The sequence below is a fragment of the Schistocerca americana genome, chromosome 4 (assembly GCF_021461395.2).
Source record: "Schistocerca americana isolate TAMUIC-IGC-003095 chromosome 4, iqSchAmer2.1, whole genome shotgun sequence".
NCBI classification, from domain to species: Eukaryota; Metazoa; Arthropoda; class Insecta; order Orthoptera; family Acrididae; genus Schistocerca; species Schistocerca americana.
This window is the reverse complement of record NC_060122.1, coordinates 155,068,040-155,140,128: the sequence shown is the minus strand read 5'-3', so window position 1 is coordinate 155,140,128 and position 72,089 is coordinate 155,068,040. Positions and strand designations below refer to the sequence as shown.

General features: G+C 39.4%; 1 protein-coding gene across 1 annotated transcript; it reads right to left on the bottom strand.

Moving 5' to 3' along the window:
• Window positions 1–14,578: 14,578 nt before the first annotated feature.
• LOC124612879 (esterase OVCA2) lies at window positions 14,579–62,075 on the bottom strand. The gene is made up of 6 exons (XM_047141325.1): window positions 61,810–62,075; window positions 47,241–47,412; window positions 37,286–37,483; window positions 22,874–23,014; window positions 14,994–15,249; window positions 14,579–14,783 (listed from the first exon to the last, which is right to left on the bottom strand). Exons 1-5 carry the CDS (start codon window positions 61,885–61,887, stop codon window positions 15,047–15,049), a joined length of 792 nt encoding a protein of 263 aa, XP_046997281.1. The 5' UTR covers window positions 61,888–62,075; the 3' UTR covers window positions 14,579–14,783; window positions 14,994–15,046.
• Window positions 62,076–72,089: the final 10,014 nt, after the last annotated feature.

The window sequence follows — 72,089 nt, the reverse complement described above, 5'->3', positions numbered from 1 at the left end:
CAAGGAAACTCTCAGATGAGGTTAATGAGAGAAATACTAGAGAAATGAGAGTGATAAGGTATTGTAACATATACCCGTGTCTGACCACATAAAATTCATCTTCTGCATTTGTGAAAAACTTCCACATTTGTACTTTCATTATGAATAATTTAACACTTTCCTGACAGTACTACATGACTCAGGTGATGCATACTTAACCTATGTTACACTGATGTGACAGAGTACCAAATTTCATTTTATTTCCATTTACAGATTGTGGAAGTAAAATAAAAAAAAATACAAAAAATTCTTAGAGAATGGGCTGTTAACAATTTTAGTTTTACATTCTTACATGTTATACACAAGATAAAACTTGTTTATTAACATACAGTATGATTTAAAACACTCATTAGAATTTACTGCTTTCACTGCTATGTATATAACGTACACTTGCTGAAATTCTATCATAGTAATAACTTCATATTATTCTAGTTATGCACCAAATGAAATGAAATGAAATGAAACTGAAAGTGACACTGAGTATGATCTGAGGGTTGTTGGGAGGGGGGCAGGTGGTAAGGGGTAGGTAGTGAAATGGAGACAGGAGGATGTATTTATGATCAGGACAGGGATAATAAAATTGTATTCATTTATTCTTTTCATGCTGTTGTTTCAAGAGACAGTAATCTGTTGTATTCACTATCTGTCTGTCCATTGAGCATGCCAGTGGGTTGGAACATCTTTTGTCTGTTTCTAGTGCCTCTAGTATATTGATGTCACATTGGGTCAGACCTTTATAGATGTCTGGAAGGCTGTGTTTGCTGTCAAAGGTGAGTTGCCATTGCAGATTTATGTTGCACATTTAAATGTAGAGCTGACAAGTTCATTACAGTATATGGCAAATGATGAGCCTGCTCCACATGTGTAAAAACTGAGCCAGTCTCAACATGTTATCCTGAAATACCTAGTTGCTTATGTTTATGGCGATCGTTGAAACCGTGAGGAAAGACAAGCTTTATTTTATTATTTCTGTAATAGCTCATTTAGTGTCATACCTTTTGAACTGAGTGACAATTTTATCAGAAGCTCTTCCAATGAATGGACAGTTTCCTATAGATTTACACATGCCATTGTGTTAAAGAGGATATAATTATTTATAAATGAGTTTGTTTTCTATTGTGATCTGTTATGTGGTGTTATGATGTGAAAATGTTATGTAAATATTTTTCAAAAAAAAATAAAAAAAATTGAGTTGAGCCATGCACACATTACAAAAGGTTTCTGCCCCTCAGTAAACTTATCTGCTCAGTGAATCCTAGCAATATGTTGGTCAGCATCTTGTCACAGGAAGCGTAGTTGCAAACTGAGTTGATCTAACCACATGCATACATCCTCCTGGCCCCACAGTTTGCCTGCCATTCTGTACAGTAACCAGTGTCGCTCACTGAGGAGAGAAGTTTGGTTTGTCATATTATGGATGGCAGTGGAAAATGTATGACTACCATATCTGAAAGAAAATTCCCTCTGTCTTCTTGCTTGTGGGCTTGCATCTTCAGAGTTGATGCAGTTCTCATTTCTGCTGCCTTAGTTGTGGGTTTGCATCTTCGGAGTTGGCACAGTTCTCATTTCTGCTGCCTTAGTTATGGATGCTGTGCCTGCCAGTATTTACTTTCGGCCAGAGAAAGACATAGCAAGAAAACAGTGAGCATATCAACAGATGTATTCATTTTCAGCCTGTTTAATTCTGATTTACGTCTGTACAAGGGTAAAACTTGTCGATTCAGTTTAAGGGCTTGTTTTACTCTCTATGGGATTTAAAACTTCAAAACACATGACACACACACACACACACACACACACACACACACACACACACAAACACACTTGCAAACACAACTCACACACACATGACCACAGTCTCTGGCAGCTGGAGAGAGACTGTAGTTGTGTGCAAGAGTTGTGTGTGTGTGTGTGTGTGTGTGTGTGTGTGTGTCGTCTATTTTTGACAAAGGCCTTGTTGGCTGAAAGTTTATTTTGTGACAGCCTTATTATTGCACCTACCTACAACTCAGCATCTCTACTATATGGTGAGTTGCAGCTCTCCTTTCACAATATTGTTACATTCCATCCTGGATTTTCCATTGTTGGATTTAAAACTTAGATATGCAAAGCAAAATAATAATCATAATGATAACAATAATTTTTGAAATCAATAATTTGAAGTGTATCTCTTGTTAAATAGTTCTCTGTTTATTCAAATGCTAAGGCATATAAATGTGTAAAACATCTTTCAACCACTCAGCACCTTACCACCACCAGCTCCATGGTCCCTGCCATTTCAGGAATACTGAAATATTTAATGGTTTTAGTGTTGTTTCATTTCTATTTTGTTGCTCTTTCATGTTTTTAAGGAGGTGATCAACTGTGGATGGTGTATACCCATGGAGTTTTAATCACCAAATTCATGCTATGCTATTGGATGTTCACTGTCCTATTATATAATGAAATTAGAATTATATTTTAATACCTTCAGCTGCTACCGGGTGTTGATATATATCAACGGGGGCAGGTGAAAATGTGTGCCCGACGAGGACTCGAATCCGGGATCTCCTGCTTATGTGGCAGATGCTCTATCCATCTGAGCGACCGAGGGCACAGAGGATAGCGCAACTGCAGGGACTCTCTCGCGCACACCTCCCACGAGACCCACATTCTCACCTTGTAGGTCTGCACACTACATTCATAGTGTCCCACCCCAGCACACTCATTATTCGTGGAAGACATTTTTACCAAGTCCCGTAAGAATTCGGGGAATATGTGTGCATCTGCACAGAGGAAGGTCATGATCGGTGTTACCAGAACCATATACTTACATAGATATGGTGTCTGTTCTTTCGGACATCTCTGAAAGAACAGACACCATACCCGTATAAGTACATATTATGCAATGGGTCATACTTTGTAAATCATCTTTTTACTTTTATTCTTTTGACTACAGAACCAATGGTAGTTTTATATTTCTGTGTGCAGTAGCCACCAGAAAGATCGTGGGAGGCGTACATCGGCACGGCGCGTCACGGACAGTAGTTGGCACAAGTAAAGTCCCATCCACCAGAAGGCATGCGAGAATTCGCGTGACCTCTGCCAGCAGAACAACAACAACTCAGGCAGCATGGGCCGTGCCCGGTCAGTTCACATCGGGCATGCCTATCAGACAGTTCCCGGTGTACACTATGTCAAGTGGGACAGAAATGTGAATTGTGTTACTACAATATGCTACACTGGTATATATTTGAGACCCACATAAAAGTAACTGCACAGTCCAAACCGTATGATGGTGTATGGCAGATTGTTATCATTCAGAAAACAACACCGCATTGCCAGCACGATGTTATTAAATACTGTCATGGAACAGTGTGTGTTTCTGAAGCAATACATTTGCAGCATAACACTGTATGGCAATGAAATGTGGACTGTGTAAGCACCATAGCATGTGATGCTTAAGAAAGTGTTAAAGAATAGGTGGACGGATATAATGTCATAATTCTGTTCGGTTAATGCGGTACTATCGTTAGAATTCAGCACCATTTCCAGATTACTCAGAAACTAAGGGTTTTCCAGCGTAAGTTCCTCTTTTGTCTGTGTGCTCTTAGGGGCAGCTTAGCAGTTTGTGTCAAAAACAAATCAGTGTAAAGATGGCAGTAATATGAAGTTAGAGCCATTCTATACATACTAGGTGTGTGTTTATCTACAGTACATTTATTAACAGTGATATGTGTGTGTATTGTATGAAAAACTCACTCATTCAACCATTGATGAACTTTATTGAATATGGTCACAGGAGAAACAGAGAAGAAATATAACTCTCCTGAGACTACAATTCGTAAGGTAATCTGCCAGGAACAGAACATTCAAGCAATCCTGTAACTAGAACTAAAAGCTAGGCACAGAAGATACAAAAACATTAAAAATGTGTAAATCAGAGATTGAACAAAACCAAAACACACAAACACTGAAGAGCCAAAGAAACTGGTACAACTGCCTAATCTAGTGTAGGGCCACTGTTAGCACACAGAAGTGCCGCAACACGATGTGGCATGGACTTGACTAATGTGTGAAGTAGTGCTGGAGGGAACTGACACCATGAATCCTGCATTGCTGTCCATAAATCCATAGGAGTACGAGGGGGAGTGGGGGGTTGTCTCTTCTGAACAGCATATTGCAAGGAATCCCAGATATGCTCAATAATGTGCATGTCTGGGGAGCTTGGTGGCCAATGTAAGTGTGTAAACTCACAGGGGTGTTTCTGGAGTCACTCTGTAGCAATTCTAGACATGTGGGGTGTCGCATTGTCCTGCTAGAATTGCCAAATTCCATCAGAATGCACACTGGACATGAATGGATGCAGGTGATCAGACAGGATGCTAACATCTGTGTCACCTGTCAGAATCGTATCTAGACATATCAGGGGTCCCATATAACTTCAAATGAGCATGGCCCACATAATTACAGAGCCCTCGCCACCTTGAACAGTCCTCTGATGACATGCCGGGTCCATGGGTTCATGAGGTTGTCTCCATATCTGTACATGTCCATGCACTCAATATATAATTTGAAATGGCAACATGTTTCCAGTCACCATGTTGACAGGTCCAGGCGAGGCGTAAAGCTTTGTGTCTTGCAGTCATCAAGGGTACGCGAGTGGGCCTTCGGCTCCGAAAGCCCATATTGATGAAGTTTTGTTGAACGTTTCAGTGCTGACACTTGCTGATGGCCCAGAACTGAAATCTGTGACAATTTGTGGAAGAGTTGCAATTCTGTCACGCTGAATGATTCTCTTTGGTCGTTGTTGGTCCCATTCTTGGAGGATCTTTTTCCGGCCACAGCGATGTCAGAGATCTAATTTTTTACCGGGTTCCTGATATTCCCAGTACACTCATGAAATGGTCATACAGGAAAAGCACCTCTTCATCGCTGCCTCGGAGATGCTTGTGTACTAACTATAACTCCATGTTCAAACTCATTTGCATCTCAATAACCTGTCATTGTAGCAGCAGTAACAATTGTGCCACACATTTGTTGTCTTATATAGGTGTTGCCGACCGCATCGCCATATTCTGCCTGTTTACAAAATGGTTCAAATGGCTCTGAGCACTATGGGACTTAACATCTATGGTCATCTGTCCCCTAGAACTTAGAACTACTTAAACCTAACTAACCTAAGGACATCACACAACACCCAGTCATCACGAGGCAGAGAAAATCCCTAACCCCGCCGGGAATCGAACCCGGGTAGCCTGTTTACATACCTCTGTATTATACACATGCCTATACCAGTTTTCTTCGGCATTCAGTGTAATACAGCTACCTATCCTTATCCACATCTCAATATGAGTCACGCACTTTAAAATTACGACAGGTTATGGCCACAGTGCTTTAACATTATGAGTGTGAGAGTTCAACGGTACACTAAGTGTCAGAAATACCTTATGTTCCACAACAGTCAATGAAGGAGAAAACAATTCTGAATGATGGAACCATCTATGAAAATTGATTGCCTGCATAGCAATAACTATTTTGCATGGTTGATCCATATTCATTCACTGATACAACATTGAGAGGCAAGAGATATCTTAGAACAAAGGTTTGGAACATGTTATGATGAACTGGATGCAGAAAAAAGGAACAAAAATGAGAGAGCCTTGTTCATCATTTTCATGCTGGTCGAAGGCAGCTATCTAGAGACAACTGGTACTCTTAAACTAGCAAAGAAAGCGTGAGAGAAGCTCAAGAAGATACACTGCTACAATGGCATACTCCACACTATATACAAGAAGAGAGACTTGGTAAATTTGAAGATGGAAGAAGATGCAACTATGGATGACTATGTGATGAAGATGTTGGCTGCCAACAGGTTAGTATAGTGAGGAAGCTTCACATTTGATGATGAAACATGCTTCTTGGGCTGCATCTGAAGAAGAATGAAGGGCACATTGCAAGTTTAGAATGAGATGAAGATGGATTGACCACTGACATTATCAACAACAGGTTACAAGAGAAATATCTCTCTCTCTCTCTCTCTCTCTCTCTCTCTCTCTCTCTCTCTCTCTCTCTCTCTCTCTCTCTCTCTCTCTCTGTGTGTGTGTGTGTGTGTGTGTGTGTGTGTGTGTGTGTGTTGTCAGATATATCCAACAAAACGGGTACCACACATATATATCGTAATATCTATGAGCATAGATGGCTCTTGACCTGTCAGCTATATATGATAGAATGGACACCACACATATATCTACGAGCATGCGCACTACACCCAAACTCCTATGGAACTCACAAAAAAGATGTGAGCAAAGGGTTAATGGACAGTGGACGCTACAAGAGTGTGACAAGTTGAGAATTTGGGTAAGATGGAAAGCCATATCTGGATGGCCGAGGTAGCTAAGGTGACGCTAGCGTAAAGCAGGAAATCCGAATTCAAGTCCCAATCCAGCACAAATTTTCACTTGCCACCACTGAATTTACGTCAGCACCCAAATGCGCATTATGTATTCATTTCTCTTAAAAACTCATATAAGAGAAGTGCCTGAAACTAGAGTCCAAACCCACCAAAAGTCATGAAGAAGCCAAAGCATATGCATCACAACGTAGAAGTCAGAAACAACGTAAGTTTGTGAGGAGCCATAACAAACATCACAAACAAAACCAAGAAGACGAAAATAACACATTCAGCAGAACCAGACGCTCTTCTTCCTACGGTGAAGTGGACCACATCGCCAGAGAGTGCCCACAGTTCTGTGTAAAAGAAGCTAAGGCTGTGCTGACCAAGCAGAATTTTCCCGAAAACCCACACGAGTGCAAGCTCAATAGTGCTAAAAGTGATACATACATTGAAAACTGACCAAGTGCAAGTGCGATGGACAATGATGGAAATAGTGGCTATGACAATGTCCAAACGTGGAGGAGATGCTAATGGAAAGGTGTTGGTTCTGGATTCAGGAGCATCTCAAGAGATACTACAGGACTTAGGGATGGGTAACTTTAGAGAAGTAAAATTGGCCCATGGGGAAGTTACTATAGCGACTGGTAAGATGGTTCAAATGGCTCTGAGCACTATGGGACTCAACTGCTAAGGTCATTAGTCCCCTAGAACTTAGAACTAGTTAAACCTAACTAACCTAAGGACATCACACACATCCATGCCCGAGGCAGGATTCGAACCTGCGACCGTAGCGGTCTCGCGGTTCCAGACTGCAGCGCCAGAACCGCGCGGCCACTTCGGCCGGCGACTGGTAAGAGAAGAGTTATCAAGAAAGCAGTAAAATCATGTCATTGTAAGTCAATCCAATTAACATGTGCTTCTGGTGAAAGAACTTGATGGGAATTTGTCTGTTAAACAGATGGGCAAGAAAGGAACGTGTATTAGATTCAAAAACAGTGACATTAGTGTGCCTATTGGTCACACGGAAGTACTGAAATGGTGATGATAAAGCAGTGACGTCTCTTTAGTGCACTGTAAATATTACAAAGTGAATAACAGTACAGTGGTGCCCCAGAGCCACAAAAACCATGAACAAGTGGAAAATGAAGCCACAGCCAGATAGGCACAAGTTTTTTGGCACCACAGACTTGGACACAGAGAACCTTTACCCAAATCCTGTGGACAACTAGGTATGAAGAAAAATGTGTAGTGTGTGTGCAAGGAAAAGCCCAGAGACAGCTTTTCAAACCAAGCCACGCTACAAATAAACATGTTCTAGAACTGGTAAATAAGATATAGGTTATATTACACAGACTTCCTTGGTTGGAGCACATTATTATCCTACTTACCTGGATAACTCAAGATATCATGAGTGAAAGTGTTAAAGCAGAAAACTGATGTGTCCGAGTCTTTACAGGAGATTCAGGTACATGCAAAGTTTCCAACAGGAGAATGAGACCAAAGACATTAACAGCAAATTTGAAGAGTTGTTCAAGGAAGAGGGCATATTACATCAGAAAAGCACAGTTTACTCCAGCGTGAGGTATCTACATCTGAAATAGACGCCCAACAAGATTACTTGCTGTAAAAATCCCGTATGAAGTCTGGAAGCAGAAAGAACGTGTTAAAGAAGATTTGAAAACACTCAGAGTGTTTGGCTACACAGCCTGGACAAGTGTATCGAAATCTGATAGACTCGGGGACTGAGCATAAGAATGTGTGTATCTTTTCGAGTGGAAGCAGGATCAAAATAATGGCATCTGTAGAGCCTTAGACAGAAAAAAATCCTTTTGAGAAGATATGTCATTTTTGACAATAGAGTATCCCCTCTGAAGGCTACGGTAAGCAAAGAACTGTGTCTTCCTGGGGAAGTAAACATGAAGCAGAGTACAATAGCTGAGCCACAAAGCAATGACGTGAAACAACACAGCATGTATGCAGTGCAGTTCAGCTTTTCAGTTCTATCAAAAGATGGTGACAACACACTTCCAAGGAACACAGAACCAGTAGCAGATGATGCAGCTGAGTCAACAACTGTTCAAGGAGACCCAATCTGAGATGTTGGGTACTCTGTCTCATGACTGTTACTATGATTTCCACTTCCATTTCGTGCTGGGCACTCCATAATCGGTCGGCGCTGTGTCGTGTGTTCCGTCTGCGGACCGCGCCCGCCAGACGCGGCTACATTGGCCCTCTCTGGTCGCTGGTGTTCCGACTGCCGTCAGTGCCCAGCCTGGCTGTCTTCTGAAGTCTAGTTCATGATCTGGGGTGTGTCAGATCTGGTCTCTAATGTCCGACACATCTGAATTCGTTCAACTGCTCCTCCAGGTAAATGCTGACAAACACAGGTGCCACTAAGATAACTGAGAAAAAAGGTGTGTCAGAAAGTACCCAACAGTTCTGGGTCAGTCAGACTGTCAGGCAGATTGTCTTAGATGGCTTTCTTAAGTGTGTGTCAACTGATGACAATGTAGCAGACATTTTAACTAAAGATCTCAGCAGTATTAAAACCGAGAGATTCAGAGACTTGTGAGGACTGAAGTAAGTGTTACTTCCCGTTGGACTACCTGCCACTTTAGTTTTGCATGATTTGTGTTCTTAGTTTTAGTACTGGAATTTAGCAGAGTAAAACTATTAAGTTATTCTCTTCAGATGTCCACCGAGGAGAAGTGTGGCAATTCCATTTGATTAATGCAGTGACCATCATTTGAATTCAGCACTGTTTCTAGAGCACTCAGAAACCATGGGATTTCCAGCTGATATATCACTTTCTGCGTGTGTTCATTGGGATAGCTTAGTAGTTGTTCTCAAAAATACACTCCTGGAAATTGAAATAAGAACACCGTGAATATATTGTCCCAGGAAGGGGAAACTTTATTGACACATTCCTGGGGTCAGATACACCACATGATCACACTGACAGAGCCACAGGCACATAGACACAGGCAACAGAGCATGCACAATGTCGGCACTAGTACAGTGTATATCCACCTTTCGCAGCAATGCAGGCTGCTATGCTCCCATGGAGACGATCGTAGATATGCTGGATGTAGTCCTGTGGAACGGCTTGCCATGCCATTTCCACCTGGCGCCTCAGTTGGACCAGCGTTCGTGCTGGACGTGCAGACCGCGTGAGACGACGCTTCATCCAGTCCCAAACATGCTCAATGGGGGACAGATCCGGAGATCTTGCTGGCCAGGGTAGTTGACTTACACCTTCTAGAGCACGTTGGGTGGCACGGGATACATGCGGACGTGCATTGTCCTGTTGGAACAGAAAGTTCCCTTGCCGGTCTAGGAATGGTAGAACGATGGGCTCGATGACGGTTTGGATGTACCGTGCACTATTCAGTGTCCCCTCGACGATCACCAGTGGTGTACGGCCAGTGTAGGAGATCGCTCCCCACACCATGATGCCGGGTGTTGGCCCTGTGTGCCTCGGTCGTATGCAGTCCTGATTGTGGCGCTCACCTGCACGGCGCCAAACACGCATACGACCATCATTGGCACCAAGGCAGAAGCGACTCTCATCGCTGAAGACGACACGTCTCCATTCGTCCCTCCATTCACGCCTGTCGCGACACCACTGGAGGCGGGCTGCACGATGTTGGGGCGTGAGCGGAAGACGGCCTAACGGTGTGCGGGACCGTAGCCCAGCTTCATGGAGACGGTTGCGAATGGTCCTCGCCGATACCCCAGGAGCAACAGTGTCCCTAATTTGCTGGGAAGTGGCGGTGCGGTCCCCTACGGCACTGCGTAGGATCCTACGGTCTTGGCGTGCATCCGTGTGTCGCTGCGGTCCGGTCCCAGGTCGACGGGCACGTGCACCTTCCGCCGACCACTGGCGACAACATCGATGTACTGTGGAGACCTCACGCCCCACGTGTTGAGCAATTCGGCGGTACGTCCACCCGGCCTCCCGCATGCCCACTATATGCCCTCGCTCAAAGTCCGTCAACTGCACATACGGTTCACGTCAACGCTGTCGCGGCATGCTACCAGTGTTAAAGACTGCGATGGAGCTCCGTATGCCACGGCAAACTGGCTGACACTGACGGCGGCGGTGCACAAATGCTGCGCAGCTAGCGCCATTCGACGTCCAACACCGCGGTTCCTGGTGTGTCCGCTGTGCCGTGCGTGTGATCATTGCTTGTACAGCCCTCTCGCAGTGTCCGGAGCAAGTATGGTGGGTCTGACACACCGGTGTCAATGTGTTCTTTTTTCCATTTCCAGGAGTGTATCTCAATGTAAAGACGATAATATGACATTAGGGCCTTTCTATAAACTGTAAGTGTGGGTTTATCTGCAATACATTTATTAACAGTGGTGATACGAGTATTACAAACAAACCACCTATCATCATTCATGTCTTAATACACATTGGGCACTTTCATATTACAACATAAATATGAAATTAAGAGAAACTAGAAGTTAAAATATGGAAACAAATTTACAGGAGTCTTGCTGTAAGAAAAGACAAGTTAATGCGACATGTTAAGCATAAGTTAACTGACGTGAGCAATAGAGAGGAAAAATTGTAGAACAGACATAGACAATACATTGACCAGAGTAAATACATGATGGGTATAAAATGTATTTGGAGATGAAACTCTAGCATACTTCAAAAATTGTATAAAACCAATCAAAACACAAATTACATGTGAAAGCTGAGAGAGCTTTTAATAAATTGTTGGCTTCAGACCATGTGTTATGTAGAGAGAGATGATGATATTTCATATCTGCAGCTGTTTTTCTCAGTTAAAGGAGTTACCATCAACATTTTCTTTTCTAATCTTAGGTAAATTTAAAAAGAAGTATACACAAAACAGCAAAACCCAACATTATTCGTTTCAGTTCCAACTGTTATAAAAACTTCCCGACATGATGTGCCCTTCTTGAGAGTTTCTGAAATATTCAGTTTCCATGGGAAAATTTCCACTCACATCAGCAATAAATTTATCAGTTTTGATGTATACAGCCTACTAAAAGTTAAATCCACCAATTTAGTACTTTTCATTAACACAAGGACGTGCATTTCATTTCATAAAAATGTTTTACCAAAATACTTTCTCACACAATTACAGTGCCTTAGAGTCTCTCAGAGACAGTGGTTTGTGTGTGTGTGTGTGTGTGTGTGTGTGTGTGTGTGTGTGAGCATGTCCTCCAAATGGTGAGTGGCCATCTTTCCTTTTCATAACAATGTTATCAAAAATGTTCCAACAGTGACATGATACATTGCTCCTGAAATTTTGATGCTGCTCCCAGATTCTATCCTCATTACATAGCTTTTGATAAACATGCAGCCATAGGTTTAAAAGCAACACACAAATAGTTCGGGAGGTCCACTAAAGACGAAGTGATATGAGCACAAAGATCTGTTAACGTAAGTACAGTAAAATCAACAACATTGTACATCAAATTTAATGTCCCCCCTCCCCCCCCCCCCCCCCCCCCCCATCTATAATTTTCCTTTAAAATATATAACAATATAATAGCCTGTCAAAATTGTCATCAAATTCCGCCATCTCCTATAACCAAAATTAGCTTTTGTTGTGGCGTAATGTTTGTAAATGAATGTCCGTAGAAGTCACACTAAATGAATTTCAATTCCAGAGATAAGGAGCTCAAAGACACATCATTTTTCATGTAGAACTCTATGGTTCATGTTGATAACAGATGTGCAGTTACTATTTATCACTGCAGTTAATCTACCATTGTCCACCACAGATGTAAATTACTAAGCACTAAACAAAACTCTTCACATTGCAATATAATAACATCAGTAAACACCTGTGTAGCCTACAGTATCCTGTTCTTGGATCTAATATATATATATTTTTTTCTTCTCCTCAATAAACCACACATAGATACTCAGTAAAATATGAATGATAATTTATTCTGTCAGTACATTGCTTTCTTGACCATCCAGTGAATAATGCTTGCAAAGATATTGCATAAATTTTGTGAAATGTTCTCACAGAGGAATGTATTTACTTGTTTTGAGCAAAGCAAACTTACTGATCACATTACTATCATCAAGTTAAGCACCTGTGAAAATAATTTAATTACCTGACATAATTATTTCCAATGAAATTACCAGTTTCAGCCAGCATCAGCAATACTCAGATCAAAAAATACAGGATGGAAGATGTCAGCTGAAACTAGCAATTTCACTGCAAATAAATGCGATTGTGCCAGATAATTAAATCATATTCAAAACAATCACCTTGGTCTCCAACTTGACAGCAACACTGTTATTTCTTTTAAGTAGGTGCATCATATTCTATCAACAAGATAGCTACAATTGACAGAGCGCTTTCATCAGAGTACAACTGTCTATAGGGTTATTACTAATCAGCCATGGGAGTATTATTCTTGAATTCTTTTTTATTTACATAGCAGATCATACCACATAAAATTTGGAAGCAGCAAAAACACTGGCTGCAGGGGTAAGTATATTACATTCCCCGTTCAAATGTTTGTGCTTTCTTAATCCATCATTGCATCTCACTTCAATGTAGTCAGCACAAATCAACAGAATATTTGCTACAGCATCTCCTCACCGATTCATGAAATCCCACAATCCTGGGATCTAAATAGCAGCAACAACTCCACTGTCAAACAATCAAACTGTTTATGTGGCAGCTGTATGAATCAAGTACGCCATTCCCACAAAAACCAAGTTAGTAATAGATGTCTGCTTGAGAGCAGTCATTTTCTTAAGATGCTATGTGGATAATATGACACTGCTGAAATGACATGGACAATAGCAGATTTTTACAGGCACGGTATGAGGGAATGGCTGCTTATTGTAGTCAGATGATAGGAACACAAGGGTTACGAGAACTCCCGTACCTCTCCCAATTCATTCTTAACCTGTCTCTTCCTCTTTTCCCAGTCAGTTTTTGCACCCCCTCTTGCCTGCACTCTTGGAGAAGGCCTACCTTGCTGCCCTCTTGGTATGACTCTGCTCCCTTTTTAAATTGCTTTACATTCAAAATCTGCTACAAGTTAAATCCTCATAATTCTCCATTCCACTACACCTAAACTAAACAGTTGCCACCAATTCTATGGGAGGCTCTCCCTTACAGCCTCGCCACCTGTGGATGCTGCAGGTGCAGTGGAAAGCAGGAATTGCCAAAATATGCCAATAACCTTACCCGATCCTTTACTGACAGACAATATCCTGTCCTGCTCATCCTTAAACAGATCTCCAATGCCATCTCTTCCAATGATGCCAGTAAAACTGTTAACCAGCCACTGACCAGCTCTCCTCTAATCACCCAGTATAACCCTGGCCTTGAAAAACTGAACAACAACCTTCAGCAACGCTTCCAATACATCTCCCTATGCCCTAAGATGAGAAACATTCTTCCCAAAATTCTACCTGTATCACCCAAAGCAGTGTTTTGCTGCACACCCAATCTACGGAATATTCTTGTTCATCCCCATTCCAATCCTGCTCCCAGTCCTGCACCACATGGGTCATTCCCTTGAGGATGACCCAGGTGCAAAACCTGTCCCACACACACATCAAACATCTCTTACCACAGTCCAGCCACAGGCATTTCCTACCCATTAAAAGACAGAGATGAAAGCAGCCATATTATGCATCAGCTAAGCTGTAATTACTGCACAGCATTCTATGTGGCCATAACAGGTACCCAACTGTTTACTCGCATGAATGTCCAGAACCAAACCATGGAAAACTGCAAACTTGACCATCCAGTTGCCAAACATGTTGCACACGACCAAAGTCTGTCAACCTGGCACATGGGTACATTTTGCGTAATGTGTAACTTATTGCCAAATATGTGCTCACTTTCTGACACTGCAAAAATGGGTCATTCCATGGCAGACATGTTTTTTTTTCCAACAACAAAAAAATAGTTTACCCTGCTTACATTATGTAGCTCAAGTGTCTCTTCAGGGAGACAGCCACAATCAATGAGAAAGTACTCATAGCAATGAATAATTACACAAAGCAAACATACTAATAGCCATAAAATTAACCATAGCCTCTGTAGATTTCACACTTGTCACTAATCTGCAAGTTGCTTAGCTTACACTCCCTCCATTACTTACTTTAAGCACAAATTTATTTATGAGTCAAAATAAAAACCATTTAAGAAGTCTTCTTTGTATTTAAAAGTGAAACAGTGTATTTAAAAACAGAATATTACTAAGTACTATTACAGAGCCAGATACACTGTTTAATTTACATTCCAAATCAGCTCATGGAAAGGCGACAATTTTACTGTTCCAGACAGCCAGTTTTGCACCCGATATGCGACCTGCACACATCAGTTTTTACTGTGATTGAAAGACTCTGAAACAAACCAGAAGAAGGGGTAAATGGTGTAACAATGATTATCTGTCATAACTGTGGAAGAATTAGTTTAAGTTTTCTACAAATAATTAGATTCCAGCAGGATGACTATGTTATAAATATTTCAACACAACACTTTGTTGAACACCCCCAAGTTTCTACTTCAGATATGATTAACTTTATCACATTTTCAACCAAAAGAATAATTACCTGCAATAGTTTCACTTAATAGAACAATGCAGCATTTCCTCAGAATGCAGCAGCTATGTTTCACTGTCCTCTGATTCATCATTACATCCACTCACTGACTCATTTTCTTCACATTCCTCTTCTTCCATGACTTCCCAGATGCCTTCTTCAAGGAACTTAATGTACACATCTTTTCCAGATGCTGGTACATAATGACCACCAGAATGCACCATTTTTATCGGATTTAAGTAGTAAGATGTCAGTTCCTCACTCATTTCTTGTAAAACAGAGGAAAGTTTAACATTACTTATTCGATAAAAGTGAAATTAAGTAATAATTGAACACAATAAAACAATTTTAACAGAGAAAAATTTTAATACAACCTTGTTGCAAGGAAAAAAAAAACAATAAGAGTGATGAAAGAGCATAGAAAACTGAAAAATAGTTGAGACTTTCAAATTAACCAAGCCATGGCAGTGAATTTCATTTTTAGCTCGCAGGTCAGAGACCTGTTTAATAGGACAAACATCTAACTTTAAAAAAAGGAAAAATGAAATGCAAAGATTTCTAAAATTTTAGACAGGTAACATTACTTTGGCCCAGCTGTAAATAGTCAGTTTGTTGTAGTGCAATAAGTCATATTGTCTTTAAATAATTTGCTCACACGTGCATTTCTGAAGAAATTTTTGTATGTAAGGCATAAAATGTCTAAAAGAAGGAAACCGTTTCTGTTGCCAGACACCCCATAATGGTCACATCAATGAGCAAGAATGCTGTGACCTTATACCAAGAGTAGATGTATATCACCCTCAAGCAAAGGCAGCTCGTATGTGGTAACTGTGCACATGTTGCTTGCCTCACAATCAAGACAAGTTATTTTAACTTATGACACAAAGTCGTACAGGAAACCTATGGCATTTATGTAATATGGAACACATCATTACTGCTTTTTGGTCTTGAATAATAAAGTCCACTTCTCATAAAATTGTTGTAAACATGTAAATAAAGTTTTAACAAGAGAAATGTGATTATTAATTGCCAAAGACATATGTTCAGTATTTATGACGAGTTACACTTGGGACAGACTGAATGCTTGTATACATGATATCCCAGACATCAAGGGCAAAACTATACAACCAGGAGAGGATAATAAAATAAAATATTTTGGGATCAAGAACCAATGGTCATATACAGAAATTTCGTGCAGTATGGTGGGATTTTATGAGCAATAGTGTGAGGCATGTTGTTAAGAATTGTTTATATTTCATAGAAGACAAATAATTATCATATCAATGCTGGTGACAAAATAATTAAAATCAATACCTATTCATCTGTGATGTGTCCAATGTAGAATTTACCATTGTTTACTGCCCTTCACAGTTTGTAAAATATGGAACATTACTTGTAACAAGAACTTGCAGACACACAAGTAATGTGTGGGAGCAGAAAAATATAAAACCTGGAAAGCTGAATGAATGCGCAAAGAGAGGTTCACAAAGGGAGCACCCAGGTTGGAAGAAATTTATCATCCCAGATCAGGCATAGCCCATAGGTAAAGGCTCTGAGGCACAGCTGCCACAAAGATATATTAAATAACATATAATAAAGTAAAACAATGTATAACAGAATTTAAGTTATTTGGATGCATTTGGAATATTTGCCACATGAATTTAAATGACAGTCAACACTTTTCGGACTGTCGACAATGAGTGATGTTTTTCAAACATGTAGTAGCTAATATTCAGCTTGTACTTTGCAACGTCAGTTAGCTCTATGCAGCAGAGGAGTGGGGCATGGCTTCTGCAGTGTACAGTTCTATGAGCTTGTTAAAGGCTCTGTTCATTCAGCCTAAGAGACTTCTACCAATTGTCGCATGAATTTTCACATTCCACTGCTTACAACAAAAGGAACTCAACAAAGCAGCTGAACCTTTGCTTTCAAATTCCTGTCTCTGTATGTATTTATTACACTTTTAAGGGTCAGTAATCAACAATTTTAATATTTTTAGAGCATTTTAAAGACAGTATTTTGTTTCTGGCACTGGTAATTCTATCCATTGAAGAAAAGGCTTGCAAATTTTGTAAATTTTTCACTGGAATACAACTACATAAGTGGCACCACTTAGCAAGCATTTGAAGAATGATTAGAGGAAATAAACACATGAAACATGTCAATTACCTTTAACTGCTAAGTATTTCATTGCCGGACGATGGCTTTTGTGACATAATGTATGTTATTAGCAAAGTTTTTTTCTTTAGTGAATTGTGCTCAAGTTCCTGGGTGTTTTATTTCTTGTGAATAACTGTAGCATACCTGAGTCTGAAAACAGCACAATACGAATCCAGTGTGCAATTTGTTAAGAAAAACTCTGGAACATGAGCTTAGGGTGAAGTAGAGTAACCTGGTTTGCCCAGGTCTAACCTGAATATCAATCAAAAACAGAACTAGTGAGGATCCAAAATCAGAATAAACAGAGATACTTCAATCAGTAAAAATACAACTTCCACCTTTCTCTGTTAATGTTCCTTTACTATCAAACAGCAAAATAAAAAGAATTAAAAATAAATGTTTTACAATGTGGTTGTGCTGAACTTCAAGCACACATACTACCTGTTTTACATCATTGTACTTAAGTAACTGCAGATATTTAACCACTCATATGTAATATGTGTAATGGGACACCCAGGAACTTAAAATCAATGTGAGGATACAGTAGTCAGTAATAGATGGGCTCTGTAGATATATCATTCACTGTAAATCCCCCGATCTTGTTACTGGTGCTGTATACTTTGTTTCTAGAGAGACTGGACTCACTGAGCACCCGTAGACATGACTTCCTTCTAGGCTCACTCTGACAAAGGTCAGCCATCACAGAAATTTGGGATTCATAATGCAAAAAGCAGTGGGAAATGCCCTCTGCCTGACCAACTGAAGGAACAGAGAGAAAACTTAAAAATTCTGTCAAAGAAACCAAAAGTTCATTCATAATCCACACTTGCATATTCTTTCAAGAAACATTCTGTATGGTCAAGGACAGAGGTCAAGATAGTGTAAAACAAGGTATGGAGTTTATAAATGCCAGACAACAACTTCTTACTGAGGTGCCATTAGTGCCTCTCGCCACACATCATCAATCTGAGGTGTCACTTTATTTCCAACATTCATCCTGGGTAATGTACCTTGACTTACATGAGTACAAAGTTTGTTGTCTGTCAAACAGGTGACAGTGAAAGGTACTATGTACACAAGAGCACAAGCACTGAAGTCTATTTCTCTATTGGAATTAAACAATGGAAAATTGCTACTCATCATATAGCGGGGATGTTGAGTCGCAGACAGGCACAACAAAAAGACTGTAAAACAAAGCTTTCAGCCAAGCAGGCCTTCATCAGAATAGACAATATACACACAACACACTCACGCAAACATAATCAGAGTTTATGTCTTGCCTTGGCTGCCAGACTGTGGTTTTTTTTTTTTGTGTGTGTGTGTGTGTGTGTGTGTGTGTGTGTGTGAGAGAGAGAGAGAGAGAGAGAGAGAGAGAGAGAGAGAGAGAGTTGCATTTTTGTGGGAGCGTGTGTGCATATGTTGTCTATTCTGATGAAGGCCTGTTTGGCTGAAAGCTTTGTTTGACTGTCTGTGCCTATCTGCAACTCAGCATCTCCACTACATGGTGAGTGGCAACTATCCTTTTCATAGTATTGTCTCCATTGAAATTCCTACCCTGATAACAGACCTCAACCAGTCACAGTTTAACATGACAATTATGTATAGAGCTCTGTAACTGTTCACACATATTTTGTTGTTATTTATTAAATATTTTTTATTTTCTATTTTAATGTAACATCATGAAACACAATGCTGGATGACAAATAAAATAAATCTTTTATGGTCTTTCAAGACAAATAATCCAGTTTACATCATTTTCCAACCCTATAAATGATTTCCAGGCCATTTCAGTTAATTTTAAACGAATAAGCAGCGAATTTGCTTTAGCAGTTCCATATTAACTTTTTATAAAATAAAAGTCATTCAACCTTCATACAGAAAGTATGTGAAAGTAGTGCTTTCGGTCAGAAATTCAAATACAATTTGAATCCCATATAATGTGTTCCACATTGTGGACAGTGTTTTGTGTGTGTGAAACAGAGGTTCTTTATAGGAAAGAATGTAAAAGAGTTTGCAGGTACACAAGAGAACTGCAATGCAACGCAGAGAAAAACATGAATGGATATCATGTTGAAGACAATCTGGGCTTTATGCAAAACATGTAAATAATGGTATAATTTTGTACTTTTGAACTCTGTGAAGAAATCATCAAAAGGAAATGCATATTTTACTGAATAAAACTTCTCTTAAGCCATTGCGCTACAAAAGACTCTGTGAACATTATGAAGCAAATTTTGATACGGACAGCAGCACTGGACTTCAATCAGTGTCTCTTTGCCCATATCAAATGAATCTGTTTGTTTACGAAACTGAAAGAAAACTTTACAAACTGTTATGTTTTACAACCACTTCCCCGAGTGCTCAATTAACAACGAGTAGTCTCTAATCCATGTTTCTAGCTGTGAACTTAAGCATCACTATAATCTTCCAAGGGAGCAAGTAAAGTATAGAATAAACAATGTGGTGTATAGACTGACATGAAATTCCCAACTTGGCATTGATTGTACACTTTTAAAAGAGGAGAAGTCAAAGCCACTGATATGGTTTAAACATTTTCTGGCAATGCAAACATTTGCAACACTTAGCAATTATTCACCAAAAGAGACAATTTGCATTCAAATTGATGATGTAGACTTAGTACTGTGCTCATTAACCCCACCATGTAGCCGAGTGAGTACTGAAATATATCTGCAATACTTCCCCATTTTGTGCAACAGTCTACATTCCTTCATCCAACATTATTCCAATGTATTTAGTTGTGCTCTTAACGCTATATGACATAATTTTCACTATGAATACAATGTGAAAAATAATATACAAGTATATGAATAAAATGAAATAAGACAGCATTTCTTATGCCACCCTGGGAGTGTAATTGTCAACCTAAGACAGGTTCACAAACTATGCAAAGAAAAATTAAAAGTCAAACTGGCAATTTAATACACTTGATGATGGAATATCTGCAAAGGGCAGTCAAATTAAAATGAGACAAATTGAAAAAAAAAGTAATTAAGCCATTTATTATTTCAAAAGTGATCACTACAACTGTTAATACACTTATCCCACTGTAAGATAAGATGGTCAATGTCTTTTTGGATAAATATTTGAGGTTGCCTAAAGGGACTATGATCGTACATATGCCTGGCCACATGCCGCCAACAGACCACACTACAGAAGTTCTGCTGGGAAGCCCTTACACATCCTCTGTACCAGGGCCGGCCATGGTATGCGAAACTTCATGTGGGCCAAGTGTGCAGGCCACATGTGGGCCAAGGCTCTGTCTGTCTCTGCTTTGCTCGTTCCTTCCCAGAATTATTTGGTACAGTGTGACATTTCATTTGTATAGTGGTGTGGCATTTGTCAGCTAGCATCACTCAGTTCAGTTTGGCAGAATCATGGAGTCTGAACTGTTAACCCTTTGCTATTTGTTCATTGATTGAATGTTCACAGATCCAGTGGTTTTTTGCAAAAAAAGAAGCAGTCTAGCAATCTGTCATCAACAGCCTTTAAAAATGAATGGGAATGACAGAAGAGAAGGATGAGAATTCTCACTATATGTTATGCAATCGCATAAGCGATGAATATTGCAAATTTGCTATGAAATGGTATTACAAAATCACACATATAGAATTTAAAAAATTTAGTTGACAACGAAAGTGCAAAAAATTACAGTGATCGACAGACAGGATTCGTTGTTCTGTACATGAAGAAGAAGCACTTTGAGCTAAATTTGTAGGCACACAGAATGTGAAGGAATTGGTGGTAAGAACAACAAAATTTCTGAACTCGCACATTTTTTTTTCCTGTCAGTTGCAAATGTTTTCAATGGAACTGGATGAAGAGTATTACTGCAAAGTATGTTGGTTAAGTCAAGCAGCATGCTTGGAATTATGGTTTGATTTAAAATTCACTATTGTTGAATATATGAAGGAAATAGGAGAGAAGGAATTAAATGAAGTAAATCTGGAATGGATTGCAGACCTCACATTTCAAGTGGACTTGATTGCACATTTCCCATGGTAAGACACTGCTAAGTGAGGAACAATTAATTTCTGATTTCCAGAATGAGATTTTTCACTCTGCAGCAGAGTGTGTGCTTTTATGAAACTTCCTGGCAGATTAAAACTGTGTGCCGGACCGAGACTCGAACTCGGGACCTTTGCCTTTTGCAGGCAAGTGCTCTACCAACTGAACTACCCAAACCCGACTCACAACCCGTCCTCACAGCTTTAATTCCGCCAGTACCTCATCTCCTACCTTCAAAACTTCACAGAAGCTCTCCTGCATACCTTGCAAAACTAGCACTCCTGGAAGAAAGGATATTGTGGAGACACGGCTTAGCCACAGCCTGGGGGATGTTTCCAGAATGAGATTTTCACTCTCCACTGGAGTGTGCGCTGATATGAAACTTCCTGGCACATTAAAACTTTGAGCTGGGCCGAGACTTGAACTCAGGACCTCTGCCTTTTGCGGGCAAGTGCTCAACCAACTGAGCTACCCAAGCATGACTCACATGTGCAAAGGTCCCTAGTTCAAGTCTCTGTGCGGCAGACAGTTTCAATCAGCCAGGAAGTTTAATTTCTGATTTGTTGTAAATGAATTTAAAAAGAAATTTGCATTGTGCAAGGAGCAAATTCTGACAAAAAAACTACGTCCATTTCCCTAAGCTCACAGCCATTAAATAAAACACCTGGTTTGAAAAATTCATTGTTGCTTTCAAAGAATTGCGTGGATAATCTCGTAAATGTTTTGAGGATACTGCAATGTTACAACCATTTCTGAGTTGTTTTCGTGACTGTTTGCCATTTCAGTAGGAAGCGCCCCTGTGGAAGTGCAAACGTAACTGAATTACCTGCGAGGAAATTCCCGTTTCAATGACAAATCCTTTTCTGTTAAACTGTCCAGGACATCTACATTGCTTTCCTCAAGTACAGCTTCCACATCTCCGTACTGAGGTTGCAGAAGTGCCACAATATTTCAACTGATGTATTTCTGTGAAAGACCTTTTTTGAAAACTAAAGTCATAATTACTTGGCAACCTGAACATGAAAATCTATTAAACTGTTTGTGCCTGTCGTATGCTGACAGTTTGAACCTGATAAAAATTATATTATGTATTCAGTGCACCAAAAATTATTAAATAATACTGAAAATTTATTTATTTGTGATCTATGTTGTCGGGAAATGTAAATCATAAAACCAAGTTGTATGCAGTGCAACTGCACTACCATTTAAATGTGGCATGTTCACAGTTTTCCACTGACTTCCTCCTTGCACTCAGACAGTGTAGTGTGGCAGTGGGGGAAATGTGCAGCAAGGCTGAGCACTATGGCAATCGTGCCCAGGCAGGACTCATGAGCCAAATTTTTGGCCACCCTTGCTCTGTGCAGCCTCAATCTCTCTCCATGTGATTTTTCATATTTTTGGAGCCCTGAAGAAAAATTTTCGTAGCTGTCAATTTGTTTTGGATGAAGAGGTGCCTGGGTAAAACCGTGGTTCCATAGGCAACTGCAAACATTTTTCCGTGAAGGCACTGACCATCTTGTCTCACAGTGGAATAAGTGTATTAACAGTTGTGGCAATTACTTACAAAATAATAAACAGTTTACTTACCATTTTTTTACGTCTGTCTCATTTTCATTCAACCTCCCCTTATAAATTCAGAAGGAAATGCTAATAAAATGAAATACAGAAAAACAATAAATTAATCACACATTCAACAGCACAATTACCTTTTGGAATTATCTGATCCGTTTCACCATACACATGTAAAGTAGGAATCTTCACTGTCTTCAGGTAGTTCTTGTAGTGAGGAGAACACAATGATCTGAAGCCCGCTATCAAAATCGCAAATTTGAAAGAAAATGACAAACCTGTAAAGAAAATGAAAACAAAATGAGTTATATTAGTAACTAAAGATTCCATTTGTCTGCTTTGTTTAACTCAAAATTATTTTCTTACTAATACAACACAATCTTAGTAATTTACGATTTCTACAGCTACCACAAAAATAATAAATGGAGCAAAGCTGACCAACATGCATATAAATGTATATTGTTAAAAAGATTCTATAACTGAATCCCCAGCTTCTGGAATATTTAAAAATTCTGAAGGACAGAAATCGAATTGTCTTTTTGCTTTACTTCATGAATTGTCGGTCCAGGTCTGCTTATCCCTTCACTAGCAGCTGATAAAAAGATGTCCACAATGGTTTTAAAATTCATGTTTCCACTTTCATTTCTACTAGATGTAAACTTGTTAAGTCATATGAATAAACATAGTTTATAGTCACTGCATCCACTGAAATTGTGCCTCGAGAAAGCCACAGTCTGCACTGGAGCACATTAACACATATAAATACAAAAAAATGAGTTCATTCAAATGATGAGAACTTGACAGTTAAAACAAATACATTCTGAATTTGTATCATCTGCGAATTAAATTCATTCACATTTATGCACAGAAAGTAACTACTTAAAATGGGTAACACACAAGACTAGAATCCAAGTACCAGTCATTCACTGATGTAACTATGGCAGAGCAGACAGGGATATGAAAGTATTAGGAAACAGCTTATTCTACAATGAGAGAGATAGAAATACGGAAAGGAAAAAGGAAAAGTTTTAGAAAAAAGAAAAGGAAGCACACATAACAGTGGAGAAGAAGTCAGTCACATAAGTGACACAAAGAATAAAGTTACAAGCAAGCATGGAACATAATTTTTCTTTGTATTATCATTTCAGAAACAAAGTCGCATAAATAAGTTTCCAGGGAAAGGATATACTGCTACTCGCTTTGAAGATGACACACTGAGTTGCAGACAGGCCCAACGAAAAAACTGTTAAGCATGAAGCTTTCATCCAAAGCCTTCTTCAGAGAAAAAGGAAAGAAACACACACACACACACACACACACACACACACACACACACACTGTAATGACACATTCCTATGCAGAGACATACAATATCTTAAAAGCTGCGCCAAAGATAAATTGAGAGGCATGTATATTATAATCTTTGTAAAGTTCACATTGGATTCTCTTTTGTTTGATACTCCAAGGAGCTAAGGGACACTTTCGATTGTTGCCTTGTGGAGGATGGACGTGATTTTGGACTGTGCGGAAAGGCAGCCATGTGGTTGGTAATTATGGTTTGTGCGATGAGCACAGCAAGTCTTATTGTGTTGTGAATAAAAAATAGTGAAAAGTATCGAAGTGTTACGAAAATTATTTATAGCGACGTAGCATAGTATTCCTTGGTTTCCACCGTCTTCGTGAAGTGAACCGATGCCGACTTATGATGGTACACACGGTCAACAAAGAGAAGAACATCGATGGCGACTAATGAATTAATATTGTGGCAGAAGGACTAATTCTACGTCTAAGGTGAGAACTCTGATTAATCAACAATGACGTGGAATTTAAAATAAAAATGTTTTTTATTTATATCGCCACACTGGCGACCGCTGACAGGGACAGTGCTGGTGGAACAAAGAGTAAGTACTTCATTGTTGTGCTACAAATGTACTTGTACTAATTACTGTTTCTCTGTTACATGACGCACATGGAAAATGACGAATAAAGTGAAACAGTATTAACTGTATAAACGGATGGCACAATAACCAGAAGGAACAAGGACAAGGATTTACAAAACTAACGTAATCGTGAGTGACGCAGCTCAGTCGGAATTAAGGTAGGAAAGCGCAAACGCATGCAGTGGCTGCACCTTGGCTTAGCTCCACTTAAAGCAGAACCTTTTCCTGTCCATGTTAAAATCCTGGTAGTGTTTGTGGCAACACACAATTACACTTTGATAATTACTTTTTTATGTTCAACAATCGCAGAATTAGAAGACGTAGTGCGCCATCTTGTAAATTTCCGACGCGCAACAAATAACAATCGCGAGATATTTTTATTAATTCAACTGCGAGAGAATTTAAAGATTTAGATTAACAGTAAAGTACAGATAAAAATAATATCTTCACAATGGAATCGAAGAACTTTAATTTGACAAATGTTCATGGACACGTCACCGATTCTGACAATAGTGACGTAAATGATGACGCAATTAGTTTTTCAGCACAACATAATGTAGAAGTAAATACAATTCAATTGCACTCCACAGGGATTAACAATAACGAACCACTTGCAAATGAAACCTTGTGCACAGTCGATGAAGCATCGATTACCAGATCAGATGAAAATATTTCGCGTGAAATCAGTGAACCTAGCCCGGTTTCGATTAAATCAGACCGTGGCAGAGAAACAATGGCAACAAATAATGGCATAAATACAAACACACAAGCTTCGTCAGTTACGCTTGAGGCATTATATAGTCTGATGTCAAACGTGAGCGAGCAATTATCTGATTTAAAGATGAGTCACAACACAACGAACACAAAACTGGCGAATCTAGAAGTCAGACACAACACAACGAACACAAAACTGGCGAACATGCACAGACATTTCGATCAACGCTTAAATAAACTCACCAATGAAATCGATCAAAAGATCGAAGACAAAGTCATCAAAACCGTCAATAGTGTATACAATGTATTGGCAAATGATTTAGAAAAGAAATTGTCAGATCTTACAAACAAACAGGAACAGGAACTGTCAGAAATAGTAGAAACACACAATCAAACACAAACCGTACAAAAGGAAATACATGAAAACGTACAGGCTATTCAATTAAATTTAACAAGAGTACAGTCCGCATGTGAAGAAATACCTGACCAAGTTAATAAAGTTAACGAAGAAGTCGGTTTTCTGAAACAGGAGACTCGACGTATCAACGCGGACATTATCAAAATAAATGAAACTTTAGAAAACGGTAGTGTAAATGAATCAATAACTGACCGGGAAACAAAACTTTTTGAAAAATTAGGTAATGAAATCAAAGTAGCCGAGGACAGAATACGCAAGGAAATTGCTGGTAGACTGAATGTTTCAAATGACTTGCCTACGTCAAGCAACAGGCAGTGCGACACTTATTCGCCCGTGCCAGATTACGGTGTCAATAACGCAGAACATCACGCGCCCAGTCCGGCGTATGTGCACGCACCGGCACAGGCAAACAATGGCTATTCGCCAAACGCGGTGCTGCAACAGGCAGTAGGCGTGTCGCCTTGCATCTCGACGATTCTAGTCGATGAGAGCCTGTTGAAACATAGACAGTTTCCAGTTTTCTCCACAGAATCCAGAAAAACTCATCCAGTCGTATTTGTAAGAGCATTTAAAAATGTCTTACCAAGAAACTGGACTGAGGCACAGAAGATTAGATATGTAGTAGGCTTCACACAAGGCGACGCACTTTTGTGGGCCACAGACATGGCTGAACAGTGCGTCACCTACGAACAATTTGAACGGGCTTTCTTGGAGAAATATTGGTCTGCTGGGGTCCAAGAAAGACTGCGCCGTGAAGTATTCAACCCACAACCGTTCAACCTCAAAAACGGCGGGTTGAGAAAGTATTTCGAAAAGTAGTTGAATAAGACGCGCTATTGGAACAATCCAATACCGCACGTAGATGTTCTCAAAATTCTGAAAAACAAACTACCCGCGAACTTACGCGAAAAATTGGTAACCATACCGGAGAACGACCTTGAATACTTTCTTTCCGTGCTTGACTCAATTGATCTAATATACGAAGAAGAGCCGAGCACAAGTAATCGGAATGAATATTCCGGAACCAATCAAAACAACGGTAACGGATATCATTTTAATGGCAGTGGACAAAACCCACACAGTTGGCATCCGTATGCGACAAGGCCAAATAATGGAACCTGGAATTACGGAAATAGGAGGAATTCGGCGCCACAGAGACGTAAAGACCGAAGGTATAGTACAGATTACGGTCCACGCCGGTATGGAAATGATAGAAATCACGTGAATGATTGGTCAGGCCCGCGTGATGAAAGGCGGCACACAAATGAAAATTACAATAGTTACAGTAATAGGAATGATAGACCAAGGAGGAATAGCGACGGCCGGTCGCAAGAAAATGTTGCACGCAGCGGTCCGGAAACTAATTGGCGACAGAATAACCACTCAGTACACTTTGTAGAGGTAACGGACACTACTGAAGCAACGCCGTTGTCTCCCCCGGTAAACAACAATCGGTCGTAATGAGCCCCCACCGGCCGACCGATTTGACAACAGGGGGCACAAACAAGCACACATTACATCTTAGACAATTATTTTTAAGATATGATCAGGATGCGACCATAGAAGATGATCTATGTGAAGAAGAGATGAAAGCACCGGACAAGGTAAGTGACCTCGTGCAGGCTGTAATAACAGCAAAGATAGGAACTATAATTACCAACGTAATTTTAGATACAGGCGCATCTACGAATATTATTTCTAACAGTTTATTTAAAGAAGTTTCGAAAGCATTAAAAGTACCAGTGTTGCCAACGGAAAATTGTAAAATCTTGACAGCTGTAGGTAACAAGTCAAAAAGTATTAAGTGGCAGACGCAAATACCTGTTACCATTAGCGATGTCACGATAAACTGTACATTCTTGATCGTTGACAAGTTAATCGTCAATTGTATTTTAGGCATGGAAGTTTTCCGGCAGCATAAAGTAAACATCGACATAGGCAGTGGACTTTGCTATTTCCGAGTGGGCAGTCGTAGTGTGAAGGTCAATCTTGTAAAGTCAACAATAGATCGTAATGGCCAATCACAGAAACAAGCTGAAGTAAAATTAGTTTACCCACAAGTTTTATGGATAGATATTCCTTTCCCCAAACAATTAGACACGGAAATAATTAACGAACAGGCCGCCCACGAGAAGGTAGGAAAATCCACTTGTCTTTCAGAAACTCAACAAAATGAACTAGCAGATCTTATTTATGAATACCGAGACATTTTTAGAAAACAGCCGACAATAATCAAAAATTATGAATACAAAATGGAAGTCTACCCACATAAAACGTACTGCCATAAATCATATGCGATACCATGGGCAAAGAAGGAAGCGGTTCGCAAAGAAATAGATAGAATGGTTCTGTGGAAGGTGATAGAACCTTCACATTCACCGTACTGCAGTCCCATCCCAGCTGTTAGCAAACCTGACGGATCAGTCAGATTAGTACTTGATGCGCGGGAAATTAATAAGATTATCGTACCAATACGCACTAGGCCGGAGAATTTAGATGAGCAATTGCTTAAATTTCATGGAGTGAAATATTTAACATCCGTTGACATGAAGGCTTCGTATTGGCAAATAGCCCTACATAGTGATAGCAGAAAATATACTGCGTTCATTCATGCTGGCAGAAGCTATCAATTCCAAGTACTGCCATTTGGACTCAACGTGAGTGCTGGGGTGTTTATAGAGGCTTTAGACAGAGTATTGGGTCCAGAACTGATTAGCAAAGTGACGTTGTATGTAGACAATCTCTTGATAGCCATGGAGACCTGGCAAGAGCATGTAGAATTGGTACACAAAGTGTTCCAAAAGTTCCGAGAATATGACGTCACAGCAAATTTTAAGAAGTCCGAATTCGGAAGGGATCGAATAAAATTTTTAGGCCACATTATTTCACCAGGCGGAATTTTACCAGATCCAAAAAAGCTTGATGCCATAAAATATTTCCCCTCACCACAAACACGTAAACAATTGAAAGCTTTTCTGGGGCTCACGTCATTTTTTCGAAAATTCGTGCCCAAACAGTTACTGAATAGTGATTACCTACTCAACCTTTTAAGGAAAAACCACACATGGTTGTGGACAGAAAAATGTGAGGAAGATTTCGTAAAAATCAAACAGGCACTCATAACCGCACCCATTCTGAAGCATCCTAACATGAACTACAACTTTTGTTTGAGCACGGACGCCTCATGTCAGGGATTAGGCTCTTGTCTGTTCCAATTAGTAAATGACAATGGAAAACAGAAAGTAAACATAATTAGTTTTGCCAGTAGAACGTTAACGGAATGTGAAAGAGCCTATTCGGCAACTGAACTTGAAGCGTTAGCTGTAGTGTGTGCTTTCCGCAAGTTCCAGTACTATCTCTGGGGAAGGCATACACGAGTGTTTTGTGACTATCAAGCACTATCGTTTTTACTCACATGCAAATGGTTGCACAAACGGATTGCACGTTGGTGTTTATTCCTCCAGGAATTTGATTTCGAGATAGTTTATATCAAGGGTGAACAGAATGTAATTGCCGACGCATTATCGCGCTTGCCACAAGGTTTGAGCGAGTTCAATGAATTGATCGAACAGACTTCCGATTTTAGAGTTTTTCTGATGCATGATGGCACATTTCAACCATATTACAGAAAGATGTGTAAGGACATGAGCAAACTACAAAAGGAAGACAATAGATGGAGACAAGTTATGCAAAAACTGCAGGCAGATGACAATAGTACATTGAAACCATATTACACAATGTCAAACGATGTTCTTTTCTACAGGCGCAATCCACAATCCAACACCTGGCGTATCTGCATCCCGGAAGAATACATAGACAATTTGATAAGACACACACATAGAGTATGGGGACACTATGGGGTATCAAAATGTACAGCGAAAATATCAACGTATTGTTACTTCCCAAATCTCAGACGCAGGATTGAACAAATAATAAAAAAGTGTACAGTATGTCAGAAGGTTAAACATCTTAATAGATCTTGTTTGGACGTATTACACCCATTCATTCCAACTAGACCAAGAGAACTAGTTTCCGTGGACGCAGCAGGACCATATCCACGAGCTAGGGGAGGAGTTAGATATGTGATTGCATTTTATGATGTCTTCACAAAGTACTTAAAAATGTATGCTATAAAAGCAGTACTGTCGGGATCAATAATCAAACGCATGATACAAGACTACATACCACTAGTGGGAAAACCGAAAATTATATTAACTGATAATGCAACAAACTTCACTAGTAATAAATGGAAAACATTTCTCGGATCTCAAAACATAAAACATATATTGGTATCCAAATTTCACCCAGAATCGAGCCCGATTGAGAGAAATTTTAAAGAATTTAATCGCTTTATAAGAACTTATGTACCAAATAAACAGACAAAATGGGTAGAATACCTAGCTCCATTTCAGCATATTGTAAATAATTTAATTCATACTTCAACAGGCTTTACACCTACAGAGTTAATGTTTCAAGGCACAGAACTTGACGAATGGGCTAAACCTTTACCTAAATTAGCCACAAAGGAAATGACACTAGGCGAAAAGGTACGTCAAGCATTAATACAGATGGAAGAACAAGCAGAAATAAGGAGAAAGCAGTTCAATAAAAAGATAAGAAAGGTTACAGAATTTAACATTGGACAGGAAGTACTATTACGTACCCACCCAAAATCCTCTAAAATTAAGGCATTAAACAAAAAGTGGCAGTTGTTGTATGATGGACCTTTCATTATAATAGACAAACCTCACCCAGGATGTTATCTGTTAGGTAACACACGAACGGGCAAGGTGAAAGGGTTATACCCCCACAAGGACATCAAGGAATTTTTTCATTAAAGGTTATATGTTATTTTAGTAAAATTGAAATTGTACAACCTTGGATCACATAGTAAAATTGCTGTCATTAACCTAAGAAACTTGCGAACAACTGGGGGCATATGCCAGCTTAAAAGCGCATATTTAACCAAACCTAATGAAACATGTGTTACTGTGAGTCTTAACACTATAAAAATAAACCATACAGTACTTTTGTAGTCTAACTCAGTTATTTAAGAGAGGGGAACAAAGACAAATTAGCGCGACGGTCAGAGTTTGTTCGCTTGAGACGAGCAAGAAACCACGCGTCGAAGTTGCAAACCAATGCTCAGCTCATGAGCACGCGATAGCTGCATGTCAAGACGAGGTCATTGGCCGCGCTGTAGGCAGCGAGCCGGGAAGAAATCTTCCCCCCTTCCATGTCCGATCAGCTGAGCGTATACAAAGCGCGAAAGCGCATGCGCGGTCGAGTCCAGGTGTCACGTGACTATTACACGATGGTGGCTATCACGAATAATGTTCACCAACAATGCAGAGTTTTCCCCGCACCTACAGTCCAGTCGTGGTACGTAAGCGCGCATGCGCGGAAAGTTTAAAAGTTTTGAGACCACTCTTACTATGAGACACAGAGACGAAAGTCATTCAAAAACAAGAAAGGAAAGGGTACACAAGTCTTGTAAATAGTAACTTAGAAAATTTAATTATAAGCTGGTATTACGTAATAAAAGTGAACATACAAGTACATACTGGTCATGGACGGTATTGTAATATTATATTATACTGAGTAAAATCTTAGCTTGTACGGAAGGAGAAAGAAAATAGAAAAAATAAATAAATAAATAATGCAGATATATAACCGGAAGAAAGGCTATGTACACGAGGACAGCACACAATCACATATAGGGAAAAAGCAGCAAAGAGGAAATCAAAGAGATAACGCATACATTTACATTACACAGTAGATAGCGATTTTCAGAATGAACAACAAGGTAAACGCGGGAATTTTTGTGACTAAGGAAAAGAGTGACACAAGCTTTAAAATAGGAAAATAATAAACAGATCTATGCAGCGTGAGTAATGAACTGAATCGCTCTCAAAACAAATACCTAGAGTTTATAGAGAGAGAGACACACATTAACGTTAGGAAACACCTGAAGCACTCAGCAAACAACTTTGTAGAATATATAAGCTATACACGAGGGTACATGTACGAAAGCTAAAGTGTAAAGGAGGAAAATAGGGAATGTTGCGCATTAATGGACTGTAAGGCAGTTATGTATGTAAGAAGAAATATTTAGTTGTAAGTATTATTAGTATAAGGGACGATGCTCAGCACACCCTGAATTATTTTGGAATATTGAAGGAATGGTGCAGGGTACCGAGAAAGGGCCCCACCAGCAAAGTGTATATTATAGTGGTAGATATTTTTTGTGTATAAACGTATGTATGAATGTGTGAAAGGCGAAAGAAGCTCTGTACATGTACGGAACTTAAACAACGTAGAAGTGTATAAGGAAAATTAAACTGTAAGACAACCTCGTATAAACAGGTATACCTAACGTCAGGAAACAACTTAATTAAAACTGTAAGACTCTACGAGTGTACGAGAAAAGGTGAAAAACCTGACACAAAGTGCAATATTAGCGATGCTTCACTCATGTATGCAAAAGGAAGGTATGAATTACTTTACCCACTTGAAACATGAAAGGAAAAAATCATGTCAAAATTATATGTTTCACACATATTACAATTTACAGTCAACAAAGAATGAAAATGATCTCGCCACTATACGAGAAACAGGTAAGTAGTGTGATCGACGACCTGTAAGCAAAGGAATCGTCTATAAAATGAATTATGAACAAAAGCGTCGTAAAGAATTTCATGCTGCACTGAAGCTATGAAAGTCTGATTGTTCGTGTACATAGATTTTCATGACAACCGATGCATTAAAATGTCTGTATTTTTTCTCCCATGATAACACAAGACGCCTATAAGCGCACTTTAATTGAAGATGATACACGCAAACAAGGGCGTGCCGCTATTATGAAACTCTGTACATAGTAATAGTAGTTACACCCTGAACTTCAAAATTTTATGTTTATATGTCCATGTTAAGGTAGGAAGTTTTATTAGGGTTAATGATTTACAAGCACACCAGAATGTGCTTACGCCCAAAACACTGTACATATTAGGGTTATGCTGCATATAAATGATTATTTCGTGCATTTTCAGATTTTATACGCAAAAAACCGTAGCATACACGTAGTCGTTGCCACTACCCTAAGTAGAAGGTAGAAAATTCCCTTCCCAAGCTTCAGTGGAGCGGCTACAGGTGTATTCTCAGCATGCTGATGCATGTCGTTACGTATGAAGAATACGTAACGGAGGTAAACCTTAACTTATACTCGAGTTCAAGAAGAAAAACAAAGGACTTGTTCCTTCTAACAGATTAATGGAAAAAGGCGAGCGTGTGTGTCAGTAAAATCCAAGACGAAGAAGCCACTATGAGTGGTCAAAAATTTTTTCAATTTTAGTCGATAGTTTTTTCCTGTAGTTAATGTAAACAATGTATTGTATGTATTATATGTTATTCCATTGTATGTGATGTATTTTGTATTTCATGCCAAGTCCCGTGACTTACAAATTATGTGCATTGACCAGAAGTATTGAGGGGAATGAATCTCAGTACAATAGGTAAAAGGGGTTAATGCGAAGAAAAAAAAGTGTAGTGAAAAGGAAGTTTCGATCGCAATACTCGCGGTTAAAGTGGTGTGTGTGTAGAAATTAAAATTGTGCAAAGTAGTGCTACGTTGCAAATGTCAGCGACCCTAAACAAGTGACAGCGAAAATTGAAGCTTGTATCGTCAAACGACCCATGGCGTCACAGTAGGAAAGGACAATGCCAAACAAGTTTGACATGGTACGCTTCTTACCAGGAGCTGCATCGACGGGATCGTCCTCCGCCTCGCACATAGTGTGGTGTGTTGTTCGGGGCACATATTCCAATGTACCTCGTTGTATCCAGTCTAAGTACTGGAAGGAACTACAAAAAGCACACGCATACTGAGGTTCGGAAGTCTTGACGGTACCCGCACGTCGGTGTATATTCAGTGCACTGGCGCGCGCATTCAACCAACGTCGCCAGCTAACGGACGACCAAACAATCAGGCGCGCGTATCACCCGCCCATATTCAACACGGGCTAGCGAACAAAGCTCGTCGCCCCAGAATAAATACAGAAAGCAATACAAGGACTTAATTTTCACCTCGGATGAGGAAGGAAACATTTGTATGTAACGTTGTATTCAGTGTATATTTTATTGTACAAACTTTACTACATGATGTCATTTTCTCAGTATTAACCAGAACTTTGTATATTAGGATTAAGGTTTGTAAATATTAGCATAAGTATACCAAAAAACTGACACACACTCAGAAATACCAAAGAATTCACAGTGCCATGAAAATGAGACAATAAAAATGAAGTTTGTGAATAAAAGACCCCCAAACCTATCAATTGCAAGGTCGACTACTGTATCCTGTCAAGCAAATAAAATTTTCTAGTGACAGTATACAGTAGGGGGGCAGTTGTAATGACACATTCCTATGCAGAGACACACAATATCTTAAAAGCTGCGCCAAAGATAAATTGAGAGGCATGTATATTATAATCTTTGTAAAGTTCACATTGGATTCTCTTTTGTTTGATACTCCAAGGAGCTAAGGGACACTTTCGATTGTTGCCTTGTGGAGGATGGACGTGATTTTGGACTGTGCGGAAAGGCAGCCATGTGGTTGGTAATTATGGTTTGTGCGATGAGCACAGCAAGTCTTATTGTGTTGTGAATAAAAAATAGTGAAAAGTATCGAAGTGTTACGAAAATTATTTATAGCGACGTAGCATAGTATTCCTTGGTTTCCACCGTCTTCGTGAAGTGAACCGATGCCGACTTATGATGGTACACACAGTCAACAAAGAGAAGAACATCGATGGCGACTAATGAATTAATATTGTGGCAGAAGGACTAATTCTACGTCTAAGGTGAGAACTCTGATTAATCAACAATGACGTGGAATTTAAAATAAAAATGTTTTTTATTTATATCGCCACAACACACACACAAGTAAGCACACCTAACACACACGACTTCTAACACCAGCCACTATGGCCAGAAAACAATTGCGTCGCATTGAGCAGAAAAAGAATTACATGTGTGTTCATCTTTGAAGGGAAAGTACACAAACAGATCTGCGGCACAGCCATGAGCACCTGAATGACACGCCCCTATGCCAACCCATTTATGGACTATCTAGAGGAAACCCTCATAGCTTCCCAAATCCCTTAATCCTTAATCTAGTTCAGATTTCCTGTACTGTATCCCTACACATCCCCAATCCTCCCACCACTTCCAAGAAGTTGCAACAAAGGAGTGCCCCCTTTGTCACCCATTAATACCCCTGACTGGAATAGCTGACCCACATCCTTTGCAGGGCTTTGAGTATCTATCATTGTGCTGTTAAATGAGGGAAATTCTGTCCAAGATCCTTCCCACCACTCCTAAAGAGGTATTACATCGCCCACCCAGTCCCTACAACATCCCAGCCCACCCTATGCCACTCCCAATCCCAACCGCTAGTCACAGGTATCATGTCCCTGTGGAAGATCCATTTGCAAGACCTGCCAATCAACCCTCCCAGCACTTCCCATTCCTGTCCTGTCACAGGCTTATCCTACCCCATCAGTAGCCAGGCCAATTGTGAAAGCAACCAGGTCATATACCAGCCCTGCTGCAATGATTGCACAGCTTATGATACTGGTATGACTACCAACCAGCTGTCTGCCAGGATGAATAGCTATCGCCAAACTGTGGCCAAGAGCAAATTGCACCACCCTGTGGCACAACATGCAGCTGCACATAACGTGCCTGATTTCAATGGCTGCTTCACAACCCGGTCCATCAGAATCTGATGATGGTCATTATAGACCGAAACTGGTAATCTGTTAACAAAAAGTTTGTGACCATAGACGTAAAGTAAAGGAAACTTATTGCATATATGGGTCACTGTTTTATTCGCGATAATGTTGTAGCTTGTGAAATAAATGTATCATTTCATTCATACTGAAATGGTGGCTGACCACCTAGAGCTGAAGTATCAGTGGTCAGAAAAGTTGCATGTCTTCATAGCACTTCATGGAAAGGAAAAAAAGGAAACAATGTTCTGAAAAATTCTTTTAGGCCTGCACATTCAACTACACCCCATTAAGACACATACTTTGAATTAATTATAAATTCTAGTATCATGCTTGGAGGAATTACAGCTATCTGTTGTGCACTGATGAGAAGGGCAGGTTTCAGGACTAACGTGTAGATAAAAAACATCACAATCCTCTCAAGAATGATATTTTCTTTTCGGAAAACATGCACACTTCTTCTTTGGCATAGGAAGATATAGAGTAGAGAAAATGAAGTAAGGAAGTTTCTACTCACACCAAGATTGTCATAGAGAATGTTACTGAGTGGAGAATATAAACTCCTCTCATGCAATGCTGGCAACAAGAGAAATGTCTAGTGTATGGCACCTACAACTGTTAACACTGTCAAAAAGAACTAAGGACTAAAGAGACCAGATAATAATCCAGTAAATTAAAAAAGATAGGACAAGGGGCTCACTATTTAGTTTGGGAGGAATTGAGAAAACTTTCACACAAGAGCTGTAAATATTTATGTAGCAAAGATCATAAATGTGTACACAGTGATGGTGCAAAAACCGAATGGACATCTCAAGCTCGAGGATTTTCTTTCCATTTGCAAAGACTGGCAATACTTGCTTCAAAAAACAAGGCTGGTTTATTTATTTATTTATTTATTCACACACCATGTTCCACAATTCCCATCATGAAGGACAGTTGTAGGGATATAGAACCAATCAAGTTCACATTACACAGGCACAAGCAGCCACCACTTAGCTTAGTGCTAATCTACTAACGCTGCTAATCTTGGGAATTAATTCTACATTACTTTATATGTGCATATGTAAATGGAAAAAAATCTGAAGGTATGAACTTTACGCATAGTTTTTCACTAATGAGCAACATTCAATGCAAATTAATTGCTCCTTATATGCCAAAGCAATATAACTGAAAACTCAGCATTGTTGCTCCAGAAGGATGCACTTTCTTGAATGTTTCTTCTTATCCGTTGATGTCTAGTGTCGTGTATGATGTGGCGTACACTCTGTCCCTCTCATTTACTTTGGTTTCTGATGAAGAATGATAGGGAGTGGGCACCTTCACTGTTAACCATGGGCTGATATTACACAGATATCCATTTAAATGTTGGGTGGTTTTGTGTTTGAGTAATGAAATTTGATCTGGCCGCACAACCCCATTGTGTAACTGTAAGTCCTTCCAGTCCCAGAGACAGCTGATGCCTATTTATATTCAATGTATGAAAATTGGGGGTTTGAGAAAATTTAAGGGTCGTACAGAAATTAGTAATTATATTACACTATATATTATCAACAGACTTTATAAACATCTTGCATGAGCACACTAAATAAGCAAGAATCATTTCTCAAGCTAACTCAGGAAATTCTATTTGCTTAACATAAGCATTCATTAGAAATTTAATGCATAAGTTGTTGTTAGCACACGACTTACATCCCCTTTCTTGCATGCCACACAACACACTAACAAAAGATGCGCCTTGTGAAAATCCAAGTAATCCATCAAAAGGACCATTTTCCTTAAAAGCATTGGTTATCACCTCCAAGCTTTTAGTGAAACCAATGCAAACGTCTGAAGGTTTCTTTGAATTAAATCCACTGTTCTCATCTGAGAACCACCAGCCATACTGTTCTGCAATGAAAAATAGCAATTTGAAACTACCAAAAGAATCAACAAAGCAACAAAATACAGAAAAAATTATATGCTGTAGGCAAATCAGTTTAACATAACAAACTAAATAATTACATTACATAAACTTTATTCTGGTCCGAGATAAAATGGCTACACAGAGCAAATTACAGTATATTTTTCTTATTATTCTTCCATAGATAAAAACAGGAGACTCCATCCACAAGCAACTTAATTACACACACCTAATTATTAGCATGAAACACCACTTTTTGCCTGGGTTACTGCAGTAATATATCATAATGTGGATTCTACAAGACACTGAAAGAACTGAGGAGCTATCCTGATCAAAGATTTCTCAACATCCACCCACAACTCACAGAGATTGGTCAGGGTGCGCCAATGGCACACTTACCACTACATATGCAAACCACTGCCATGTACACCAAAATCTGTATCACTTATCTTTGCAGTGGTGCGAGATTTGATGTAGACACCATTCATGAATCTTTACAACGGGATATTTCAAACAGGAATCCAGAATTTCTGCTTTGGCTTTCATACCTCCAGCTATGGTTGTTGTGCCACCTATGGATGTCTGGACATTTATTTGAGTGCCACTAGCAGTCTTTACATATGACAGGAATTTCTGGGTTTTGTGAGAGGTCTTTTGATAGGGTCTGCTGCTGTTATCATTGAAGGCTTTACGTATTGTCCTTTTGACAGCCAAATGCATTTCCTGAAGCACCCCTGTGTATATACTCCCATGCTTTGTTTTACAATAAGAATAGTTTCTTTACTGAGACTGTATACAGCTCAGGGTTACCCCCCACCCCCCTACCCCTCACCATCATGAGCTAATGAACTGTTCTACTAGGTACATATCTGTCCAGTACTTGGTCAATTATTTTTCAAAACTTGAGCCATAGGTTCCCAATATACTATATTCAAGGTCCTCCTTCAGATATAACACTACTACCTCTTTATCTGATTTCCTGAACACTTAAATCTTCCTACTTGTTTCACTGCCTGTTTTACTTCATAATTGGTGATGTTACAACTACCTCATGGTGACTGATGCCAGAGGTTTATTTGTTGTCATTACTACCAACACATTTCCATCATAAGTGTGCTTCTGTTCATTGAGTTTTTTGACCATGTGTGAGTATTTTTGAGACTTACAAGTCTACAGCACCAAATGCACTTCTGAAAAAAAATTGTTACCATCAAATGTAAATTTAAGTATCAAGGAGTATTTTTTAGGATATTTGTATGGAGTGTGCTTGAATGGAATGGAAAAATGGACGATAAGCAGTTCAGACAAAAAGACAATAGAAGTTTTGAAATATGGTGCTACAGAATAATGTTGAAAATACACTGGGTAGATTGAATACCCAATGAGGCAAATTCCACAGGGGGAGAAAGAAAACTGAAGCACAACTTGACTAACAGAAAAGATTGGTTGATAAGACACATCCTGAGGCATCAAAGAATCATCAATTTGGTAATGGCAAGGGGTGAGTGACTGTGTGTGTGTGTGTGTGTGGGGGGGGGGGGGGGGGGGGGGAGGAGGAGGGAGGGGAAGGAGAGGGAGGGGGTAGGAGGGAAGAAGGAAGGTGTAAAAATGATAGAGAGGGATCAATACATGAATGCAGTAAGCATGTTCAAATGGACGTATGATGCAGTAGTTATGTAGAGACGAAGAGGCTTGCACAGTGCACAGGATATACAATAAAGGGAACAGCAACATATCGGTCTTCAGACTGAACATCAGAACACCAGCACATACTGCTAATACTTGTTTGTAACTGTACTGCTAATACTTGTTTGTAACTGCCTATTTCTGTCAAATTATTGGTCAAGTTGCTTTGGAAAACTTGTTTTCTGCATAAACTAACCCACACTACATCAAAGTCTACAAAGAAGTAATGGATTACCCAGCAAATACAGGTACTGTATAAAACAAAAATTAACTCTATCTGTCAGCCAGAAGCAGCTCTATTGTTGATCCATTAGGCCCATTACAAGACATACTGCAAAATACTGAAGACAATAATAGGGACATCAAACACATAACAAAATAAAGATAATCACATCAAATAACAAGATAAAGACAATATGAGGTATAGTGAAGGTGGTGATTGGTAGACCCAGACATGAAAAGGAACAGGTAGCATTAAGAGTAAATGATACATTGATAATGTCTATGCAGTGTTGCAAAACTTTTTTTTAACAACTGTCACTGAAAAGATGGAGTTGTCACATTCAGTAAATGCTGCCATGAAATATCTCAGGCCAGTCATTGTAAATAACCTCAGTACTATGAATAAAACCCTTACTCCATCAGTCCAAATAAAGTCCAGCATAAAAATCTTTAAAATCAGAAAAGCTCAATTGGTTATGATAAAATATCAACAAAGTTAATTAAAGTGCATTTTTGGGATTAGTAACTCATTAAGTTATCACTGGAACTAGTCTTTTAGCAGTGGACTTGAATGATTTAAATTTGTCAGAGTTGACCATATGTTTTAGATGGGAGATAAAGAAACACTGTAAAATTTCTGCTCAATTTGATTTTTACGAGCATTCCTTAAAATTTTCGAAATGCTACTGTCAAATGAGCTTCTTAACCACCTGACAACAACAAAATATATTATCAAACTCACAGTTCAGATTTCTCATGGGTTCTGATATAGAGAAAGCTATCTACAAATACAGCATGAATGTACTTAATTCATTAGACAATAAATTAGAAGCTACTGCTATATTCTGTGATCTGTCAAGGGCATTTGACTGTAAATTACAATTTCCTTTTACATAAATTAGATTATTATTGTGTAACAGGATATGATGCAAAATGGAGCAAATTCTGTTTCTCTGACAGGAAATAATGGGTGTCATTAGAAAAGAGACAAGTACTGAACTATCAGATTAGCTGGCTGATTTGGGGGAGGGGATCAAACGGTGAGGTCATTGGTCCCATGAGATTAGTGAAGGATTGGGAAGGAAGTCATCCATGCCCTTTCAAAGCAACCATTTGCCTGTAGTGATCTAGGGAAATCACGGAAAACCTAAATCAGGATGGCTGGACACAGATTTGAACCGTCGTCCTCCCAAATGTGAGTCCAGTGTGCCACCTCGCGTAGTGAACTATAAGACATTATCCAACTAGGAACTAATTACATGTGTTATTCCCCAAAATTCCATCTTTGTCACCTTTTTTTTTCTTGTGTGTATGAATGACCTTTACCTGTGACATTACCAGATGCCAAGTTTGTTTTGTTTATAGATTATACAGACATTGTAATAAATAGCGAATCAAGTGTAGCCTTACAAAGATCAGTAATAAAATTTTATGAACATTAATAAATGGTTCCTAGCTAATTCTTTGTTATTTAACTTTGAAAAAACACGCTACCCACAATTTGGAACTTGTTAGAGGTTTCCCGCCACTATATACCTAAATATGACAGGTAGAAGAAGTTGACAGCATTAAATTCTTGGGATTGCAGTTTTATAATAAGTTCAACTCAGATGAGAATACCACAGAATTGGTGAAGCACCTAAACAAATCTCTATTTACAATGCGAGTGCTGTCAGACATAGAAGATATAAAAATAAAAAGCTAGCATATTATGCTTACTTTCATTCCATAATGTTGTACAGGATTATTTCTTGGGGTAACTCATCACACCAAGCTAAAGTTTTCCAGGTCCAAAAATGTATAATAAGAATTATTTATGGTGAAATCAACAACATTATGCAGAGGCCAGTTTAGGAAACTAGGAATACTAACTACTGCTTCCCAGTATTTTTATTCTTTAATGAAATTTGTCATTAAAAATACCTCTCTTTTTCAAACCAACAGCTCAGTTGATGGGAATCAATACTATGAACAAGAATAATCTTCAGAAAAATTTAAAGTCATTTACTTTAGTCCAGAAAGATGTTCATTATTCAGGAACAGACATTTTCAATAACTTGCCTGGATCACAAAAAGTTTAACTACAAATAAGGTTCAGTTTAAGAGGAGACTTAAGGACTTATTAGTGGGCAACTCCTTCTATTCTACTGATGAATTTCTTAGTACAATCTACTAATGCGTATATGTTACTAATAATGTCAAATAATATATTTATAAACATAGCATTCTGTATAAATTCATGGATTAATGTGATTTTTGTGAGTAAATGCTGTTACATGATTTTTCTATTTCATGATCCATGGCTACAATACCCTAACAATTACCATATGAGCCTCAATGTGTTGAACATTTACATGTTTTGTGACAAGTTATTTATTATCTTTTAAACAAGAATATATTTAAGATTGTTTTGACTTATTCCTCATCCATAAGGACCATTTCACTCAGGATCTGTGTAAGGTATATTAGCATACTTGTTTTTCCTTTGTAAATATTTATTGAGTATTCTTGTTTTACTGGCATGTTCAACTGATCTCAGTACACACTTCACAAACTTGTGTCAGATTCAAGAAAGCTGTTATTCTGTCAGTTTTTGTTACCTTTGAAAACAATACTGTCTAGTTCTATAAGAAAATCTGCCAATTTGCATTTATTCCTGTCATTTGATTCATGGATTCCCAATATAGGATAACAAAATTGCTGCCACTAACCATAAAATAGTGAAAAAGCAACTCTTTCAGTTTTTAGCTGTTATTGTTTGAATGGATAGTATAATTGAAATTATTTATTATTACAGGCTTAGACGGAAGTAATCACATATAATCATCATCTTCAGATCTTAAAATAAAACATTAATAAAGAACTACATAGATGACACAGATTAAAAGTTTTTAAAGCTTAAATTTTTTAGTTGTACCTGAATGTGCAAATAACAGATTTCCAAAATTTAAAATTCTTAAAATTGTACCTGGTTATTCACAATTTGTGGAAGGTCAAAATTCTTCAAAATGAACATAGCCAAAGCTGTAAAATAAAGACAACATTCCATGGTATCTACCATTTTACTGTATGCACTATGCATCATGCATGAAGGGTGGGGATGGAGGAAGGTGGCAGGAGGAGACAAAAAATACAAATACTGGGTGCTATTGAAATGTTAAGAGATAACTGTCTAAAAGACGTGATGCAATTAATTTCAAACTAAGAAGAAATTTAGGTTATGCACCTAACGTGAATACATGAAACATGTTAAAATTTACAATTAAATGAAAACATTGATCTAAAACATAAAGCGCAAGCAATGTTTTTCGCCAGAGGGCGTTCGAGGTGTGTTATGCATTGGAATCAGACTGCCTGTGGCCATGCTGCCACAGTGAGTGTAGTGAGCTGCTAAAGTCTTATTTTGCCAAGTGGAACTATTGAAAAGCTGGTGGGTTGCTGCTAACTGGGCTGTCTGAATATATCAACAAAATTCTTGAAGTGTACCAAATTCTCAAAGTCTCACTAGAGATTGATTATTTTATGTGGTTCATTCAGGTGACATCTATATGCTTCAAACTGTTCCAAGATATTCAAGAAACACCCATTACATGATGTGATTAAAATTTCAAGACATCTCTCTACTGGTCCTACCAAGTGTTTAGTTTCATTAGATGATCTCCAGAGGCTGTCGTATCACTTTGTGGTGCACTGTGTTCATTACGCCGGGTCTCAGAAGTTCTACCAGTCAGATATATTGACTATGGCAGTCATTGCACTGAATCTTATACACAAACTATGTCAAAATTTACAACTTGATTTATTTGGAGTGTGTTTTCACCTAAAACAAAGAAATTAAATTGTGTGAAAGCCTATTCCTAAACCAGTGGTCCCCCCCCCCCCCCCCCCCCCCACTACTGTATCTTCACCCTTCCTCAATATTCTATAGGCATGAACACAGATTTTTGCACTTGCTGTTCCTATTTGAACAAAATACCGTATTTACTCGAATCTAAGCCACACTTTTTTCCCAGTTTTTGTAATCCAAAAAACCGCCTGCGGCTTAGAATCGAGTGCAAGGCAAGCGAAAGTTCTGAAATATGTTGGTGGGTGCCGCCACAACTAACTTCTGCTGTCAAATATATGTAGTGCTACACAGGCATGCTTTGTAGGCACAAAGATAAATAATAACACCAAAATCTCTGTGTCAGTAAATAAATTTTTAGAAAAAGGTAAAAGACGAGCTTTTTTTCTCCGCCCCGAGTTTCGACCACTGCATTATCATACATTATCCAACGAAGTAAATACAAATTCCATATTGTTCATCTTCGAATGTAGCAGCATTTCAATGTACTACGAAAATCCGACTGGCAAGACTGTTTGGGATGTTTGTCAACATGGCCAACTCTACATTCTGAATTTTTTCCTACCTGTGAGAAGAGATGGTTACTAATAGGAACTTTTATGAATTGTGAATCACATGCAGTACTCTCTTCACCATAAGAATAATATGAATATAAACATTTTGCCATGTATTGTTTCTTGTTTGCTGCTTTCTCATTTAAATCCTGTCTGCTAATAAACTATGAAACTAGAGTGAGACAACAGCAAACGTGGAAGAATATACATATCATGTCATGTTTATATTCGTATTTTTCTTATGCCTAATAGTGATACAGTCAGAAATGAAGTATGGCAATTGACTAGATTTTTTAAATCTAAGATGACTCTAATTTCTGTGCAGAATGTAATGTACTAAAGAGACGCCTGCAAAGATTTTCAAACGGAGAAAAATTTTCACTTAGCTCTCGTTCAGAACATCATCTATCATACGCGGTATATTATTTGGTTCTTGTTGATCATTATCAAAGAAAGCAGCAGTGTAAGTAACAACAAATAGCAGTCTCTTGCCATTGTTTCGCTAATGAGACGATTCCTCTATTTTTTTAATTGTAAGCGGCGGTAGCATCCACAAAAAAAAGCCATGCCGCGAGCGGCGACAGGCCGTAAACGCGCACTATCAGAATGCAACAAACAAAGCATGACACAGTACAGTAATGCATTTTCAGCTTAGAGCGACGTAAACACCTATAACAAAGAAAACGGCGCTTATCAGATCAAAGAAAAATAAGCAATTAATTCAAACCAGACGAAGCCCATGAAAAAGGAAGAGTACCCGTATAAATATGGATGGAGCGCCTGACGCTTAGCAATGGCTACCTGGTAAAGCTTAACTGCTAAGCTTACTATTCGAACCAAACTACTGTAGCTGTATTGCCATTCATTCGACCTAAATTGTGTCTCATATTGCAATGGACCGACTTTGTTTCGATTTGGAGATGCGGCCTAAAACTTTTCTCTCCTCTTGACTTTCGAGTCTCAAATTTCAGGTGCGGCTTAGATTCGGGAAATTTTTTTTTCTTTGATTTTGAGTCTCATTTTTCAGGTGCGGCTTAGATTCGAGTAAATACGGTAGTCTCTGTTCTCAATGTGTGGTTTGTTTTAATTTCTTGAAACATTTAAGTGACTACTTCAGCCTTTTAACCATTACTTGTAGCACTCTGCTTAAGAATGTCTATTGATTATGCCTTTACATTTGTGTTCAACAGTAAATTTTACTTTGAGGTAAAAAGCACTGTACTTGGCAGCAGTGTCATTGAATTCATTTACATTCATGATTAATAATAAAGTGGAATCATTAACATATCAGTAACAGCATATTATTTTCTTAGTTAACTCTAAGCATTCATCAAAAAAATTTCTGCTCTATATGATTCAAGAATAATCAAACAATGGAAAATCCAGGATGGAATGTAACAATACGAGAGAAGGAAAGTTGCTACTCACGATAGAGCGGAGATGCTAAGTTGCGATAGGCACAACAAAAAGATTCAAACAATTAAAGCCATTAAGGCCTTTATCAGCAGTAGACACACACACACACACACACACACACACACACAAATGCAAATGCAACTTGCACACACGTCTGCAGTCTCAGAGAGCTGAAACCACACTGCACTCTGAGACTGCAGACGAGACGTGTGTGTGTGTGTGTGTGTGTGTGTGTGTGTGTGTGTGTCTCTCTCTCTCTCTCTCTTTCTCTCTCTCTCTCTCTCTCTCTCTCTCTCTCTCTCTCTCTCTCTCTCTCTATACTGCTGACAAAGGCCTTAATGGTCGAAAGCTATAATTGTGTGAATCTTTTTGTTGTGCCTATCGCGACTCAGCATCTCCACTATATGGTGAGTAGCAACTTTCCTTCATGAATAATTCCACCATAATACCAGTGATTGTGTTATACTGTTGTCTAGTCCGATCTGCCAACTGTCTTGCTAACGTTACAGTCGAGCATAACTTTGTTAGTTGACAAAAACTGGCACTGTTGAATGAATAAATCCAAGCTTAACTAATTACACATACTAGATGCTCTTGTGCAGTAAGAATTGACGGTTTGCAGGATTTACAATGTGACAGTAAATCAAATCCACTTATATTATTCATTAAAAAGAAGTTATTCCAAGTTTTAATTAATTGTGTTGGTACAACAGAAGCTTGGTAGAAAAGCACAAATCTGGTTCATTTTGCTGTAAGTTTGTAGGAGGGGTGGCCACATGGCAGACAGGTAACAAACAAATGCCACATGATAACCAGTTACTGACCAGTGTTGGTATCATAACAGAGTTACAGGCAGAACATGTCAAGAGGAATTGCTAAGAAGATTGTTCAAGGGAATTCATCAACATTGTCTTTTTTAAAGGGCAAAGGAATTATGGCAATTAAATATTTATTGTAAAATGTATCAATTTCTGACAGTAGGCAAAATGTATTTGAATCATTATGTGATGAACTTTGGAGGATTATTTTACATTATGTTCCTTACAATGTATTTAATTATCACTTTTGACCTCTTAATGACTTACACTTTTACTCCCAGTTTTCATAGTTTTCTTATTTGTGTTATTAAAAGTATTTTTAATGTTTGAAAAATAAATAAAATCATGTACGTAATAGGCTATTTATTTACATTCCCAATTAAATCAAGCACAATTTAGTTTGAAAAACAATTCAATTTTAAATAGTTTTCATGGTTGTTGGACATAACACATAATAATCATACACACAATGTCAACGAATATGAATGCTAATATTATGTAACTTTTTATACTTGGAAACAGCAAAATAAATTTTCATCCAGATTCAAATTGACATGCTTTAAGAATACTGAGTGTCATTGAAATATGTTGTCCAAGGCATCAAGACAGCTCCAGGAAGTGTTTTTAGTTACTAATTTTTTCAACTGTTTCAATATCTCCCATTAAGACCCCTTTGTGATCTATATCCTATTTACTGAGTTGTCCCCACCAATAATTAGTGCTGGTGACTCCTCTAGCTGTAAGTGAGTTGTTTCCTTCTCCTTGTTTTACATATAAAGTTACATAAATCCTTAGTATCAAGTATTAGATACATACATCAGCTTGTAACTAATGGCAAATAGTTAATTGCATTTTTCCATTAAGATTAATTGGTATTAGGAATGGCATAAAGCCACAAAATACATCCCAACATGATGACAGGCAACAAACAAATAAATGATAAATGCGATGAAACAGGAATATTAGTTTTGAAATCAGTTGATATATCAACTTATGATGAATATATATATATATATAGATATAACAAACATTAGTCAGAATCTGCTATGAAATTAACTTAGTTACTCAACAGCTAACACAAAAGATAACCATTTCAACAGTACAATAACCAAAATTTTCGACAACTGCATCTAATCTGATTCCTTCTGTTTCTTCCCTGATAAGAATGTTACTCTCTAGTAAAGGGCAGTTGCATATAACTAACCTAGATTAGATGATTCATCTGTTGTCTGTGGTTCACTTGTTTCAAGAGGTGGTACCCTCATAGGAGCTGTCACAAAAACGAATTCTGCATGTTTTTTCAACACCTTCCTGAGAGCTCCCGTTTTCTGCTTGAAAACATCACCGTTCTGTCGATACCCATGGATACATAAAATCTGTGGAATTCAAGCATAATATTTCAATACATTTATCAACAGGATGAACCAAATAAATGTATTGTATAAAAAGAAAATTCAATTGACAAAAACTGTTAAACTACAAGAAGACAGAAAGAGTGGCCAGTAGATCTACACCCAACTTATCTTCAGGAGGTGTGACTTCAATTACTACTGATAAAGACAGAAGCAGAACATTAAATGAACTATTCCCAGCCTCTGCAACTCATATGGTCCTCCCTTAGTAAGAAAGAAAGAATTTGGTTGGGAAAGGTTGGAAAGGAGGGGCAGTTCATTCAGACTCAGACTCAAGGGACACATCTGTTGTGAGGACGGGGATAGTCTCCCCTCACCTCACACCAGATGGGTCCCTTTCAATCTGTCTCCCTCCGCCCTCCCCCCCCCCCCCTCTACCCCACCCCTTCCAGTAGTCCTTCCTGAGGAAAGAAGAGGAAAGTTTCAAAAGCTAGGAACAGCACATTTTATTTTCTACTGGATGGTGTACAACATTCTTTATCAAAACACATTTTACAGACAACCATCAACATAACTGTGTTGTGAATTCAGCATTTATCATAATTTCCATACTTTCATTGGTAGTCCTCCTCCTTATACGTAAAATTCACTTTATCTTTCTGAAAGTTACAAGTCACTCACTGCTGATACATCGTGTAGTGACCATCTGCCATTACATAGTGTTGAATCGCATGCACCGTATGTATGTGTTTACAAACACTGCACTGTCAAACCTTTCAACGCCAGACACTAGAGGCGCTGTGTTTCATACGTGTGTTTAGGATTTGTTCAATCTTTGATTTACATTTTTTATGTTTTAGTATCTTCTGTGCCTATTTTTTAGTGCATAGTTAAAGGATAACTTGAATGTACCGTTTGTGGCAGATTACCATTAAGTTGCAAGTTGTATCCTCAGAAGCTGTTGTACTTCTTCAGCATTTCTCCTGTGATCACATTCAATAAAGTTTATCACTAGTTGAGCAAGTGAGTTTTTCGTGTAGTCTGGTTTCACCGTGTTGAGATACACACAGTATTAAATCGTCGAACAGCGGCCTGCCCAGCTTGTATTGACACACTGTATCTCTACACAAAAACTCAGGTCTTTGTAACCAATATCAACAAACAAATTGATAAGAGCATGCACTTCGTAAGACTAAGTCATCACTTCTTATCTTAAGAGTTGTTAGCTTTTGCCACTGTGTGTTATGATCGAGGGTCAACTTAAGTATTTGATACCGCTCCACCCCTTCACAACCAAATTGTCACCCTCCAACCTATCATCGACCACGGACTACACCACAGCTCAGTGTGTCATACATCTAAGACTTTGTATTCACATTTGCTCGATTCACCAACTCTCAACAGAACTGTCACCTTCCAACAAAGCCTACACTTTAGGATATGCTACACGTGCATCTGTCCCACAACTTATATTTCAAAAACTAATATGGAAATGAAATAATTGTCATTGTTCTGTTCTCTATCTGTTTACACACATTTGATGTCAAATGCCACTTCATCACTACTTAATGAGGGAAGCTGACATTCGGTATCAGTAGACTTCGCAGACCCTATGATCCCTATATCACTTAGCCCACTAAGATCATCACTCCCTAGGTTACAGTCCCTAGCCAAATTATGAGATGCACTGCACATTTTAAATGTTATTTGTAATAATTACATGTTGAGTAGTACATTTAATGTGATTAATTGGAAAATTTATGACAGTTATTCAGGGCACTTATTACATTGTTGAATTTTGTATCTATTGTTGCTACGTAACATTGGTTTCTTGACTTATCACGTTTTTTGTGTGTAAATTACAGTTTTGATTTTGTAGTGTTTTCTCATGTGTTGTTGGCGAAGTGAATAGACTGATTCTGTGACCTATGGTCGCTTGACACTGCACTTTCTCTGACTATCAAAACTGTAAGTTACACACAAAAAACATGATAAATATTCATTTCCGTTTGTAAATACATAATAAACAGAAAAATAAAAATAACATTTTGCTGCTTGCAAATGAGAAGTTGTAGATTGTGTAGTAGAATAGCTACCAACATAGTCCAATAGTATCACGTAACGTATGTAAACTACTGCATGCATCCACTCTTTTTGCCAGTCAAGCTATAAATAGACCTTTGACATAATGTTATAAACAACACACAGTGCATCAGGTCATTAATACATATCTCAACCGTGAACTCTGAGCAAATGATATACAATATTTTACAACAATTATTCATTCACAAATGTAAATATTATGTATCGGTACCAAAAGTTTCGCTAAATGTTAATATGTAACAACAATTTTACAGTAAGAAAATAAAAAATAACCCACTGAAGATAGCACAAAAAGTGCCGAAACATGTCTGGGTAAAACAAAACGGAAAAAAAGGTGTCTTGCATAAGGCGAAATTCCTCGTCCTATTTTTACAGCAAGCACGGACATAAGAGGAAGAACTACAACAACACAACATGATTATAAAATTAATTTTTAAGTAGGCTTTGCCTCCTTGTTTAGGGTTAAAAATGAAGTTACACACTCAGATGGTATGATATTCAATCAGCTCCCATGTAATAAAAAACAGTCTACCTCAATCTTCATAGCTCAATTGACAGCACAGCCGACTGCCCTGCAGGGGACCTGGATTCAGTCAAGGTGCTGTTTTGGATTTTTCCTTTGTGGGAGGATTGACATGGAGTGCACTCAGACTTTTGAGGCCAACTGAGGGGTTACTCGACAGATTAATAGCAGTTCAGTGTCCAGGTACCCAAAAACAACCAGGACAGATATCAGTGTGCTTGACCACATTCCTTCCACACCACAACCAATGACGCCACTGGCAGAGGAGGACACAAGACGATCAACTGGGCCCAATTGGCTTGTCGAGGGCCAGAATGCAGAAAGTTACATTTTTTACCCAACATGAAACAAGAAACTGGGAATGCCTACAAATTCAAAAGAAAATTAAAAACATAATTCATTAGCCACTCTTGGTAAAAGTCTAGAATAGGACTAGTGGCATACTTCTGTGTTTTCTTGCAGGAATGTTGTCAGCACTAGCCATGAGATATGATGGGAACAGAAGGTGTGTCAGCTCTTTGTTACACAGTGCCAGTGAGGGATTAGCATGCAGACGACGTAATAAATTTGGAAGAAAGGATGAAACATTGTTGTAAATGAGGATTATAAATTTAATTGTTTGAAGATTTTAAATTTAATTGTTCCTTGTTTGAGTGTAGCTATTTAAACTGTGCTTGTACCTGAAAACCAAGGACTCCATTGTAACACAATATATTCGATATTCTCTGCCCTGTGTTGCTATGCAATCAATCTGCATGAGCACACTGAGTACACAGATCAATGTCATTTATTTAATGCATGGGAGAAGGTAGGTGGATCAATGCTTTTTAATTAAATCATAGGGGAAGGTAGATGGATCAATGTTTATTAATATATCGGACATGCAACTCTATATTAATAAACATTGATCCACTTACCTTCTCCCATGATTGAATTAAAAAAATGTTCATTCATTTAATCCAAGTTATGTATTTTGCTGCACTTGAAGATGATTTCATCCATGAAAACTTTTACTCTTAAGAATCATTTCACCATCACATTTGATAAATTTTTGTATCTCTGCAATTAATCCATGAGGCAGGCACCAACGGACAATATTGGGATGCAGGACTAAGCCACTTAAATCAGTCCACTTTAGAGAACTTGCTGCCGCAATCATAAAATCTTTCTCTTGAAATTCACTAATACACCAAAAAACAGCAAACAAGACAATGGTTTCAATTTTGGCACTAGAAACACGTTTCCTCTGTTTCTGCCTCTGGTTATGTCACATAAAAATCCCACTGGTTACATGAAACTGATGCGATTCCAACCTATGAGCAGCAGATAAGCACCACCATGATTGCCGCTGGACCTGACCTAGACTTAAGCTGCTGCTCTTTCTAAAAAGTATCCAATTAGGCTACTAGATTCATGGACAGAAAAGTTCTGTGAGCTCCATGGCAAATAGCAATGTTAGTTAAAAATCTACATGACATTTAATAATTTACTATAAATTGGACCCAGTACTTAGACTTAAAAAATATGTTCTACAAAACATACCACTGCAGTCAAGGAAATGTTAAGCCACTAACAGCAGATAAAACAGCAGCTATATAGTAAAACTGAGGATGCAGCAGTTTTTGCTGAAGTTGCAGCTTTTTAACAGAGTTAAGTTACTATGACATCTTTGTCTTTTGTTAATGTTTTTTCTACATCCTTGAAGTTTTTGCTCCTTGATAGGATCTACTACAGGAATCAATGGATAGATGAATGGATGAATAAAATTGCCCAACTTTATAAACACATTAGGCAGTAAGAGAGTGGTCAGTTTAATCATTGAATATACTACTTGCACACTGGTCCCTTTATTTATTATGCATTATTTGGCTAAAAATGTATTTAATACCTGCATCTCAGTTAAAACACTGATCATCAAAGACTTCAAATGAGCATTAAGAAAATGCCTGATGCAAATACTACGGCATTGTAAACAGATGTTCTCAAACTGTGGTAGATCAAATCAAATTTTATTGTCATTAAACAACTTAGTGTTGTAATAGACAGCGTCAAAAAATACGAGGAAAGGTACCAAAACACAATACAATACATATATACATGTTTTTTTAAAAGGTACCAATTAGTTTTTAAAAAAATATACAGAAAAGAAAAGTATTTACAGTTATACATCTCCTTGGATCAAATTTGTTACAGAATATGATACCGCCTATATTTTCACTACATGCTATAATCATCATTCATTCTGGAGACATCTCAAGTTTTTTTCGAATTCCAGAGTGTTGTAGGTTGTATTCAGTTGTACTAGGGGTCTATTCGCAAACAGTTGCATAGCCCCTTATAGTTAAATTACTTACGAAAATGGGGATATATACAAGACCTATAAAATCATCATCTGGAGTCTGAGTGATGAACAAACTAGGCAAAGATGTAAATAAACAATCAGCTAGTAACAAATGACTGTATAAGAAAAGTGAGCAAAACTGATGTGCTGCTACAGAAGAATCCAAACCTTCCACTTCGCGAAGATGACACTATTATTTGTACACGTGAATATCAAGTCTTTAAAAAATGAAACTAATGATCTCAGTATTTTGTTAGGAGTGAAAAACATTGTTATATTATGTATTAATGAACACTGGTTAAGTGAAGATCACCTGCAGTTATATGTACCACCAGGTATTGACTTAGTAACCAGGTTGCTATGGACAAACACAAAACTATGATGGGCCGGATGGGGGGGGGGGGGGGGCATAAAATATATATATCAGAGGTAGTAGAGACATGCATTACAGTTGTTTCATTTATACTATCATCATCCGAAATGAGATTATATGTTAGTGTTATCCTTGTGGATCTCAACAAGGCATAGCCACAGAATACTGCTACAAAAACTCTACTACTATGGTTTAACAGGCTCAGAGCTACCTCTTACCAGATGCTACCAGAATGACAGAAAACAAATTGTTCAGTTCAACAATATGAGGTCTAATGTCTTGAAAATCATGTAGGGCATGCCACAGGATTCTGTGTTATGACCTTTGCTCTTCATAATATAAGTACATGACTCACCGAGCATTATAATGTGTAAATCCACACTTTCTGAATATGATACAACTTTTGTTACAGCTGAGAAAGACATAGGAACTTCCTGGCAGATTAAAACTGTGTGCCAGACCGAGACTCGAGTTTGGGACCTTTGCTTTTGGCAGGCAAGAGCACTTGCCCACGAAAGGCAAAGGTCCCGAGTTCGAGTCTCGGTCCGGCACACAGTTTTAATCTACCAGGAAGTTTCATATCAGTGCACACTCTGCTGTGGAGTCAAAATCTCATTCTGGAGACATAGGAACATTAAAGCAGGAAAGTAAGGGTCATCTCATCTACATCAATACGCTGCAAACCACCTCACAGAGTGTGATGGAGGGTACTGCTACTATCATTAACTGAGCCCCCCTTCTCAGTTTCACTTGCGAATGATCCGTGGAAAAAATGATTGTTGCTAAGCTTTTGTATCAGCTCTAATTTCTTGAATTTTCTCATCATGGTCATTTTGCGAGATAAATGTGGGAGGAAGCAATATGTTGTCAGACTCTTCCTAGAAAGCACTCATTCAAAATTTCAATCGTAAACCTCTCCGTGACGTACTATGCTGCTATTGTAGCACCAGGCACTGGAGTTTGTTGACTATCTCCGTAAAGTTCTCTCACTGACTAAATGACCCTGTGACAAAACATGCTTCTCTTCATTAGAACTTCTTTATCTCTTCTATCAGTCCTGCCTGGTAAGGACCCTAGATTAATGAACAAAACTAAAAAAAATCAGTTGAACAAACACCTTGTAAGCCACTTCTTTAGTGGATTAATTATATTTCTTTAACACCACAAGGACTGTACCAGTCGGTCTGACCAGGGAGCATTGTTTAACATTTAATAAACAGCGTATGTTTTAATTCATGGTCCTCATTTTTCACAAGTTTTGATGTACGTTGGTGATTTATAATTTCTGTAAAAGACAAATGTCTATTACAAAACCTGAATGAATTATAAACATTTTTACCTCAAAGGACAGCAGACGGTCAGTATGACCAGTGAGATATCTTTTACAGGTGAGATATTTTCTTATGTTTCATGTCTGTAAAGGTGCAAAAATGGATTTTTTTTATCCACTTAGCTTATTTTATTTCACTGTTATGATCACATTCTCTCCTCTCTCTGCATTTTACTTGATTTCGTGGAGGAGTGGACATGCTTTAGTTGCTGTTCTCTGTCAATACGCTGTTGTGCTCAATAGAAGTTTAGCGCTCCCCCTCATTATTATGGCGCACCAGTGTTTTCATTCGGATGAAGGATTACTGAATTGCATGAACAGCTTTAACAGAAGAAGATATTTTTGAATGTGATGAGGTGGATGATGAAGATTATAAAGTTGACACAGAATATCAACCCCTTGAAACAAAACAAGGCCAATCGTCAGACTCGCAAGATGAATTTTCAGAACAACATGCAAATAACTCAAAGCTCTCACTTTCGATTCTAGTGATACTACTAATTCCTACTTGCAGCCGAGGAAAACAACGGAAAAAAATCGCATCCATCTCAGCATTCAGAAGTGCAGAGACTGCAGCCGACAGAACAGTGTGGACTTTAACTGCACCAGGGCAAGCACCTGGAAAATTAGGGCATCACAATGTGTTACTAGAAACTCCTGGGCCACCACATAATGCTAATAGGGTGTTTCGCGAGTGTATGGCATGTGTCAATAGACAATAATATTCTAAAGAACATTAAAAAACTTCACAGAAATTAGACGCCAAGAAATTCTCAAGGACCACAAACGGATACTTGATATTGCCCAATTAGAATATGCCATAGGTGTAATGTAGGCAAGTGAAGTGTATGGAGGAAAGACTTTCCCCCTGAAACTTCTGTGGTTCCAAGTGTAGGGACCGCCATTTTTTTCTCATGCTGTGGGAAGAAATAAGTTCACAGAAGCCATGCTATTTTCAAGTCTGATGACAAGCACGCTTATGCCAAAAGACTCAAGACCGATGGCTTTGCGGCAGCTACTCCGATCAACAATTTATTTTTAGCTAACTGTATCCAGAACTATAAACCAGGTGCATTTATAGCTGTAGATGAGCAGCTCTATCCAAGCAGTGATCGGTGCTGCTATGCAGAACACATGAGTAATAAACCAGACAAATTTGGTTCGAAATTCTGCCTTGCAGGAGAGGCCAGTAGTAAATATATGGTGCATGGATTTCCTTACTTTGGTAAACAAAGTAAGAGACCCACTAATATACCTGTTGCAGAGCATGTTGTTACATATCTCACGCAACCTTACACTTCGAAAGGAAGAAATGTAACATATGACAATGTCTTCAGAGGCAAACACCTTGCACATCACCTGAAGCATAGCGACACAATCATGGTGGATACATTGAAGAAAACCTTAAGAGAAGTTCCTCCATCAGTGAAGAATGCTGCCGGATCTTTTTATGACTGGTAACACAAAAATTATTTCCAATCAGGCAAACACCAAGAAAAATGTTCTTCTACTGAGCACAATCCGCCAGTCAGTTGCAGTGGATGAACAATACACAGTAGGAACTCGCTGAAACTGTGGGCTTCTACAATTCCACTAAATTTGGAGCTCATATTCAGGACTGGATGTCTCATCTGCACACTGTCAAGTTTGGCTGCCGCAGATGGCCTATGCACATGTTTTTCAAAATATTACATCTTGCCTGGATCCTTTAGAGAGACAACAGGAGAAAAAGTTAGTTGGCAAATGTTTCTTTCCAAACTAACAGAAGAACTCTCCTTTGTGTATGTACAATCAAGGAAAGGACCTGTTCATACATTCACTGTGAACACTGAAATATGTAAGGTACTGGTACGGAAGATCTGCCATATAGGAGGATGCAAAAGTTTGAATAAAACTAAAAATCTGTGTGAGCAGTGCAAGAAGTTCATACGTAGTCCATGTGCTGGAAATGTTCAGTACATGTGTGCAAAGTGTTTTGACGAAGATAGTGGCCTTGACTGAAAGTATGTCACAGAGAAAAAAATGTTATTTTCTCATTATTGGTACAGCAATTTGTGTTCATCTTTCTTTCTTTTTGGTACTACATATATGTATATCACCTGTTGGGGCTTTGACCAAGTGCAAGTTGCTCAGATAAAAAAAATGTTAATACATTTATTTGCATTTGTAATTTTAGTTTAAATTGGTATTCTTTACTTCGATCTTTCTTATTTAATTAGATGCACTTTCTGTACAAGTTTTTAAGCATAACAAATTTGTACGACATGCATAATGCAGTACTGACCTATAAAGACAACCTGCTGAAGGTCGACCGAAGCATCCGGTCCCACGCGTCGACTTTGACCTGTGACGTAAGACTGTTGTGGTGTGACATCACGACGGCGCAGAATTTAGTTTGTGAGAGTGGCTTGTTTGTCGGTGTTGTTTTGATGTGATCGGTGGCGCTCTCTGGTGGTATGTTAGGTGATGTTTTTGGTTTAGTTTGCGCGTGGGGCGTGTTTATAGGTGGCGTATTGTTGCGGTCAGTGGTTCTCTCTGGAGGTGTGTTTATGGGTAGCGTGTTATGTAGCATCTGGGGTTCATTTGCATGATAACATTGCACGTGTGTGGTATTGAGACTGTGCTTTTAGCGGAATACTTTTCAGTGATTGGACAATTTTAGTTCTGTTATTTTGACGTTATTGTAGTTTTTTTCTTGTGTGAATTTTGGTAAATTGCTTTTTTATGTCTTTGGTAGGTATGGATATGACTGACAAGGTCAACAGTTTTTGGTTGTCAGCGATGACAGGGGACAGTGCGTTGTCTCTAATAAAATTTCTTCAACTATTTGGATTTTTGGATGAAGTCGTGAAGTGTTCAGTATGTCGTGAACAAATGAGGCTTACTAAAGTTCCAGCGTCTCGGACCAGGGATGGCTGTATGTGGAGATGTCGTAAGGATAACAGGTCAAGGGAAGTGTTCAATTCCAATTTGCTGTTTTTTGAGGTAGTGATGATTATGGACATGGTTGTAGTTTTGGGTTTTATGATTTGATAGCGGTAGTTTCTGTTGACCTACATAGGTCAAGGGAAGTGTCCGGCTCCAGAGTGTGGTGTCACCGCCACACACCACACTTGCTAGGTGGTAGCCTTTAAATCGGCCGCGGTCCGTTAGTATACGTCGGACCCGCGTGTCGCCACTGTCAGTGATTGCAGATCGAGCGCCGCCACACAGCAGGTCTAGAGAGACGTCCTAGCACTCGCCCCAGTTGTACAGCCGACTTTGCTAGCGATGCTACACTGACAAATACGCTCTCATTTGCCGAGACGATAGTTAGCATAGCCTTCAGCTACGTCATTTACTACGACCTAGCAAGGCACCATTACCAGTTTATATTGAGATTATGATTCTGTATCATCAAGAGCGATGTTCTACAATTATGGATTAAAGTTAAGTATTACAGCAAGTGCGTCCGTTTTTCTAAGTTCTCATTTCCTTGTAATGTTCCAGACCTCATGCCAGCCTGCGTGAGCTTAACGCGTGCCTTGCGGCTACCGGTCATAGTGGATTGACTGTCTGGCCAGTCCACTACACAGAGGATATTGTGTTTAGTGGAATTTGGGGAGTTTTGTGTTGTTTTTTTTCGTCACTTTGTGTGGTTTGGTATGGTGGTGTGTGTCTAAATTTGTTTATATTTACTTTGTCTCCACCCAAAACCCCCAATTTCCCACACTTGTCCTGTTAGTTTCATTAGGTTTTTTGTGGAACGTGTGTGCGTGTTGGTTTTTCAATGTATTTTCGTGTTTGTGGTCATGTTTACGTAATGACGTCATAGGCGCCATATTGGAGTCGTAGTGTATGGTCATTTCCGCCATATTTGTGATGTGATGGGTCAAAGCAGATGAGTGGAAACAGACGCTTCTGTATTTCCCCTGCTGATATAACTTAAGCACATTGTAAATCGTGGCCTGGAGAGTTACATGTCTAGTAAATGGATAAAGGCGACCCACCATGGTTTAATAATGAAATTCGTAAGATGCTGAGGAAGCAGACGCTGTTGCACTCTAGGTTCAAAAGGGGATGCACAAACGACAACAAGCGAAGGTTAGTAGAGATTCATGCGTCTGTGAAAAGATCCATGTGCAAAGCATAGACCAACTATCACTGTCACGCCTTAGCAAAATAAGTGGCAGACAATCTGCTTACATTCAGTCCCTTGTTGACCAGTCTGGTGAGGCAGTTGAAGATAGCAAAATGAAAGCCAAAGTTTTAAATTTCACATTCAAGAAATCGTTCACACAGGAAAACAGTACAAACATAACATCATTTGACCATCTGACAGACTCCCACATGGATGAGATACAAATGAGTATACCTGGCGTAGAAAAGATACATAAAGATTTGAAAATAAATAACTCACCACGTTTGGATGGAATTCCAGTTTGATTTTACAAAGAGTACTTTACGGCATTGGCTCTTATCGAGCTCGGATTTATCACGAATCTCTCACCCAGCAAAAAGGCCCAAGCAATTGTAAAAAAGTGAAAGTGACTTTAGTATATAAGAAAGGTAAAAGAACAGCCCCACAAAATGACTGACCAATATCCCTAATTTCTGTTTGCTGCACAATCTTTGAACACATTTTCAGTTCAAATATAATAAACTTCCTTGAGGCTAAGCAGCTTATGTCTACAAATCAGCACGGTTTCAGAAAGCACTGCTCGTGTGAAACTCAGCTTGCCCTTTTCACACACGATATACTGAGAACTATGGATGAAGGGCAACAGGCAGAGTCCGTATTCCTAGATTTCCGGAAAGCCTTTGACACGGTGCCCCACTGCAGTCTGTTAACAAACATATGAGCATATGGAATAAGTCCACAGATATGTGAGTGGTTCGAAGACTTCTTAAATAATAGAACCCAGTATGTTGTCCTCGATGGCGAGTGTTCTCCAGAGACAAGGGTATTGTCAGGAGTGCCCCAGTAAAGTGTGATAGGACAGCTGTTGTTCTCTATATATATAAATGATTTGGCAGGTAGGGTGGGCAGCAGTCTGTGACTGTTTGCTGATGATGCCGTGGTGCACAGGAAGGTATTGAAGTTGTGTGACTATAGGAAGATAAAAGATGACTTACACAAAATTTCCAGTTGGTATGATGAATGGCAGCTAGCTCTAAAGTTGCAAAAATGTAAGTTAATTCAAATGAGCAGGTAGAACAATCCTGTAATGTTTGGACACAGTATTACTAGTGTCCAGCTTGACACAGTCAAGTCATTTAAATATCTGGGCGTAACATTGCAAAGCAATATGAGGTGGAACGAACATGTGAAAACTGTGGTAAGGAAGGCAAATGGTCGATTTCAGATTATTGGGAGAATTTTAGGAAAGAGACCACATATAGGATGCTGGTGAGACCTATTCTTTGGGATCCGTACCACCACATCGGATTGAAGGAAGACGTAGAAGCAATTCAGAGGAGTGCTGGTAGAATTGTTACCAGTAGGTTTGAACAAAACTTAAGTGCTACAAAGATGCTTCAGGAACTCAACTGGCAATCCATGGAGGGAAGGCATTGTTCTTTTCAGGAAAAACTATTGACAAAATTGAGAGAAACACCATTTGAAGCTGACTGCCAAACAATTCTGCTCCCGCCAACATACATTGCACATAAGGACCATGAAGAGGTGATACAAGAAATTAGGGCTCCTACGGAAGCATACAGACAGTTGTTTTTCCCTCACTCTATTTGTGAGTACAGGGTACCCTCCACCATGCACCTTACGGTGGGTTGCTGAATACCGATGTAGATGTAAAACTGAAAGCAAAAAAGAAAAAGTTAAACGGTCAGAATAGCAGTCCTAGATAGTTCGCTAATGCCGGTCCTCCTAGTCTTAAGATTCTTCCTATGAATCTCAGTCTGGCCTCTGCTTTCCTCTATATTTGTATTATGTGGTCATTCCATTTCAGGTCACTCTGGATATCTACTCCTAGAAAATTTACAGTACATACTGCTTTCAGCAACTTGTCATCAACAGTGTAATTGTATGGTAGTGGATTTCTTTTCCTATGTATGTGCTGAATGTCACCTTTTTTTATTATTATTTTATATATATATATATATATATATATATATATATATATTCAGTCTGCTGCCAGAGCCTACAGCACTCATGACTCCTCTGCAGGTCATTCTCCAAATCGTTTCTGGTTTCTTACAGACAACCGTATTACCCGTGAACAATCTTAAGGAGTTTCCAACAGTTTATTCTAGACCATTTATGTACACTGGAAACAGTAACAGTTCTGTCACCCTTCCTTGGGGAACTCCAGAAATCACCTTTAAGGTCTATTGGTTTTGTTCCATTAAGAATGACATGTCAAGTTCTATCTGCAAGGTAGTCTTGAATCCAGTCACAAATCTGGTTCGATACTCAGTGAACTCTTCTTCCCCCTCCCCCCCCCCCCCCCCCCCACTAAACAGCAATGCAAGACTATGCTTTCCTGTAGTCATGGAACATGACATCAACTTGAGTGCTGTTGTCTATACTGCTATGGACCTCATGGAAGAACAGAGCAGCTTTTTAGATTATGTTTTAGAGAAAACAATGACTGTGCTTCAGCTAAACTTATTGGCAGCCATTTTGACTAATTTAATATGGAAGAGTCATACTGACAACATCTGGACTATGTTAGCATGTGTTACATATATACTAGGTAAACTTCAGTCATGTTTTAGTGATAAGCTGTAGTTCAATGCATACTATCCCTTCTTCCACACCCATTTGACCTACCCTATCTTGTTATGAGGGAATTCCCACAAGGCAAAGAAAGTTCTTATATGTCAAAAGCAGGCAATCAGATGCATCCATGGAGTCAGAAATAATGAGTCTTTTAGTCTGTATTTTAGAAAACTTAAAAAAAAACAGACATTTATGCACCTGTTTTTACTATGCTGTCTAACACATCCAAAAGAAAACCAACACAGTCATAAACTATGATAAACCGTCCATCAACATGACACACACCTAAAACAGCATATCGACATCACAATTACTACACTGAAGACAACTCTAAATAGTTACAAATAAAGGGGTGTAAAACTATTGTGCATGGTGCCAGTACAGGCACACAATATGTCACTGAGTATGTTCAAAAACGTCACACACAAATGGCTTGGAGGGAATGCAGTTTATACACTGAAGAGTTCAAAATGTGCCATAAAGACCACCTTAAACACTAATACTGTTTCACTTGCACTTACGTAAAGGAATATATTGGCAATACTATGTACAGTACGAACGTCAATTCTGCAGTTAGACAGTAATGATCTAAACTTTTACACCATGTATGTTGTTGGCTTAATTCTATATATGTAGGCGTTTATGTATACCAAAGACGACATCAGTTGCATTTTAATGCTTAAACGTGGATAATAGTCAATACATAAATAAATAAAGGTAGGCTACATCCAGTAACCACTTACTACACTAGGATCTAGTCAAGATATTAGGATTTAATGAAATGTTCATTCTTGTGTGTCAATTTTCTCTCCAAACAGTCAGACTTACACCCGTAAACAAACATCTAATCAATATCATCATTTAAAATAAAGGGAAATGGTGTTGGTTTTCCTTCAACAAAACTGAACTGGAACATAAATTTTTCGAAAGTGGCAATACCACGGCAAACAGGACTCCTCAAAATCAAATGCCACTGTACTACTGAAAATTCTAAAGATACAAATAAATACCACACATTGTAACGACTCACTTTCCATTTATTGGTGTTTTCCTGTGACATCTTCTGTTTCTTTTTCGGAGAGTGCGTAGTGGCTGACTCTTCCGTCATCCTTCGATGTTTGCCATACAAACAACTGTCAGCACTACAAATTCGTAAAAAAGCACGACTTGCGGACTTATACAACAGTTTAATTTCTTACTAAAAGGTTCTGTTACACTCCCTATCTCTCATGCTATCTACATCCTAATGTTTTTAAGGTTTTTGTTTACAAATTACATGAACTACGCAAAGAACTTCCACAAGAGCTATGTTGTCCCTTACTGTGACAAGGAAACTGGAGCTCCAAAAACGGGAAAGCCCTCTGAAGCCTTTAAGGGAAAGAGAATTACAAACAGAAATAAAGTATTATTACATAATTTTACAAAATTGGTAGGATTAGAATACACAAGTTATTCTTCGGTAAGTTTATTGTAGCCATACATGGTTATTAAAACGAGCTATATTCGAAATTGAAGTGATGCCATTTATCGCCGAGGGCTCGCACAGTACGCCACAAACTCTGTGGTGGAAAAGTTTTCAATGTGCCCTCAGAGCCTATAAATATAATAGTAAGAATGCATTAGTTTCGCATGAGACAGCGCACAGCGGTGACACCTAGCAACTGGAACTGATATCTATATTTTGATCGCATGCTAGCGCTAAATACACGCATGAAATGAAGTACGAGATGTCTTGGATATGGCTCTCATACGTAAAGTAATGAGCAGAAGAAGGCATTTAAAGAATCATAAGTTGGGACTCTTGGTATAAAGAAAATATTTTTGCTGTGGAATAAACAATTTTATTCGTCAGATAACTGAATGTGAGACTGTATCACTACTTACAATTGACGTCTTACAAAAGTTATTGCATCACACATGCATTATTTTTGGCAGTTTGATATGTCTTGCGGGTCTTGCCTTTCAAATGACAAGCACAGAGGTGCTTATACCTGTGTATTTGTCCTTTGCCACGTGTGTCCTTGTAATATAATTGTAGTTTTCTTTTGAGTACTCTGACCAATAATTGTCACAGGAACCCGCAGAGATTAAAGGAAAATTAGACTAAATAATGACCACGTCTTTAACAGAAAATCCAGTCATTGAAGGCAGGTACCCTAGGAATCCTGTGTCACTCTTCTGGCAAAAAGACATTTAAAATTAAACCTTTCATTTAATTCTGACCACAAGGGCTTTAGAGAAGTGATGTTATCAGTTCAACCTTGAACCCACCGTGGATTTTATTCCATTATTAAGCACAAATAGCTGCTTTAAATTTTCCCTAATATCCTACAGTTTCTGTAAATGTTTAGAACCACTGATAAGTGGGTTTCTATACTGTTTGGTACTGCTACATTTTGATCAACTGAAAGTATCAAATAAGTTATAAGACATTTCAGTAAATCAGATGTAACAGCAGCTGAGGGTGGCAAAGAACCAAATCTCATATGTACTTGAATACCACAAGCAACAGACTGACTTAGGGTTCTCACTGTAAAACACACCCTCATTGGTGAGAATAGGTTGAGTGTGTTGCATAGTTTTGTGAGCTTGGGGCCAAGTCTAGGTATAACTACTGAGTCTTTTTAATTAAATTCTCCTATGTCAGTCCAGCTACAGACTTTTCCTTTCCACTAAAAGTCGTATTTCATGAGATTATTTCTCAGTGACTTGAGTAAGTGGAGAGTATCATAGAAAAAAATACATTTTCTCCATTCACTTCAATAGATTTTCTGAGCTATTCACTAAGAGTTTTCACATTTTTACATTACTTGTACCTTGCTCACAAACTACAGTGTAAGGTATTACACCACTACCCTGAGTTTGAACCAAAATGTTTATCAACATATCTTTTATTATTTCCCCTGACATGACTTCTCAGGACAAATAATAATCAATTATCTGCTTAAAATTGACCATCACTAACATGGCTTCGTCACATAACTGGCGCTCTGTTAACTTTGAATCCCTACAAATTTCTACACCAGTGTCTCCTAAAACCTTCGAATAAGTCTTTTTGTGCACTGTAGATCAACAGTGACATTTCATCAAATACTACTGATACTTTTTTCCCCTCTAGTTTCATTTTTTTCAGCTTTCAGTTGTAACAGAACAAGCACTAAGTTATTAATACCTACTTTAACCTCTTAAGTTTGCAACCAGATCCTCACTGTTCTTGGAGTAGCAAAAACCTGTACAATTTTGGTGAACACAAAGCAAAGCTCCTGTCTTGTTCTGTATACCTCCATCCCTTAGGTTTCCTGTTTTTCATAAAATCCTGTAGATTGATAAACTTGCTTGTCACATCATGAGAAACATTGCTTTTAGCAGTGCTTCACTTCATTACTTTGCATTTTAAAATACACCACCTGGATCTCAGAGCACGAATCACTCCTTTCTGTCTCAATATTCTTTTCTGCAACATTCTACACTTTAAAATTAATGGAAACATTTTGAACACTTTTTTTCCTGAACGTTAGGGACTGATTCTTGTTGCTCCACTTCCTCTTCTCGCTTTCTCTCCTTTGGACTTGGTCTGAAATTACTTTCCTTTCTATTGGGCAAAACTGACGGAACAGAGCCAGGCCAAATACTCAAACGAGGAGTAAAGAATGTTATATGTAACAGCAGTACTGTAACAAATCACTGGACCAGTGTTAAATATGGCCGTTTTATTGCTTTACAATCAGTTCTTACTCTTAGCTTAGTAAATTCTCGTTCCTGAAGCCCTTTTATACAAAATGACCCCTATTTAAATGCTCTGGCCCTTCTTTTCTAAATATTTCATCAAGATTTGCCCTCATACCACGAATAACCACTATTTATATCTAAATATATCAAAACCCAAGTTAGAAATAATAAGTTTCTCAATTGTAATAAGTACAACTAACTCACTGAAAGACAAACTTTACACTAATACTTTCATTTCTTTTTTTATCAGGAATCTGTAGAGAGACTTTCCATCACTTTGTTGCACGTAATTATTGCAATCATTGTAAGATGGCAAGAACTATGCCCCTTCCATGAAGTCATTAAAGATCACCTAACTCACGTTGAGCGAACAGTAGGGCTGAACAAAATGACTGACAAGGCACAATGCATCTTGTAGAGGGTATAGTATGGATGTAGTGGAATAATTAAAGTCGGGTGATGGTTTTAAAGTAATTCACATGACATGAAAACTTTGTGGAAACGATTCGATTTACTGGACAGTAGTTTACCTCAAAGAAGTATATAGAATTGACTGTGGCCGGATGGGGAACGGCGAAGGGAAGCGACAATAGGCAGCTTAGGGTAGCTCAAGCTCTGAGAAAGCAGTAACGCAGCGCGGCCTCCAGCCACCTTAAGATGAGTGACAGCATGGGTGGTTGACCTGGACCCCATGCTGATGTACTGGGAAACAGATGGAGAACTTTACACCTGTTGATACACGTCCGTCATCCCGTTTTCTGTGAAACATGCGAGAAAGCCACGCAAAGCTACGGTGGAGCGGTCAACAGAGGACAAAATATGTGTGTTAATGACTATAGCAACTTCACGGTGAATTCACAGTCCCCAGAGCCTGAAGTAAATCAGGTGAAGAGCGACAGCATGAAATATGCCGGCCTCCAATGGGAACATAGGACCAAGGAATTTGAAGTACTCTCCTGGGAGTCAGAATTCCGAAAAACTTGGTGTTTGTGCAGACGCTAACCTTGATGGGTGGCCTGGGAGGAGCTATATAGCAGAAGTTGAGAAGAAGGGAAATTTTGTGGGAATTTTTTCACTTCCCAGAGCAGGCATTGGTCAGCACTGGGAAGCGACACATAATTAACGCAACTTGCGCTGCAATTCGCGGTAGTGATTTTGCTGGAGGGGAAACCGAGGTGAAGAGCGGACTGTGAGAAGTCTCCATAGAAGTTTTCCCTTCCGAGCTTGCCTAGAGTGCGGACGTGGCATTCTTGCCTGAGAAAGAGTGAGCATCTCTGCAGTTTAGGACTTAGCAAAGGGAACGATTGAGCTTGGAGATAGGAAGTTTTGGTTCAGCTATGTACTGAACAAGATAGGTAGGAGTGAATAGACAAGCGCAGCCTTGCAGCACCACAAGGTCGGCCGACGTCCACACAACGACGACGCTCTGCCACGCTGAATTCGGTGATATTGCGCCCGCTCTGGCCACTGATTAATTTGTTGGATCACGTCGGCAAAGTTTCCATGAGGGCTTCATGGGCCGTGTATTGTAGAATTCTTCTTGCACTTCACATTACGCCTGGGTCAGTCAATAGGAATTACTTTTGATTTATCGCACTTTACTCCACGCAAATGCAATTTATTACCACTGCCTGTTAGGAAAGTCATGTAATGTGATGATTGAAGGTCGTGAGTTAAAATAAATCTGTGCTAATCGACTGCATCTTTTTTCAATCAAGTAGTTGAAATCCCAAGTCACTTTCTTAGTTGATTTTACGTTCAACATTTGCATCTGGTGTTCAATAGCTGAATATAACATCAATGTGCACCCCTTTTTAATTAAAAGGGATCAATTCTGAATCAATTAATGTCAACACTGCCACCGCAGTTCAATCAGAAGTCACAGGACCTTATTACTTTCTTTGCATTATCCGATATTGCGGCAGTTTTGCACTCTCTATTGATCTGTTAGTCAATTACCTGGGGTGAACACACACCAAAACCAGATAAGTGGCGGGTGGGGTGTTACATATGGCTGACCCATGCCAGGATACGATAATTCGGGATTTGCTAGGAAGTAGTCTTAAAAATGGGAATTTTTCCACGTGATCCATTGCTTAGCCATTTTTAATTGAAAAGCGGGTAGCAGTAGTTACAATAAGTTACATTGTCTTCTTCATGTGCAGTCCATTCAAATTGACATTTATAAGTGCCTCTGCATTGAATTTGTGAGTTGTTAGAGTACTTATGATGCGCAGTGCCGTAATCAGCCGATGCTGAGCACACAGAACACAATCATTGGTACTACCCTTTTTGGGGGAATTCTTTTTGAACTGTTTGTCGGGCTATTGCTCACACCGAGTGTATCAATTTGTGTCCTGATATATGTTTTGTGTTATCTAATTACTGAGTGTGAGGGGTACCTGGGTTTTGAGTTTTCGTGTAACATAAAAGTGCAAATGATAACGAGGGGAAAAGCCAAGACAACGGCAGAATATAATCAGACTGTTACTCGGCAGAACATTGGTGATAGTAGGGAAAGCTCTACCGATGAGCGTGACGAACGCGAGTTGCAACTTCCTTACAACTGCGTCTCATGACTGGTTTAGTCCGCTGAATGGCAAGGACGTTGATTCAGGCAGTGATACTGAGGGCTCGGGGGACGCAGGGAGTACAGGATTAATCCATAAGTATGGAAGATCCGGCCTAAGAAGCCAGAGTGTGTTGGAACAAAATGGTGTCTGACGATTATCAAACGATTCATTCACAAGTGATCTGACGGGGGCGCGGAGACGGTACTTGTCTAGATATCGGAGAGTCCCTCAGAGAAGATTCGCATTTTCAACCACAAAAGGACGAGGATCAAAATGCGGCTACTCTCAAAAACATTATGGACCTGTTGCAACAGATGCAAACGGTGAACTTAGAGCAGAGCGCCAACCTTAATACTGAAATTAAAAAGGCGAATTCGGAACTGAAAGAGAACCTTAATGCCGAAATTAAAAAGCCGAATTCGGAGTTGAAAGAGCAAGTACAAGGGGAGGTAAAGAATCTCGGCGTCAAAATAGAGAAAGAGATTGCCATCATCAAACGAACGGCAACTGAAGCCAAAGTAATTGCGAAAGGTGCAAGGAAAATAGCGAGAGAAACTCGGAACTCCACGCAAAGCACAGCAAAAGTAGGAAAGGTCATGTTATCAAGGCTACAAAGCCGGATAGAACGTGTTGAAGAAAAGCAACAAGAGCAACCGGACATAGGGCCTAACGAGATGTTGAAAGAGGAGGTGGCGATGTTAAAAAGAAATTTTAGAGGGCGATGTAAAACGTCTCATTACAGAGACATCAGGAAAGGAGAAGGGTGTAATTACTGCATCGACTGAACCGTCACTTGCCAGAACACAGATAACTGCTTCATGGTGTGACAAAGTTGACACTATAAGCAACGGAAGCCACACCTTCATTCACAGCTCTGAGGCAACGACCGAGGTAAACAAGGACAGTGCGCAGCAGTCCAGTGAGCATAATTGCTGTCAGCTGATTACATGTACCGAACAACTGTCGAACATATAGAGGGAGAGAGATGCCGATAGCGTGTCGGAACGAATTAGTCCACGTCCCGAAGTTCATTCGAATCGTAAGAACGGTCGAAATGATAACTGGAATGATGACCGGTTTGACTACAAGCATTTTATATCAGTCCGAAAGTTCCATCACTACAAGGACGAAGGTAATAGCTTGCATCCAAAAACTTTTATGGGACAATTCGAGTTATCTTTGCCTCCACACTGGCCATTGATGTACCAGTTGGATTTTGTGTGCTCCCATATGGAGGGCGCGACCGCTGAGTACATGAGAAATGTAGCGAAGGCGAGCGTCTCGTTCGAAGAATTCAAAAATGCCTTCTTGGGCAAGTCTTGGTCTAAAGAAACCCAAGAAAGGATCAAACAAGAAATTATGATGTCCAGGGATATGGAAGGGGCCTCTCAGCTGTTTCCTTGTGGTAGGCGTTGCAAATTCTGCGATTGCCCTCATCTGCTCTGGGTCTGGCATAATGTCTTCCCCTGAGGTGACACGACCAAAAAAAGTACTTGTCTTCCTCCAAAACAGGACTTTTTTATATTTACCGTCACCCCATGTTTTCTTAATTTGGAGATCACTTCTCCTAAAAGATTGTTGTGAGATTCCCATGTCTTTTCCGCAATGAGGATATAATCAACGTAACATGTTATTCTCTCCCTTAACCCCTCATCCAAAATTGTTCCTAATCCTCTTATAAATGCTGCAGACGAAATACACTCCTGGAAATGGAAAAAAGAACACATTGACACCGGTGTGTCAGACCCACCATACTTGCTCCGGACACTGCGAGAGGGCTGTACAAGCAATGATCACACGCACGGCACAGCGGACACACCAGGAACCGCGTTGTTGGACGTCGAATGGCGCTAGCTGCGCAGCATTTGTGCACCGCCGCCGTCAGTGTCAGCCAGTTTGCCGTGGCATACGGAGCTCCATCGCAGTCTTTAACACTGGTAGCATGCCGCGACAGCGTGGACGTGAACCATATGTGCAGTTGACGGACTTTGAGCGAGGGCGTATAGTGGGCATGCGGGAGGCCGGGTGGACGTACCGCCGAATTGCTCAACACGTGGGGCATGAGGTCTCCACAGTACATCGATGTTGTCGCCAGTGGTCGGCGGAAGGTGCATGTGCCCGTCGACCTGGGACCGGACCGCAGCGACGCACGGATGCACGCCAAGACCGTAGGATCCTACGCAGTGCCGTAGGGGACCGCACCGCCACTTCCCAGCAAATTAGGGACAATGTTGCTCCTGGGGTATCGGCGAGGACCATTCGCAACCGTCTCCATGAAGCTGGGCTACGGTCCCGCACACCGTTAGGCCGTCTTCCGCTCACGCCCCAACATCGTGCAGCCCGCCTCCAGTGGTGTCGCGACAGGCGTGAATGGAGGGACGAATGGAGACGTGTCGTCTTCAGCGATGAGAGTCGCTTCTGCCTTGGTGCCAATGATGGTCGTATGCGTGTTTGGCGCCGTGCAGGTGAGCGCCACAATCAGGACTGCATACGACCGAGGCACACAGGGCCAACACCCGGCATCATGGTGTGGGGAGCGATCTCCTACACTGGCCGCACACCACTGGTGATCGTCGAGGGGACACTGAATAGTGCACGGTACATCCAAACCGTCATCGAACCCATCGTTCTACCATTCCTAGACCGGCAAGGGAACTTGCTGTTCCAACAGGACAATGCACGTCCGCATGTATCCCGTGCCACCCAACGTGCTCTAGAAGGTGTAAGTCAACTACCCTGGCCAGCAAGATCTCCGGATCTGTCCCCCATTGAGCATGTTTGGGACTGGATGAAGCGTCGTCTCACACGGTCTGCACGTCCAGCACGAACGCTGGTCCAACTGAGGCGCCAGGTGGAAATGGCATGGCAAGCCGTTCCACAGGACTACATCCAGCATCTCTACGATCGTCTCCATGGGAGAATAGCAGCCTGCATTGCTGCGAAAGGTGGATATACACTGTACTAGTGCCGACATTGTGCATGCTCTGTTGCCTGTGTCTATGTGCCTGTGGTTCTGTCAGTGTGATCATGTGATGTATCTGACCCCAGGAATGTGTCAATAAAGTTTCCCCTTCCTGGGACAATGAATTCACGGTGTTCTTATTTCAATTTCCAGGAGTGTATTCAGGACAAAGGGGAGTCTCTTAAATTGATAGCATCTACCAAATGCGATGAACGCCGTGTATCTTCTACATTCTGGATCCAACTCGATTTGCCAGAAGCTGGATTTCAAATCCAGAGAGCAAAACACCGAAACTCCATGGAATTTCTGCAGCAACTCATCGAGCCTCTCGGGTCTGTTGGTTTCCAGAACTATGATCGTATTGATCTGCCGGGAATCTAACACAAGTCGAATTTCCCCGTTCCTTTTGTCTACGATCCTGAGGGGGCTGTTGTATTGTGACTTTGTTGGCTCTATCACATCCTCCCTCTGCATCCGCTGGAGTTCGATAAAAACACGATCTCGGTACGACCACGGAATCGGGTACGGCGGTACTCGAAACGGTTTGTGCCTCTTTACGTCAAATTTATATTGATAGCCCTTTATGGAGCCCGTCTTGGGGAGAAAAACTTCAATATTCCTTCTTAGCACATTGTCTAACCCTTCTTTGTCTGCGTCTCTTATGACCTTTATGCCCTGCAATTTCTTGCTTATTTCCTTATGTATTTCTACTAACTGTGCTTGTTTCGAAGTACTATCTCGATTGTCCTGTCCGCCGTCGGCTTCACCTGTTGACTCCTCCTGGTTTGGAAACTGTAGTCTGAGACAGCTCTTTTGTACATGCCCTGGGATTGCCTGTTCATCGAAACAAAGATGGATTTTGTCACCCTCTCCTAATGTGACTTCTCCTCGACCCAAATCGATTATGGCTTTGTTCGTTGATAGGAAATCCATACCAATGATAATATCGGTGGACAGTTTAGGAATGACAAAAAAATTAGCAGTCAGCTGATGTCCCTGACATTCGAATTCTAAACGTGTCTGTTGAGATGTTTCTGTACTCTTTCCAAGTAATGCACCCCTTACATTCGTCTTTTGTGTGGCAAGAGTCGGTGGGTTCAGCACATTCTTACATGTCTAAAATACCTCTTCTCAGCTCGCTGAAAGCTGGCTCCCACTATCAATTATAGCGGCCACCGTTAAGTCACCTATTTTGATTTTGACTACTGGGTATATTTCTTTATTTTGTTGCCCTTCCTTTTCTTCGAGGAGTAACTCGGTGACATCATCGTATTCGATAATGTTTATGTTACTGACTAGTTCCGAGGTTACGGACGTTTTGCAACTTCTGTCCGCGCTCCGGTCTAGTCATTCGTAATTCTGCCCGTTAAGGTGGGATGTACCAGGCTTCAGAGGGCGGACTCCGACCTCTTCCTGGTTGTTATTTTGATAACCATAATTCCTGTTCCTTCCCGATTGCTGATTACCGCCCTAGGTCTTTTGTGATTTACTATGTTGCACGGGAGAGTGTCGCTCTTCTTCTGTGTACCTTCTTTTCGAGTTGTCATTACTCTTATTTTGATTGTGGCCGTTGTAGTTCGGTGCTGGCCTACTATCCCACTGGGGTCCATTATTGCGACGGTTGTTATTTTGCTCACGCTGTTTCTCCCGCGCCTGTTCTTCTTGAAATGCGAATTCCAGTTCGCGCAAAATGCCCTTAAATACCTCAGTATCGCTACCACAACGACCGGCAAGAGATTGTTGATACGAGATGGGAAGTTTCATGTAGCATAATCTGATGATTTCCGCACCGCTACATGAGTTGTCTAGGTACTGGTTCCTTTTTTTCATATTTTCAAAAAATTTGACCGGACTCCGGTGTCGTGAATTTTTACAAAAAATCATATATATAGAGGCATCGGCGACACCACGACTGTGTCAATTAACCGGAAAGAATGCGGCGTTGGTATGGGACAATGATGCAGAAAGCGAATTCAGTATGCTAAAATCAGCTCTGGTAAAGGCTCCGACTCTAGCACATCCTGATCTGGCGCATGACTTCTGTAT

Excerpts from the sequence above, each read along its gene's own strand:
- LOC124612879 (XM_047141325.1), bottom strand. The coding sequence starts at position 61,887 with ATGACGGAAGAGTCAGCCACTACGCACTCTCCGAAAAAGAAACAGAAG. Across the intron at positions 23,015-37,285 it reads TGGCATGCAAGAAAGGGGAT|GTTTGTCATTTTCTTTCAAA; the intron begins GTAAGTCGTGTG and ends TTTTCTTTACAG. Across the intron at positions 15,250-22,873 it reads GGATCAGATAATTCCAAAAG|AAATGAGTGAGGAACTGACA; the intron begins GTAATTGTGCTG and ends CTGTTTTACAAG.